The 63,684-nt window shown below is 48.4% G+C and overlaps 1 protein-coding gene across 2 annotated transcripts; it reads right to left on the bottom strand.

Moving 5' to 3' along the window:
- Nucleotides 1-5,789: 5,789 nt before the first annotated feature.
- On the bottom strand, nucleotides 5,790-58,107 carry SLC2A8 (solute carrier family 2 member 8; the record flags this gene model as incomplete). Of its 2 annotated transcripts, XM_056552770.1 has the most annotated exon segments (9): nucleotides 5,790-6,326; nucleotides 6,405-6,550; nucleotides 53,290-53,454; nucleotides 53,747-53,855; nucleotides 53,931-54,080; nucleotides 54,356-54,567; nucleotides 54,636-54,735; nucleotides 56,801-57,007; nucleotides 57,945-58,107. In XM_056552770.1, coding segments are annotated over 9 exon segments (1,426 nt in total), but the record flags the coding sequence as incomplete, so codon positions are not given.
- Nucleotides 58,108-63,684: the final 5,577 nt, after the last annotated feature.

Here is a 63,684-nt window from a genome sequence, read left to right as displayed (position 1 = left end):
ATAATAATGTTATTGGGGGGGGGGGGGGGGGATTACAGGATCAGGATAATAATGGTATGGGGGGGGGGGATTACAGGATCAGGATAATAATGGTATGGGGGGGGGGGATTACAGGATCAGGATAATAATGGTATGGGGGGGGGGATTACAGGACCAGGATAATAATGGTATGGGGGGGGGATTACAGGACCAGGATAATAATGGTATGGGGGGGGGGATTACAGGATCAGGATAATAATGGTATGGGGGGGGGGGATTACAGGATCAGGATAATAATGGTATGGGGGGGGGGATTACAGGATCAGGATAATAATGGTATGGGGGGGGGATTACAGGATCAGGATAATAATGGTATGGGGGGGGATTACAGGATCAGGATAATGGTATGGGGGGGGGATTACAGGATCAGGATAATAATGGTATGGGGGGGGGATTACAGGATCAGGATAATAATGGTATGGGGGGGGGGGATTACAGGATCAGGATAATAATGGTATGGGGGGGGGGATTACAGGACCAGGATAATAATGGTATGGGGGGGGATTACAGGACCAGGATAATAATGGTATGGGGGGGGGGATTACAGGATCAGGATAATAATGGTATGGGGGGGGGGATTACAGGACAGGATAATAATGGTATGGGGGGGGGATTACAGGATCAGGATAATAATGGTATGGGGGGGGGGATTACAGGATCAGGATAATAATGGTATGGGGGGGGGATGGAAGGTGGGGGGATTACAGGATCAGGATAATAATGGTATGGGGGGGGGGATTACAGGATCAGGATAATAATGGTATGGGGGGGGGGATTACAGGATCAGGATAATAATGGTATGGGGGGGGGGGGATTACAGGACAGGATAATAATGGTATGGGGGGGGGGATTACAGGATCACGATAATAATGGTATGGGGGGGGGGGATTACAGGACCAGGATAATAATGGTATGGGGGGGGGGGATTACAGGACAGGATAATAATGGTATGGGGGGGGATTACAGGATCAGGATAATAATGGTATGGGGGGGGGGGATTACAGGATCAGGATAATAATGGTATGGGGGGGGGATTACAGGATCAGGATAATAATGGTATGGGGGGGGGGATTACAGGATCAGGATAATAATGGTATGGGGGGGGGATTACAGGATCAGGATAATAATGGTATGGGGGGGGATTACAGGATCAGGATAATAATGGTATGGGGGGGGGATTACAGGATCAGGATAATAATGGTATGGGGGGGGGATTACAGGATCAGGATAATAATGGTATGGGGGGGATTACAGGATCAGGATAATAATGGTATGGGGGGGATTACAGGACCAGGATAATAATGTATGGGGGGGGGATTACAGGATCAGGATAATAATGGTATGGGGGGGGGATTACAGGATCAGGATAATAATGGTATGGGGGGGGGATTACAGGATCAGGATAATAATGGTATGGGGGGGGATTACAGGATCAGGATAATAATGGTATGGGGGGGGATTACAGGATCAGGATAATAATGGTATGGGGGGGGATTACAGGATCAGGATAATAATGGTATGGGGGGGGATTACAGGATCAGGATAATAATGGTATGGGGGGGGATTACAGGATCAGGATAATAATGGTATGGGGGATTACAGGATCAGGATAATAATGGTATGGGGGGGGGGATTACAGGATCAGGATAATAATGGTATGGGGGGGATTACAGGACAGGATAATAATGGTATGGGGGGGGATTACAGGACAGGATAATAATGGTATGGGGGGGATTACAGGGATCAGGATAATAATGGTATGGGGGGGATTACAGGATAAGGATAATAATGGTATGGGGGGGATTACAGGATCAGGATAATAATGGTATGGGGGGGGGATTACAGGATCAGGATAATAATGGTATGGGGGGGGGGGATTACAGGATCAGGATAATAATGGTATGGGGGGGATTACAGGACAGAATAATAATGGTATGGGGGGGATTACAGGATCAGGATAATAATGGTATGGGGGGGGATTACAGGATCAGGATAATAATGGTATGGGGGGGGATTACAGGACAGGATAATAATGGTATGGGGGGGGGATTACAGGATCAGGATAATAATGGTATGGGGGGGGGATTACAGGATCAGGATAATAATGGTATGGGGGGGGGATTACAGGATCAGGATAATAATGGTATGGGGGGGGATTACAGGACAATAATGTTATGGGGGGAGGATTATAGGATCAGGATAATAATGGTATGGGGGGGGGATTACAGGATCAGGATAATAATGGTATGGGGGGGGGGATTACAGGATCAGGATAATAATGGTATGGGGGGGGGATTACAGGATCAGGATAATAATGGTATGGGGGGGGGGATTACAGGATCAGGATAATAATGGTATGGGGGGGGGGATTACAGGATCAGGATAATAATGGTATGGGGGGGGGATTACAGGATCAGGATAATAATGGTATGGGGGGGGGATTACAGGATCAGGATAATAATGGTATGGGGGGGGGATTACAGGATCAGGATAATAATGGTATGGGGGGGGGGGATTACAGGATCAGGATAATAATGGTATGGGGGGGGATTACAGGATCAGGATAATAATGGTATGGGGGGGGGGAATACAGGATCAGGATAATAATGGTATGGGGGGGGGGATTACAGGACAGGATAATAATGGTATGGGGGGGGATTACAGGACCAGGATAATAATGGTATGGGGGGGGGATTACAGGATCAGGATAATAATGGTATGGGGGGGATTACAGGACCAGGATAATAATGGTATGGGGGGGGGGATTACAGGATCAGGATAATAATGGTATGGGGGGGGGGGGGGATTACAGGATCAGGACAGGGGATGTCTTGGGGGTTATCACTCCTGACTACAGGTTGTTTGTGGTACTGCAGCTCAGTCCTATTAATTTCAATGGTGCTGAGCTGCAATACCAGACACAACCTGCAGACAGGAGTGGTGCTGTATTTTGTAATACTAGACAACCCCTTTAATAGCAACGCCAACTTCTGTATCTAGTAAAAAATTAAATGAAGATAAAAATAGGTGGTGCTACAATTCAGGATAAATAATAATTAGATGAATATATACTGTACGGAACTCACCCGGTATAGGGGGGGGGGGGGGTCACAGGAAACTTCCCGACCCTCCACTAACACCGCTGGGCCCAGTGGGCGTATAAATCCACAAGGTGACAGGTATGGAAAAGCCGCTCCCTCTACCGGTCCAGTATCCACATCTGTATATATATGGCCCTGAATATATATATATGGCCCAGTATCATATATGTAGAGATAAAAAGAAAACAATCCAGCGCTCAGAGGAACAGACACCAATAATAGAAAGGGATCCGGCCCCTTAATAATCCGGTCCTAATAATAGAAAGGGATCCGGCCCCTTAATAATCCCGGTCCTAATAATAGAAAGGGATCCGGCCCCTTAATAATCCGGTCCTAATAATAGAAAGGGATCCGGCCCCTTAATAATCCGGTCCTAATAATAGAAAGGGATCCGGCCCCTTAATAATCCGGTCCTAATAATAGAAAGGGATCCGGCCCCTTAATAATCCGGTCCTAATAATAGAAAGGGATCCGGCCCCTTAATAATCCGGTCCTAATAATAGAAAGGGATCCGGCCCCTTAATAATCCGGTCCTAATAATAGAAAGGGATCCGGCCCCTTAATAATCCGGTCCCTAATAATAGAAAGGGATCCGGCCCCTTAATAATCCGGTCCTAATAATAGAAAGGGATCCGGCCCCTTAATAATCCGGTCCTAATAATAGAAAGGGATCCGGCCCCTTAATAATCCGGTCCTAATAATAGAAAGGGATCCGGCCCCTTAATAATCCGGTCCTAATAATAGAAAGGGATCCGGCCCCTTAATAATCCGGTCCTAATAATAGAAAGGGATCCGGCCCCTTAATAATCCGGTTCCTAATAATAGAAAGGGATCCGGCCCCTTAATAATCCGGTCCTAATAATAGAAAGGGATCCGGCCCCTTAATAATCCGGTCCTAATAATAGAAAGGGATCCGGCCCCTTAATAATTCGGTCCTAATAATAGAAAGGGATCCGGCCCCTTAATAATCCGGTCCTAATAATAGAAAGGGATTCGACCCCTTAATAATCCGGTCCAAATAATAGAAAGGGATCTGGCCCCTTAATAATCCGGTCCCAATAATAGAAAGGGATCTATCACCTTAATAATCCAGATCTTAATCCGGTCCTAATAATAGAAAGGGATCTAGCACCTTAATAATCCGGCCCCTTAATAATCCTCGGTACTAATAATAGAAAGGGATCCGGCCCCTTAATAATACGGACCCTAATAATAGAAAGGGATCTATCACCTTAATAATCCAGATCTTAATCCGGTCCTAATAATAGAAAGGGATCTAGCACCTTAATAATCCGGTCCCTAATAATAGAAAGGGATCCGGCCCCTTAATAATCCGGTCCTAATAATAGAAAGGGATCCGGCCCCTTAATAATCCGGTCCTAATAATAGAAAGGGATCCGGCCCCTTAATAATCCGGTCCTAATAATAGAAAGGGATTCGACCCCTTAATAATCCGGTCCTAATAATAGAAAGGGATCTGGCCCCTTAATAATCCGGTCCCAATAATAGAAAGGGATCTATCACCTTAATAATCCAGATCTTAATCCGGTCCTAATAATAGAAAGGGATCTAGCACTTTAATAATCCGGCCCCTTAATAATCCGGTACTAATAATAGAAAGGGATCCGGCCCCTTAATAATCCGGTCCTAATAATAGAAAGGGATCCGGCCCCTTAATAATCCGGTCCTAATAATAGAAAGGGATCCGGCCCCTTAATAATCCGGTCCTAATAATAGAAAGGGATCCGGCCCCTTAATAATCCGGTCCTAATAATAGAAAGGGATCCGGCCCCTTAATAATCCGGTCCTAATAATAGAAAGGGATCCGGCCCCTTAATAATCCGGTCCTAATAATAGAAAGGGATCCGGCCCCTTAATAATCCGGTCCTAATAATAGAAAGGGATCCGGCCCCTTAATAATCCGGTCCTAATAATAGAAAGGGATCCGGCCCCTTAATAATCCGGTCCTAATAATAGAAAGGGATCCGGCCCCTTAATAATCCGGTCCTAATAATAGAAAGGGATCCGGCCCCTTAATAATCCGGTCCCAATAATAGAAAGGGATCCGGCCCCTTAATAATCCGGTCCCAATAATAGAAAGGGATCTATCACCTTAATAATCCGGTCCTAATAATAGAAAGGGATCCGGCCCCTTAATAATCCGGTCCTAATAATAGAAAGGGATCCGGCCCCTTAATAATCCGGTCCCAATAATAGAAAGGGATCCGGCCCCTTAATAATCCGGTCCCAATAATAGAAAGGGATCTATCACCTTAATAATCCAGATCTTAATCCGGTCCTAATAATAGAAAGGGATCTAGCACCTTAATAATCCGGTCCCAAGCCCCTTCACTTACCTCACTGGGGTAGGAATATATATTGGAGGTCATTTCTTGAAATAAATGAGGTGAGATCTTCTCCATATTTTTGTTGGACTGGTGGATCCCCCAGTGAAGTACGTTACGGTGCTAGATCCCTTTCTATTATTGGTGTCTGTTCCTCTGGATTGTTTTCTTTTCATCTCTACAACTTCTGGATCTAAAGCTTTACCTGGCACCGACCTCTCCAAGACACAGCAGTCCGGACCGCTATGATCGGTGGGTGTCTCAGTATCCTGACATAGACCAATGCGCAGCACTCACTGCCATCTGTGTTTAATAGATTTATTCTCCACAAGAACCTCTAGAACAGTCCTGTACAGTCAGAACCTCACGTTATGGATGAGTCTTCCTCAGGGTTCTGGAGCAGCCAATAATTAAATCATTCTGCCTCAAAACTAATGAACACTGGTGGGGGTGGTCTGACTGAGCTCCGCCCTTCACCTGCAGGGTACACGTTTTACAGGAACAATCCAGAATAATGTGACTTATGTACAGTGCCAGGGGGGAGGGGCCTGAAGTCTTGGGCCATGCTTTGCCCCTTTATGCCCTGGTCTCTCGATGGATCCTTCAGTGCCCCCGTAAGTCCTTTTTGGACTTTTTTGACGGGGTCACCTGCCCGGACACAAAGTCTTTACTGGATGGAGCTGGAGAAGACTCTTCCTCTTTCTGGACTTTGCTGGAAATAAGACTGAATTTGCTCCAGAGTTTTCCCTTTAGTCTCGGGGACACACAGGACGGTGAACAGGACGTTGAGTCCACAGAAAGCAGCAAATAACCAGAAGGTCCCATAGGAGGTCAGAAGATCCTGCACGACCAATCACAACAGCTCAGAAGCTGACTCCGCCCACAAATGCCCCACCCCGTCCCCTCCCCACGGACTTACCAGTAGGTCATGAAAAATCTTTGTAACAAGAAAAGCGCAGCCCCAATTGGTGACGACACACACTCCGCTGGCCACGCCCCGGGCACGAAGAGGGAAGATCTCAGACATGAGGAGCCAGGGAATGGGGCCCCAGCCGATGGCGAACCCTGTGGGGGGAGGAGAAGGGTCACTGTGCTGAAGCTTCATGCAGCTCCCCTATCTGCATGGCATATGGGCTAGGGACTGGCATTACTAGGGGGGTGTGGAGAGTGGGGACCACACCGGGTGAAACCACCAAGTGGGGAGGTAATCCTTAGCAACCCTTCACTGCCTCCGCATTCACAGAATCAGTACACTAGAATGGGGGAGCAGGACCAATCATTTCCCATTCACTCACACGCTGCATATACTTCATGCTCGCAGCGTGGGAGCCGCAGGAACGCGATCATGTGACGACATTGCGCCTGCCTGAGATCCCGTCCCCGCAGCTCACACGCTGCAGGGATGAAGATGGGGAAGAGCTGCTCGTGGGAACAAGGAATAGGTGAGTATTATTATTATTGTTTTTCTACTATGTTTGGGGCACGGAGGCATTATATGTGAGGGGGCACAGGACAGGGGGGCATAATTATATGTGAGGGGGCACAGGACAGGGGGGCATAATTATATGTGAGGGGCACAGGACAGGGGGGCATAATTATATGTGAGGGGCACAGGACAGGGGGGCATAATTATATGTGAGGGGCACAGGACAGGGGGGCATAATTATATGTGAGGGGCACAGGACAGGGGGGCATAATTATATGTGAGGGGCACAGGACAGGGGGGCATAATTATATGTGAGGGGCACAGGGCATAATTATTATATGTGAGGGGCACAGGACAGGGGGGCATAATTATATGTGAGGGGCACAGGACAAGGGGCATTATTATGTGAGGGGCACAGGACGGGGGGGATATTATTATTATTATACGTGAGGGGCACAGGGCATAATTATTATATGTGAGGGGCACAGGACATTATTATTATTATTATTATATGTGAGGGGCACAGGACATTATTATTATTATTATTATATGTGAGGGGCACAGGACATTATTATTATTATTATTATATGTGAGGGGCACAGGGCATAATTATTATATGTGAGGGGCACAGGACAAGGGGTATTATTATGTGAGGGGCACAGGACGGGGGGGGGGATATTATTATATGTGAGGGGCACAGGGCATAATTATTATATGTGAGGGGCACAGGACAGGGGGGCATAATTATTATATGTGAGGGGCACAGGACAAGGGGCATTATTATTATATGTGAGGTGCACAGGACAGAGGGCATAATTATTATTATTATTATTATTATGTGAGGAGGACAGGGGGCATCATTATTATATGTAAGGGGCACAGGACATATTATTATATGTAAGGGGCACAGGACAGGGGACATTATTATTATATGTGAGGGGCACAGGACAGGGGGGCATAATTATGATTATTATTATATGTGAGGAGGACAGGGGGCATAATTATATGTAAGGGGCACAGGACGGGGCATTATTATGTGAGGGGCACAGGACGGGGGGGATAATTCTTAATTATTATTATATGTGAGGAGCACAGGACAGGGGACATTATTATTATAATTATTATATGTAAGGGGCACAGGACAGGGGGCATAATTATTATTATATGTAAGGGGCACAGGACAGGGGACATTATTATTATATGTGAGGGGCACAGGACAGGGGACATTATTATTATTATATGTGAGGGGCACAGGACAGGGGGCATAATTATTATTATTATATGTAAGGGGCACAGGACAGGGAGCATCATTATTATTATATGTGAGGGGCACAGGACAGGGGGCATAATTATTATTATTATATGTGAGGTGTACAGGACAGGGGGCATAATTATTATTATTATATGTGAGGAGGACAGGGGGCAAATTATTATATGTAAGGGGCACAGGACATTATTATTATAGGTGAGGAGGACAGGGGGCATAATTATTATATGTAAGGGGCACAGGACATTATTATTATAGGTGAGGAGGACAGGGGGCATAATTATTATATGTGAGGGGCAAAGGACAGGGGACATTATTATTATTATTATTATATGTGAGGGACACAGGATAGGGGCCATAATTATGATTATTATTATATGTGAGGAGGACAGGGGGCATAATTATATGTAAGGGGCACAGGACAGGGGGGCATAATTATTATTATATATGAGGAGCACAGGACAGGGGACATTATTATTATAATTATTATATGAGAGGGGCACAGGACAGTGGGGCATAATTATATGTGAGGGGCACAGGACAGGGGGGCATAATTATTATTATTATATGTGCGGGGGCACAGGACAGGGGCATAATTATTATATGTGAGGGGCACAGGACAGGGGGCAAAATTATTATATGTAAGGGGCACAGGACAGGGTGCATAATTATTATTTGTGAGGAGCACAAGGGGCATAATTATTATTATATGTGAGGAGGACAGGACATTATTATTATTATTATTATTATTATATGTGAGGGGCACAGGACATTATTATTATTATATGTGAGGAGGACAGGACATTATTATTATTATTATTATTATATGTGAGGGGCACAGGACATTATTATTATTATTATTATATGTGAGGACAGGACATTATTATTATATGTGAGGGGCAAAGGACATTATTATTATTATTATATGTGAGGGGCACAGGACATTATTATTATATGTGAGGGGCAAAGGACATTATTATTATTATATGTGAGGGGCACAGGACATTATTATTATTATTATTATTATATGTGAGGGGCACAGGGGGCATAATTATTATTATTATATGTGAGGGGCATAGGACATTATTATTATTATATGTGAGGCGGACAGGACATTATTATTATTATATGTGAGGGGCACAGGACATTATTATTATATGTGAGGGGCACAGGACATTATTATTATTATTATATGTGAGGGGCAAAGGACATTATTATTATTATTATTATTATATGTGAGGGGCACAGGACATTATTATTATATGTGAGGGGCAAAGGACATTATTATTATTATATGTGAGGGGCACAGGACATTATTATTATTATTATTATTATTATATGTGAGGGGCACAGGGGGCATAATTATTATTATTATATGTGAGGGGCATAGGACATTATTATTATTATATGTGAGGCGGACAGGACATTATTATTATTATATGTGAGGGGCACAGGACATTATTATTATATGTGAGGGGCACAGGACATTATTATTATTATATGTGAGGAGGACAGGACATTATTATTATATGTGAGGAGGACAGGACATTATTATTATATGTGAGGAGGACAGGACATTATTATTATATGTGAGGGGCACAGGACATTATTATTATTATTATATGTGAGGGGCACAGGACATTATTATTACAGTTGGGATAAAGTTTGTGCACCCTGCAGAGTTAATATCTTGTACTGCCCCCTTTGGCAAGTATCACAGCTTGTAAACGCTTTCTCTAGCCAGCCAAGAGTCTTTCAATTCTTGTGTGAGGTATCTTTGCCCATTCTTCCTTACAAAAGTCTTCCAGTTCTTTGAGATTTCTGGGCTGTGTCACGCACTGCTCTTTTAAGGTCTATCCATAGATTTTCAATTATGTTGAGGTCAGGAGATTGTGAAGGCCATGGCAAAACCTTCAGTTTACACCTCTTGATGTAATCCCCCATGGATTTCGAGGTGTGTTTAGGATCATTATCCATTTGTAGAAGCCATCCTCTCTTTATCTTCAGCTTTTTCACAGATGGCATCAAGTTAGCATCCAAAATTTGCTGTAATTTTATTGAATCCATTTTTCCTTCTACTCGTGAGATGTTCCCTGTGCCACTGGCTGCAATACAACCCCAAAGCATGATTGATCCACCCCCATGCTTAACAGTTGGACAGAGGTTCTTTTCATTAAATTCTGTTCCCCTTCTTCTCCAAACGTACCTTTGCTCATTTTGGCCAAAAAGTTCAATTTTAACCTCATCGGTCCACAGAACTTGTTTCCAAAATGCATCAGGCTTGTCTATATGTTCATTTACAAAGTTCAAACGCTGATTTTTGTGGTGAGGACGTAGAAGAGGTTTTCTTCTGATGACTCTTCCATGAAGACCATATTTGTACAAGTATCTCTTTATAGTGGAATAGTGAACCACAACTCCAGTGTCTGCCAGATCTTTCTGGAGGGATTGTGCAGTCAAACGTGGGTTTTGAATTGTTTTTCTCACAATCCTGCGAGCTGTTCTGTCTGATATTTTTCTTGGTCTTCCAGATCTTGCTTTAACTTCCACTGTTCCTGATGACTGCCATTTCTTAATTACATTCAGAACAGAGGATATTGACATCTGAAAACGTTTTGCTATCTTCTTATAGCCTTCTCCAGCTTTGTGAGGTTCAACTATTTTCAGTTTCAGATTTCTAGACAACTGCTTAGAAGAACCCGTGGTGCTGATTGTTGGGGCAAGGTCAGATGAGTCTGGGCATTTATAACCTTTGAGATTGACATCACCTGGTCTTCCCAGATGATGATTGAGAACAATCCATGACACTGGCTTTGCAAAGGGGGCAGTGCATGCTATAACTTTTGCAGTGGCCATTTTTAGTTTTCTGTTATTATGAAAGTGTAAATGATGGAAATAAAATTTAACTTTTGGTGACATATTATAATAATGTCTAATCTGTAATTTGATCCTTTTGGAGATTTTTCCATCTTTCCTTGGCTTCTTTATGCACATTAATAACATTTTTTACCTGGGGTGCCCAAACTTTTGATCCACACTGTATATGTGAGGGGCACAGGACAGGACACTATTATATGTGAGGGGCACAGGACATTATTATTATATGTGAGGGGCACAGGACATTATTATTATTATTATTATATGTGAGGAGGACAGGACATTATTATTATTATTATATGTGAGGGGCACAGGATATTATTACTATATGTGAGGGGCACAGGACATTATTATTATTATTATTATATGTGAGGGGCACAGGACATTATTATTATATGTGAGGGGCACAGGACATTATTATTATTATATGTGAGGAGGACAGGACATTATTATTATTATTATTATTATATGTGAGGGGCACAGGACATTATTATTATTATTATATGTGAGGGGCACAGGACATTATTATTATTATTATATGTGAGGGGCACAGGACATTATTATTATTATTATATGTGAGGGGCACAGGACATTATTATTATTATATGTGAGGAGGACAGGACATTATTATTATTATTATTATATGTGAGGGGCACAGGACATTATTATTATTATTATTATATGTGAGGGGCACAGGACATTATTATTATTATTATTATTATTATATGTGAGGGGCACAGGACATTATTATTATATGTGAGGAGGACAGGACATTATTATTATTATTATTATATGTGAGGGGCACAGGACATTATTATTATATGTGAGGGGCACAGGACATTATTATTATTATTATTCTATGTGAGGAGGACAGGACATTATTATTATTATTATATGTGAGGGGCACAGGACATTATTATTATATGTGAGGGGCACAGGACATTATTATTATTATATGTGAGGGGCACAGGACATTATTATTATATGTGAGGAGGACAGGACATTATTATTATTATATGTGAGGGGCACAGGACATTATTATTATTATTATTATTATTATTATATGTGAGGGGCACAGGACATTATAATTATTATATGTGAGGGGCACAGGACATTATTATTATTATTATTATTAAATGTGAGGAGGACAGGACATTATTATTATATGTGAGGGGCACAGGACATTATTATTATATGTGAGGGGCACAGGACATTATTATTATTATTATTATTATATGTGAGGGGCACAGGACATTATTATTATTATTATATGTGAGGGGCACAGGACATTATTATTATTATTATTATATGTGAGGGGCACAGGACATTATTATTATTATTATTATTATTATTATTATTATTATTATTATATGTGAGGAGGACATTATTATTATTATTATTATATGTGAGGGGCACAGGACATTATTACTACTATATGTGAGGAGGACAGGACATTATTATTATTATATGTGAGGAGGACAGGACATTATTATTATTATATGTGAGGGGCACAGGATATTATTACTATATGTGAGGGGCACAGGACATTATTATTATTATATGTGAGGGGCACAGGACATTATTATTATATGTGAGGAGGACAGGACATTATTATTATTATATGTGAGGGGCACAGGACATTATTATTGTTATTATATGTGAGGGGCACAGGACATTATTATTATTATTATTATATGTGAGGAGGACAGGACATTATTATTATTATTATATGTGAGGGGCACAGGACATTATTATTATATGTGAGGGGCACAGGACATTATTATTATATGTGAGGAGGACAGGTCATTATTATTATTAAATGTGAGGAGGACAGGACATTATTATTATTATATGTGAGGGGCACAGGACATTATTATTATATGTGAGGAGGACATTATTATTATTATTATTACTATTATTATTATATGTGAGGGGCACAGGACATTATTACTACTATATGTGAGGAGGACAGGACATTATTATTATTATTATATGTGAGGAGGACAGGACATTATTATTATATGTGAGGAGGACAGGACATTATTATTATTATTATTATTATATGTGAGGAGGACAGGACATTATTATTTAATGTGAGGGGCACAGGACATTATTATTATTATTATATGTGAGGGGCACAGGACATTATTATTATTATTATTATTATATGTGAGGAGGACAGGATATTATTATTATATGTGAGGGGCACAGGACATTATTATTATTATTATTATATGTGAGGAGGACAGGACATTATTATTTAATGTGAGGGGCACAGGACATTATTATTATTATTATATGTGAGGGGCACATAACGGGGTATAATTATTATCATGTGGTGGGAACAGGACAGGGGGCATTATTAAACATAGAAAACCGACACGGCACAATGCATTTACTTAGGATATTCCATCATTGTCAAGAGTGTCTGGGGTCTCAAAATATATATATCACTTGGTATAGCTCAAATACAACTATCAGCAAAAGCTATCATGCCTCGCTTATATATGCCACTAACTACTGCTAGTGGCGTCAGCTGGAGTGGGGGATGTGTTTAACGGCGCATGCGCCAGGTCCCGGAACAAAGAGCACTCGCATCCCCCGCCGCATCACGGCAAACCGCACCCAGGTCACGGACATGTAATTTCTTGACCTGCACACTGCGCCTACTGACAGCCAGGGATGCGAGCGCTCTTCATTCCAGGACCTGGCGCATGCACCGTTAAATGGGCACTGTCAGATACAAAAACTTTTGATATGTTGTAAAGCATGTATAACCAATAGGTTTTGTAGTTGCTTTCACTAGAAAATTTTCAGTATTTCATACTGAAAAAGCCAGTCAGTCAGACAACAGCCCCCCCTGCCTGCACATACTAGTCCTGCTGTGTCCATGCGTCATGGACACACTTTCTTGATTGACAGCAGAGAGCGCAGGGCTCACAGCTGGAAGAAAAATCCTCCCACTGTCATCTTGTGTCCCGCTACTGTCAGTGAGGACAAGCTGGGAGTTGTAGTTTTGCTAATGCTAGGGGATAGGTGAGCAGACAGCGTACTGAGGGAGGGGGGCGGAGACCTGCACAGTGAGGCCACGCCCCATCCCTTTGAGAGGAATTCAGACTAGTGAGCTAAATTAAAAGTGTAATAAAAAAATAAATAAAGGTGCTAGACACAAAAATTTGATGTACATGGTCAGGATTAGGTACTAAGTGATATATAAAAAAAAATATAGGATTTTTGTTGGATCTGACGGGTACGCTTTAAGCACATCCCCCGCTCTAGCTGATGCAGTAGTAAGTGGCATATATAAGCGAGAGAGGATAGTCTTAACATCTCGTTCTGACGAAACGTACGTCAGAACAGGCAGTGGCCTTGTGCAATATGGCTGAGTGATCCGTTTACCATTCCTGGGCTATACATGCAATAGTTAGCGACATAGTCCTATATACCCAGGGCATTTTACTATATAATAAAATAGTATTGGTATAAATGATAAGTATATATATACTCCTCAGATTCAAAACTTATCATTTATACCAATACTATTATTGTCCTGCCATTGTTTTTTTTTTTTTTTTAAGAGTCTTGATGTTTCTTGTCCATTGGTGAAATTTCTATTTATTCAAAATAAAGTTTTCTTATTGTATCAGTAGTAATGCTCTTTCTTTGCTCTAGTGTAAAATTGGCATTATTATTATTATTATTATGTGGGGGCACAGAAGAGGGGCATTATTATTATTATTATTATTATGTGGGGGCACAGAAGAGGGGCATTATTATTATTATGTGGGGGCACAGAAGAGGGGCATTATTATTATTATTATTATTATGTGGGGGCACAGAAGAGGGGCATTATTATTATTATTATTATTATGTGGGGGCACAGAAGAGGGGCATTATTATTATTATGTGGGGCACTGAAGAGGGGCATTATTATTATTATGTGGGGGCACAGAAGAGGGGCATTATTATGTGGGGGCACAGAAGAGGGGCATTATTATTATTATTATGTGGGGGCACAGAAGAGGGGCATTATTATTATGTGGGGGCACAGAAGAGGGGCATTATTATTATGTGGGGGCACAGAAGAGGGGCATTATTATTATTATGTGGGGGCACAGAAGAGGGGCATTATTATTATTATGTGGGGGCACAGAAGAGGGGCATTATGATTATTATGTAGGGGCACAGAAGAGGGGCAGTATTATTATTATGTGGGGGCACAGAAGAGGGGCATTATTATTATTATTATTATGTGGGGGCACAGAAGAGGGGAATTATTATTATTATGTAGGGGCACAGAAGAGGGGCATTATTATTATTATTATTATGTGGGGGCACAGTAGAGGGGCATTATTGTTATGTGGGGCACTGAAGAGGGGCATTATTATTATTAATATTATTATGTGGGGGCACAGAAAAGGGGCATTATTATTATTATGTGGGGGCACAGAAGAGGGGCATTATTATTATTATGTGGGGCACTGAAGAGGGGCATTATTATTATTATTATTAATATTATTATGTGGGGGCACAGAAAAAGGGCATTATTATTATTATGTGGGGGCACAGAAGAGGGGCATTATTATTATTATTATTATTATTATGTGGGGGCACAGAAGAGGGGCATTATTATTATTATGTGGGGGCACAGAAGAGTGGCATTATTATTATTATTATGTGGGGGCACAGAAGAGGGGCATTATTATTATTATTATTATTATGTGGGGGCACAGAAGAGGGGCATTATTATTATTATGTGGGGGCACAGAAGAGGGGCATTATTATTATTATTATTATTATGTGGGGGCACAGAAGAGGGGCATTATTATTATTATGTGGGGGCATAGAAGAGGGGCATTATTATTATTATGTAGGGGCACAGAAGAGGGGCATTATTATTATTATGAATATGTGGGGGCACAGAAGAGGGGCATTATTATTATTATGTGGGGGCACAGAAGAGGGGCATTGTTATTATTATTATTATGTGGGGGCACAGAAGAGGGGCATTATTATTATTATGAATATGTGGGGGCACAGAAGAGGGGCATTATTATTATTATGTGGGGGCACAGAAGAGGGACATTATTATTATTAATATGTGGGGGCACAGAAGAGGGGCATTATTATTATTATTAATATGTGGGGGCACAGAAGAGGGGCATTATTATTATGTGGGGGCACAGAAGAGGGGCATTATTAATATTATGTGGGGGCACAGAAGAAGGGCATTATTATTATAATTATGTGGGGGCACAGAAGAGGGGCTTTATTATTATTATGTGGGGGCACAGAAGAGGGGCATTATTATTATTATTATGTGGGGGCACTGAAGAGGGCATTATTATTATTATGTGGGGGCACAGAAGAGGGGCATTATTATTATGTGGGGGCACTGAAGAGGGGCATTATTATTATTATTATTATGTGGGGGCACAGAAGAGGGGCATTATTAATGTGTGGGGGCACAGAAGAGGGGCATTATTATTATTATGTGGGGGCACAGAAGAGGGGCATTATTATTATTAATATGTGGGGGCACAGAAGAGGGGCATTATTATTATTAATATGTGGGGGCACAGAAGAGGGGCATTATTATTATGTGGGGGCACAGAAGAGGGGCATTATTATTATTAATATGTGGGGGCACAGAAGAGGAGCATTATTATTATTAATATTATGTGGGGGCACAGAAGAAGGGCATTATTATTATTATGTGGGGGCACAGAAGAGGGGCTTTATTATTATTATGTGGGGGCACTGAAGAGGGGCATTATTATTATTAATATTATGTGGGGGCACAGAAGAGGGGCATTATTATTATTATGTGGGGGCACAGAAGAGGGGCATTATTATTATTATTATTATTATGTGGGGGCACAGAAGAGGGGCATTATTAATATTATTATGTGGGGGCACAGAAGAGGGGCATTATTATTATTATGTGGGGGCACAGAAGAGGGGCATTATTATTATTATTATGTGGGGGCACAGAAGAGGGGCATTATTATTATTATGTGGGGGCACAGAAGAGGGGCATTATTATTATTATTATGTGGGGGCACAGAAGAGGGGCATTATTATTATTATTATGTGGGGGCACAGAAGAGGGGCATTATTATTATTATTATGTGGGGGCACTGAAGAGGGCATTATTATTATTATGTGGGGGCACAGAAGAGGGGCATTATTATTATTATGTGGGGGCACAGAAGAGGGGCATTATTATTATTATTATGTGGGGGCACAGAAGAGGGGCATTATTATTATTATTATGTGGGGGCACTGAAGAGGGCATTATTATTATTATGTGGGGGCACAGAAGAGGGGCATTATTATTATTATGTGGGGGCACAGAAGAGGGGCATTATTATTATTATGTGGGGCACTGAAGAGGGGCATTATTATTATTATTATTATTATGTGGGGGCACAGAAGAGGGGCATTATTATTATTATGTGGGGGCACAGAAGAGGGGCATTATTTTTATTATGTGGGGGCACAGAAGAGGGGCATTATTATTATTATGTGGGGGCACAGAAGAGGGGCATTATTATTATTATTAGTATTATTATTATGTGGGGGCACAGAAGAGGGGCATTATTATTATTATGTGGGGGCACAGAAGAGGGGCATTGTTATTATTATGTGGGGGCACAGAAGAGGGGCATTATTATTATGTGGGGGCACAGAAGAGGGGCATTATTATTATTATGTGGGGGCACAGAAGAGGGGCATTATTATTATTATGTGGGGGCACAGAAGAGGGGCATTGTTATTATTATTATTATGTGGGGGCACTGAAGAGGGGCATTATTATTATTATGTGGGGGCACAGAAGAGGGGCATTATTATTATTATGTGGGGGCACTGAAGAGGGGCATTATTATTATTATTATGTGGGGGCACAGAAGAGGGGCATTATTATTATTATGTGGGGGCACAGAAGAGGGGCATTGTTATTATTATTATTATGTGGGGGCACTGAAGAGGGGCATTATTATTATTATGTGGGGGCACAGAAGAGGGGCATTATTATTATTATTATTATTATGTGGGGGCACAGAAGAGGGGCATTATTATTATTATGTGGGGGCACAGAAGAGGGGCATTATTATTATTATTATGTGGGGGCACTGAAGAGGGGCATTATTATTATGTGGGGGCACAGAAAAGGGGTATTATTATTATTATGTGGGGGCACAGAAGAGGGGCATTATTATTATTATTATTATGTGGGGGCACAGAAGAGGGGCATTATTATTATTATGTGGGGGCACAGAAGAGGGGCATTATTATTATTATTATGTGGGGGCACAGAAGAGGGGCATTATTATTATTATGTGGGGGCACAGAAGAGGGGCATTATTATTATTATGTGGGGGCACAGAAGAGGGGCAGTTTTATGTAGTGCCCCCTGTATCTTACCAGCGATGATAAGGACATCACATGGGGTGAATGTGCCCGCACTCCTGTAGTGCCCCCTGTATCTTACCAGCGATGATAAGGACATCACATGGGGTGAATGTGCCCGCACTCCTGTAGTGCCCCCTGTATATTACCAGCGATGATAAGGACATCACATGGGGTGAATGTGCCCGCACTCCTGTAGTGCCCCCGGTATATTACCAGTGATGATAAGAACATCACATGGGGTGAATGTGCCCGCACTCCTGTAGTGCCCCCTGTATATTACCAGCGATGATAAGGACATCACATGGGGTGAATGTGCCCGCACTCCTGTAGTGCCCCCGGTATATTACCAGTGATGATAAGGACATCACATGGGGTGAATGTGCCCGCACTCCTGTAGTGCCCCCTGTATATTACCAGCGATGATAAGGACATCACATGGGGTGAATGTGCCCGCACTCCTGTAGTGCCCCCTGTATATTACCAGCGATGATAAGGACATCACATGGGGTGAATGTGCCCGCACTCCTGTAGTGCCCCCGGTATCTTACCAGCGATGAGGACATCACATGGGGTGAATGTGCCCGCACTCCTGTAGTGCCCCCGGTATCTTACCAGCGATGAGGACATCACATGGGGTGAATGTGCCCGCACTCCTGTAGTGCCCCCTGTATATTACCAGCGATGATAAGGACATCACATGGGGTGAATGTGCCCGCACTCCAGTAATGCCCCCGGTATCTTACCAGCGATGATAAGGACATCACATGGGGTGAATGTGCCCGCACTTCTGTAGTGCCCCCTGTATATTACCAGCGATGATAAGGACATCACATGGGGTGAATGTGCCCGCACTCCTGTAGTGCCCCCTGTATATTACCAGCGATGATAAGGACATCACATGGGGTGAATGTGCCCGCACTCCTGTAGTGCCCCCTGTATATTACCAGCGATGATAAGGACATCACATGGGGTGAATGTGCCCGCACTCCTGTAGTGCCCCCTGTATATTAACAGCGATGATAAGGACATCACATGGGGTGAATGTGCCCGCACTTCTGTAGTGCCCCCTGTATATTAACAGCGATGATAAGGACATCACATGGGGTGAATGTGCCCGCACTTCTGTAGTGCCCCCGGTATATTACCAGCGATGATAAGGACATCACATGGGGTGAATGTGCCCGCACTCCTGTAGTGCCCCCTGTATCTTACCAGCGATGATAAGGACATCACATGGGGTGAATGTGCCCGCACTCCTGTAGTGCCCCCTGTATCTTACCAGCGATGATAAGGACATCACATGGGGTGAATGTGCCCGCACTCCTGTAGTGCCCCCGGTATCTTACCAGCGATGATAAGGACATCACATGGGGTGAATGTGCCCGCACTCCTGTAGTGCCCCCGGTATATTACCAGTGATGATAAGGACATCACATGGGGTGAATGTGCCCGCACTTCTGTAGTGCCCCCGGTATATTACCAGCGATGATAAGGACATCACATGGGGTGAATGTGCCCGCACTCCTGTAGTGCCCCCTGTATATTACCAGCGATGATAAGGACATCACATGGGGTGAATGTGCCCGCACTTCTGTAGTGCCCCCGGTATATTACCAGCGATGATAAGGACATCACATGGGGTGAATGTGCCCGCACTCCTGTAGTGCCCCCTGTATATTACCAGCGATGATAAGGACATCACATGGGGTGAATGTGCCCGCACTCCTGTAGTGCCCCCTGTATATTACCAGCGATGATAAGGACATCACATGGGGTGAATGTGCCCGCACTCCTGTAGTGCCCCCGGTATATTACCAGCGATGATAAGGTCATCACATGGGGTGAATGTGCCCGCACTCCTGTAGTGCCCCCTGTATATTACCAGCGATGATAAGGACATCACATGGGGTGAATGTGCCCGCACTCCTGTAGTGCCCCCGGTATATTACCAGCGATGATAAGGACATCACATGGGGTGAATGTGCCCGCACTCCTGTAGTGCCCCCTGTATATTACCAGCGATGATAAGGACATCACATGGGGTGAATGTGCCCGCACTCCTGTAGTGCCCCCTGTATATTACCAGTGATGATAAGGACATCACATGGGGTGAATGTGCCCGCACTCCTGTAGTGCCCCCTGTATATTACCAGTGATGATAAGGACATCACATGGGGTGAATGTGCCCGCACTCCTGTAGTGCCCCCTGTATATTACCAGCGATGATAAGGACATCACATGGGGTGAATGTGCCCGCACTTCTGTAGTGCCCCCTGTATATTACCAGCGATGATAAGGACATCACATGGGGTGAATGTGCCCGCACTCCTGTAGTGCCCCCTGTATATTACCAGTGATGATAAGGACATCACATGGGGTGAATGTGCCCGCACTCCTGTAGTGCCCCCTGTATATTACCAGTGATGATAAGGACATCACATGGGGTGAATGTGCCCGCACTCCTGTAGTGCCCCCTGTATATTACCAGCGATGATAAGGACATCACATGGGGTGAATGTGCCCGCACTTCTGTAGTGCCCCCTGTATATTACCAGCGATGATAAGGACATCACATGGGGTGAATGTGCCCGCACTTCTGTAGTGCCCCCTGTATATTACCAGCGATGATAAGGACATCACATGGGTGAATGTGCCCGCACTCCTGTAGTGCCCCCAGTATATTACCAGCGATGAGGACATCACATGGGGTGAATGTGCTCGCACTTCTGTAGTGCCCCCAGTATATTACCAGTGATGATAAGGACATCATATGGGGTGAATGTGCCCGCACTCCTGTAGTGCCCCCAGTATATTACCAGTGATGATAAGGACATCATATGGGGTGAATGTGCCCGCACTCCTGTAGTGCCCCCTGTATATTACCAGCGATGATAAGGACATCACATGGGGTGAATGTGCCCGCACTCCTGTAGTGCCCCCTGTATATTACCAGCGATGATAAGGACATCACATGGGGTGAATGTGCTCGCACTTCTGTAGTGCCCCCAGTATATTACCAGTGATGATAAGGACATCATATGGGGTGAATGTGCCCGCACTCCTGTAGTGCCCCCAGTATATTACCAGTGATGATAAGGACATCATATGGGGTGAATGTGCCCGCACTCCTGTAGTGCCCCCTGTATATTACCAGCGATGATAAGGACATCACATGGGGTGAATGTGCCCGCACTCCTGTAGTGCCCCCGGTATATTACCAGCGATGATAAGGACATCACATGGGGTGAATGTGCCCGCACTCCTGTAGTGCCCCCTGTATATTACCAGCGATGATAAGGACATCACATGGGGTGAATGTGCCCGCACTCCTGTAGTGCCCCCTGTATCTTACCAGCGATGATAAGGACATCACATGGGGTGAATGTGCCCGCACTTCTGTAGTGCCCCCTGTATATTACCAGCGATGATAAGGACATCACATGGGGTGAATGTGCCCGCACTCCTGTAGTGCCCCCGGTATCTTACCAGCGATGATAAGGACATCACATGGGGTGAATGTGCCCGCACTCCTGTAGTGCCCCCTGTATATTACCAGCGATGATAAGGACATCACATGGGGTGAATGTGCCCGCACTCCTGTAGTGCCCCCGGTATATTACCAGCGATGATAAGGACATCACATGGGGTGAATGTGCCCGCACTCCTGTAGTGCCCCCTGTATATTACCAGCGATGATAAGGACATCACATGGGGTGAATGTGCCCGCACTCCTGTAGTGCCCCCTGTATCTTACCAGCGATGATAAGGACATCACATGGGGTGAATGTGCCCGCACTTCTGTAGTGCCCCCTGTATATTACCAGCGATGATAAGGACATCACATGGGGTGAATGTGCCCGCACTCCTGTAGTGCCCCCGGTATCTTACCAGCGATGATAAGGACATCACATGGGGTGAATGTGCCCGCACTCCTGTAGTGCCCCCGGTATATTACCAGCGATGATAAGGACATCACATGGGGTGAATGTGCCTGCACTTCTGTAGTGCCCCCTGTATATTACCAGTGATGATAAGGACATCACATGGGGTGAATGTGCCCGCACTCCTGTAGTGCCCCCTGTATATTACCAGTGATGATAAGGACATCACATGGGGTGAATGTGCCCGCACTCCTGTAGTGCCCCCTGTATATTACCAGCGATGATAAGGACATCACATGGGGTGAATGTGCCCGCACTCCTGTAGTGCCCCCTGTATATTACCAGTGATGATAAGGACATCACATGGGGTGAATGTGCCCGCACTCCTGTAGTGCCCCCTGTATATTACCAGCGATGATAAGGACATCACATGGGGTGAATGTGCCCGCACTTCTGTAGTGCCCCCTGTATATTACCAGCGATGATAAGGACATCACATGGGGTGAATGTGCCCGCACTCCTGTAGTGCCCCCTGTATATTACCAGTGATGATAAGGACATCACATGGGGTGAATGTGCCCGCACTCCTGTAGTGCCCCCTGTATATTACCAGTGATGATAAGGACATCACATGGGGTGAATGTGCCCGCACTTCTGTAGTGTCCCCTGTATATTACCAGCGATGATAAGGACATCACATGGGGTGAATGTGCCCGCACTTCTGTAGTGCCCCCTGTATATTACCAGCGATGATAAGGACATCACATGGGGTGAATGTGCCCGCACTTCTGTAGTGCCCCCTGTATATTACCAGCGATGATAAGGACATCACATGGGTGAATGTGCCCGCACTCCTGTAGTGCCCCCTGTATATTACCAGCGATGATAAGGACATCACATGGGGTGAATGTGCCCGCACTTCTGTAGTGCCCCCAGTATATTACCAGCGATGAGGACATCACATGGGGTGAATGTGCTCGCACTTCTGTAGTGCCCCCAGTATATTACCAGTGATGATAAGGACATCATATGGGGTGAATGTGCCCGCACTCCTGTAGTGCCCCCAGTATATTACCAGTGATGATAAGGACATCATATGGGGTGAATGTGCCCGCACTCCTGTAGTGCCCCCGGTATATTACCAGCGATGATAAGGACATCACATGGGGTGAATGTGCCCGCACTCCTGTAGTGCCCCCTGTATATTACCAGCGATGATAAGGACATCACATGGGGTGAATGTGCCCGCACTCCTGTAGTGCCCCCTGTATATTACCAGCGATGATAAGGACATCACATGGGGTGAATGTGCCCGCACTCCTGTAGTGCCCCCTGTATATTACCAGCGATGATAAGGACATCACATGGGGTGAATGTGCCCGCACTCCTGTAGTGCCCCCTGTATATTACCAGCGATGATAAGGACATCACATGGGGTGAATGTGCCCGCACTTCTGTAGTGCCCCCTGTATATTACCAGCGATGATAAGGACATCACATGGGGTGAATGTGCCCGCACTCCTGTAGTGCCCCCGGTATATTACCAGTGATGATAAGGACATCACATGGGGTGAATGTGCCCGCACTCCTGTAGTGCCCCCTGTATATTACCAGTGATGATAAGGACATCACATGGGGTGAATGTGCCCGCACTCCTGTAGTGCCCCCTGTATATTACCAGCGATGATAAGGACATCACATGGGGTGAATGTGCCCGCACTCCTGTAGTGCCCCCTGTATATTACCAGCGATGATAAGGACATCACATGGGGTGAATGTGCCCGCACTTCTGTAGTGCCCCCTGTATATTACCAGTGATGATAAGGACATCACATGGGGTGAATGTGCCCGCACTCCTGTAGTGCCCCCGGTATATTACCAGCGATGATAAGGACATCACATGGGGTGAATGTGCCCGCACTCCTGTAGTGCCCCCTGTATATTACCAGCGATGATAAGGACATCACATGGGGTGAATGTGCCCGCACTCCTGTAGTGCCCCCGGTATCTTACCAGCGATGAGGACATCACATGGGGTGAATGTGCCCGCACTTCTGTAGTGCCCCCTGTATATTACCAGCGATGATAAGGACATCACATGGGGTGAATGTGCCCGCACTCCTGTAGTGCCCCCTGTATATTACCAGCGATGATAAGGACATCACATGGGGTGAATGTGCCCGCACTCCAGTAGTGCCCCCGGTATCTTACCAGCGATGATAAGGACATCACATGGGGTGAATGTGCCCGCACTCCAGTAGTGCCCCCTGTATCTTACCAGCGATGATAAGGACATCACATGGGGTGAATGTGCCCGCACTTCTGTAGTGCCCCCTGTATATTACCAGCGATGATAAGGACATCACATGGGGTGAATGTGCCCGCACTCCTGTAGTGCCCCCTGTATATTACCAGTGATGATAAGGACATCACATGGGGTGAATGTGCCCGCACTCCTGTAGTGCCCCCAGTATATTACCAGCGATGATCAGGACATCACATGGGGTGAATGTGCCCGCACTCCTGTAGTGCCCCCAGTATATTACCAGCGATGATCAGGACATCACATGGGGTGAATGTGCCCGCACTCCTGTAGTGCCCCCGGTATATTACCAGCGATGATAAGGACATCACATGGGGTGAATGTGCCCGCACTCCTGTAGTGCCCCCAGTATATTACCAGCGATGATAAGGACATCACATGGGGTGAATGTGCCCGCACTTCTGTAGTGCCCCCTGTATATTACCAGCGATGATAAGGACATCACATGGGGTGAATGTGCCCGCACTCCTGTAGTGCCCCCGGTATATTACCAGTGATGATAAGGACATCACATGGGGTGAATGTGCCCGCACTCCTGTAGTGCCCCCAGTATATTACCAGCGATGATCAGGACATCACATGGGGTGAATGTGCCCGCACTCCTGTAGAGCCCCCAGTATATTACCAGCGATGATAAGGACATCACATGGGGTGAATGTGCCCGCACTCCTGTAGTGCCCCCAGTATATTACCAGCGATGATAAGGACATCACATGGGGTGAATGTGCCCGCACTTCTGTAGTGCCCCCTGTATATTAACAGCGATGATAAGGACATCACATGGGGTGAATGTGCCCGCACTCCTGTAGTGCCCCCTGTATATTACCAGTGATGATAAGGACATCACATGGGGTGAATGTGCCCGCACTCCTGTAGTGCCCCCTGTATATTACCAGTGATGATAAGGACATCACATGGGGTGAATGTGCCCGCACTCCTGTAGTGCCCCCAGTATATTACCAGCGATGATAAGGACATCATATGGGGTGAATGTGCCCGCACTCCTGTAGTGCCCCCTGTATCTTACCAGCGATGATAAGGACATCACATGGGGTGAATGTGCCCGCACTCCTGTAGTGCCCCCGGTATATTACCAGTGATGATAAGGACATCACATGGGGTGAATGTGCTCGCACTCCTGTAGTGCCCCCAGTATATTACCAGCGATGATAAGGACATCACATCGGGTGAATGTGCCCGCACTTCTGTAGTGCCCCCAGTATATTACCAGCGATGATAAGGACATCACATGGGGTGAATGTGCCCGCACTCCTGTAGTGCCCCCAGTATATTACCAGCGATGATAAGGACATCACATGGGGTGAATGTGCCCGCACTCCAGTAGTGCCCCCGGTATATTACCAGCGATGAGGACATCACATGGGGTGAATGTGCTCGCACTTCTGTAGTGTCCCCTGTATATTACCAGTGATGATAAGGACATCACATGGGGTGAATGTGCCCGCACTCCTGTAGTGCCCCCTGTATATTACCAGCGATGAGGACATCACATGGGGTGAATGTGCCCGCACTCCTGTAGTGCCCCCTGTATATTACCAGCGATGATAAGGACATCACATGGGGTGAATGTGCCCGCACTCCTGTAGTGCCCCCTGTATATTACCAGCGATGATAAGGACATCACATGGGGTGAATGTGCCCGCACTTCTGTAGTGCCCCCGGTATATTACCAGCGATGATAAGGACATCACATGGGGTGAATGTGCCCGCACTCCTGTAGTGCCCCCTGTATATTACCAGTGATGATAAGGACATCACATGGGGTGAATGTGCCCGCACTCCTGTAGTGCCCCCGGTATATTACCAGTGATGATAAGGACATCACATGGGGTGAATGTGCCCGCACTCCTGTAGTGCCCCCAGTATATTACCAGCGATGATAAGGACATCACATGGGGTGAATGTGCCCGCACTCCTGTAGTGCCCCCTGTATATTACCAGCGATGATAAGGACATCACATGGGGTGAATGTGCCCGCACTCCTGTAGTGCCCCCTGTATATTACCAGCGATGATAAGGACATCACATGGGGTGAATGTGCCCGCACTCTTGTAGTGCCCCCTGTATATTACCAGTGATGATAAGGACATCACATGGGGTGAATGTGCCCGCACTCCAGTAGTGCCCCCGGTATCTTACCAGCGATGATAAGGACATCACATGGGGTGAATGTGCCCGCACTCCAGTAGTGCCCCCTGTATCTTACCAGCGATGATAAGGACATCACATGGGGTGAATGTGCCCGCACTTCTGTAGTGCCCCCGGTATATTACCAGCGATGATAAGGACATCACATGGGGTGAATGTGCCCGCACTCCTGTAGTGCCCCCTGTATATTACCAGCGATGATAAGGACATCACATGGGGTGAATGTGCCCGCACTTCTGTAGTGCCCCCTGTATCTTACCAGTGATGATAAGGACATCACATGGGGTGAATGTGCCCGCACTCCAGTAGTGCCCCCTGTATCTTACCAGCGATGATAAGGACATCACATGGGGTGAATGTGCCCGCACTCCTGTAGTGCCCCCAGTATATTACCAGCGATGATAAGGACATCACATGGGGTGAATGTGCCCGCACTTCTGTAGTGCCCCCTGTATATTACCAGCGATGATAAGGACATCACATGGGGTGAATGTGCCCGCACTCCTGTAGTGCCCCCTGTATATTACCAGCGATGATCAGGACATCACATGGGGTGAATGTGCCCGCACTCCTGTAGTGCCCCCTGTATATTACCAGCGATGATAAGGACATCACATGGGGTGAATGTGCCCGCACTTCTGTAGTGCCCCCAGTATATTACCAGCGATGATAAGGACATCACATGGGGTGAATGTGCCCGCACTCCTGTAGTGCCCCCTGTATATTACCAGTGATGATAAGGACATCACATGGGGTGAATGTGCCCGCACTCCTGTAGTGCCCCCTGTATATTACCAGTGATGATAAGGACATCACATGGGGTGAATGTGCCCGCACTCCTGTAGTGCCCCCTGTATATTACCAGCGATGATAAGGACATCACATGGGGTGAATGTGCCCGCACTCCTGTAGTGCCCCCTGTATATTACCAGCGATGATAAGGACATCACATGGGGTGAATGTGCCCGCACTTCTGTAGTGCCCCCTGTATATTACCAGCGATGATAAGGACATCACATGGGGTGAATGTGCCCGCACTCCTGTAGTGCCCCCTGTATCTTACCAGCGATGATAAGGACATCACATGGGGTGAATGTGCCCGCACTCCTGTAGTGCCCCCGGTATATTACCAGCGATGATAAGGACATCACATGGGGTGAATGTGCCCGCACTCCTGTAGTGCCCCCAGTATATTACCAGTGATGATCAGGACATCACATGGGGTGAATGTGCCCGCACTCCTGTAGTGCCCCCTGTATCTTACCAGCGATGATAAGGACATCACATGGGGTGAATGTGCCCGCACTCCTGTAGTGCCCCCGGTATATTACCAGCGATGATAAGGACATCACATGGGGTGAATGTGCTCGCACTCCTGTAGTGCCCCCTGTATATTACCAGCGATGATAAGGACATCACATGGGGTGAATGTGCCCGCACTTGTGTAGTGCCCCCTGTATATTACCAGCGATGATAAGGACATCACATGGGGTGAATGTGCCCGCACTCCTGTAGTGCCCCCTGTATATTACCAGCGATGATAAGGACATCATATGGGGTGAATGTGCTCGCACTCCTGTAGTGCCCCCGGTATATTACCAGCGATGATAAGGACATCATATGGGGTTTATGTGCCCGCACTCCTGTAGTGCCCCCTGTATATTACCAGTGATGAGGACATCACATGGGGTGAATGTGCCCGCACTCCAGTAGTGCCCCCTGTATCTTACCAGCGATGATAAGGACATCATATGGGGTGAATGTGCTCGCACTCCTGTAGTGCCCCCTGTATATTACCAGCGATGATAAGGACATCACATGGGGTGAATGTGCCCGCACTCCAGTACTGCCCCCTGTATATTACCAGCGATGATAAGGACATCACATGGGGTGAATGTGCCCGCACTCCTGTAGTGCCCCCTGTATATTACCAGCGATGATAAGGACATCACATGGGGTGAATGTGCCCGCACTCCTGTAGTGCCCCCGGTATATTACCAGTGATAAGGACATCACATGGGGTGAATGTGCTCGCACTCCTGTAGTGCCCCCTGTATCTTACCAGCGATGATAAGGACATCACATGGGGTGAATGTGCCCGCACTTCTGTAGTGCCCCCTGTATATTACCAGTGATGATAAGGACATCACATGGGGTGAATGTGCCCGCACTCCTGTAGTGCCCCCGGTATATTACCAGTGATGATAAGGACATCACATGGGGTGAATGTGCCCGCACTCCTGTAGTGCCCCCGGTATATTACCAGTGATGATAAGGACATCACATGGGGTGAATGTGCCCGCACTCCTGTAGTGCCCCCTGTATATTACCAGCGATGATAAGGACATCACAAGGGGTGAATGTGCCCGCACTCCTGTAGTGCCCCCTGTATATTACCAGCGATGATAAGGACATCATATGGGGTGAATGTGCCCGCACTCCTGTAGTGCCCCCGGTATATTACCAGCGATGATAAGGACATCACATGGGGTGAATGTGCCCGCACTTCTGTAGTGCCCCCTGTATATTACCAGCGATGATAAGGACATCACATGGGGTGAATGTGCCCGCACTTCTGTAGTGCCCCCGGTATATTACCAGCGATGATAAGGACATCACATGGGGTGAATGTGCCCGCACTTCTGTAGTGCCCCCGGTATATTACCAGCGATGATAAGGACATCACATGGGGTGAATGTGCCCGCACTCCTGTAGTGCCCCCTGTATATTACCAGCGATGATAAGGACATCACATGGGGTGAATGTGCCCGCACTCCTGTAGTGCCCCCGGTATATTACCAGTGATGATAAGGACATCACATGGGGTGAATGTGCCCGCACTCCTGTAGTGCCCCCGGTATATTACCAACGATGATAAGGACATCACATGGGGTGAATGTGCCCGCACTCCTGTAGTGCCCCCTGTATCTTACCAGCGATGATAAGGACATCACATGGGGTGAATGTGCCCGCACTCCTGTAGTGCCCCCTGTATATTACCAGCGATGATAAGGACATCACATGGGGTGAATGTGCCCGCACTCCTGTAGTGCCCCCTGTATATTACCAGTGATGATAAGGACATCACATGGGGTGAATGTGCCCGCACTCCTGTAGTGCCCCCTGTATATTACCAGTGATGATAAGGACATCACATGGGGTGAATGTGCCCGCACTCCTGTAGTGCCCCCTGTATCTTACCAGCGATGATAAGGACATCACATGGGGTGAATGTGCCTGCACTCCTGTAGTGCCCCCTGTATCTTACCAGCGATGATAAGGACATCACATGGGGTGAATGTGCCCGCACTCCTGTAGTGCCCCCTGTATATTACCAGCGATGATAAGGACATCACATGGGGTGAATGTGCCCGCACTCCTGTAGTGCCCCCTGTATATTACCAGTGATGATAAGGACATCACATGGGGTGAATGTGCCCGCACTCCTGTAGTGCCCCCTGTATATTACCAGTGATGATAAGGACATCACATGGGGTGAATGTGCCCGCACTCCTGTAGTGCCCCCTGTATATTACCAGCGATGATAAGGACATCACATGGGGTGAATGTGCCCGCACTCCAGTAGTGCCCCCTGTATATTACCAGCGATGATCAGGACATCACATGGGGTGAATGTGCCCGCACTCCTGTAGTGCCCCCAGTATATTACCAGCGATGATAAGGACATCACATGGGGTGAATGTGCCCGCACTCCTGTAGTGCCCCCAGTATATTACCAGCGATGATAAGGACATCACATGGGGTGAATGTGCCCGCACTTCTGTAGTGCCCCCTGTATATTAACAGCGATGATAAGGACATCACATGGGGTGAATGTGCCCGCACTCCTGTAGTGCCCCCAGTATATTACCAGCGATGATAAGGACATCACATGGGGTGAATGTGCCCGCACTCCTGTAGTGCCCCCTGTATCTTACCAGCGATGATAAGGACATCACATGGGGTGAATGTGCCCGCACTCCTGTAGTGCCCCCTGTATATTACCAGCGATGATAAGGACATCATATGGGGTGAATGTGCCCGCACTCCTGTAGTGCCCCCTGTATATTACCAGTGATGATAAGGACATCACATGGGGTGAATGTGCCCGCACTCCTGTAGTGCCCCCAGTATATTACCAGCGATGATGAGGACATCACATGGGGTGAATGTGCCCGCACTTCTGTAGTGCCCCCAGTATATTACCAGTGATGATAAGGACATCACATCGGGTGAATGTGCCCGCACTTCTGTAGTGCCCCCAGTATATTACCAGCGATGATAAGGACATCATATGGGGTGAATGTGCCCGCACTCCTGTAGTGCCCCCTGTATATTACCAGCGATGATAAGGACATCACATCGGGTGAATGTGCCCGCACTTCTGTAGTGCCCCCAGTATATTACCAGCGATGATAAGGACATCACATGGGGTGAATGTGCCCGCACTCCTGTAGTGCCCCCAGTATATTATCAGCGATGATAAGGACATCACATGGGGTGAATGTGCCCGCACTCCAGTAGTGCCCCCGGTATATTACCAGCGATGAGGACATCACATGGGGTGAATGTGCCCGCACTCCTGTAGTGCCCCCTGTATATTACCAGCGATGATAAGGACATCACATGGGGTGAATGTGCTCGCACTCCTGTAGTGCCCCCGGTATATTACCAGCGATGATAAGGACATCACATGGGGTGAATGTGCCCGCACTTCTGTAGTGCCCCCGGTATATTACCAGCGATGATAAGGACATCACATGGGGTGAATGTGCCCGCACTCCTGTAGTGCCCCCTGTATATTACCAGCGATGATAAGGACATCACATGGGGTGAATGTGCCTGCACTCCTGTAGTGCCCCCTGTATATTACCAGTGATGATAAGGACATCACATGGGGTGAATGTGCCCGCACTCCTGTAGTGCCCCCGGTATATTACCAGCGATGATAAGGACATCACATGGGGTGAATGTGCCCGCACTTCTGTAGTGCCCCCTGTATATTACCAGTGATGATAAGGACATCACATGGGGTGAATGTGCCCGCACTCCTGTAGTGCCCACGGTATATTACCAGCGATGATAAGGACATCACATGGGGTGAATGTGCCCGCACTCCTGTAGTGCCCCCTGTATATTACCAGCGATGATAAGGACATCACATGGGGTGAATGTGCCCGCACTCCTGTAGTGCCCCCTGTATATTACCAGCGATGATAAGGACATCACATGGGGTGAATGTGCCCGCACTCCTGTAGTGCCCCCTGTATATTACCAGCGATGATAAGGACATCACATGGGGTGAATGTGCCCGCACTCCTGTAGTGCCCCCTGTATATTACCAGCGATGATAAGGACATCACATGGGGTGAATGTGCCCGCACTTCTGTAGTGCCCCCTGTATCTTACCAGCGATGATAAGGACATCACATGGGGTGAATGTGCCCGCACTTCTGTAGTGCCCCCAGTATATTACCAGCGATGATAAGGACATCACATGGGGTGAATGTGCCCGCACTTCTGTAGTGCCCCCTGTATATTACCAGCGATGATAAGGACATCACATGGGGTGAATGTGCCCGCACTCCTGTAGTGCCCCCTGTATATTACCAGCGATGATAAGGACATCACATGGGGTGAATGTGCCCGCACTCCTGTAGTGCCCCCTGTATATTACCAGCGATGATCAGGACATCACATGGGGTGAATGTGCCCGCACTTCTGTAGTGCCCCCAGTATATTACCAGCGATGATAAGGACATCACATGGGGTGAATGTGCCCGCACTCCTGTAGTGCCCCCTGTATATTACCAGCGATGATAAGGACATCACATGGGGTGAATGTGCCCGCACTTCTGTAGTGCCCCCGGTATATTACCAGCGATGAGGACATCACATGGGGTGAATGTGCCCGCACTCCTGTAGTGCCCCCAGTATATTACCAGCGATGATAAGGACATCACATGGGGTGAATGTGCCCGCACTCCTGTAGTGCCCCCTGTATATTACCAGCGATGATAAGGACATCACATGGGGTGAATGTGCCCGCACTCCTGTAGTGCCCCCAGTATATTACCAGCGATGATAAGGACATCACATGGGGTGAATGTGCCCGCACTCCTGTAGTGCCCCCTGTATATTACCAGCGATGATAAGGACATCACATGGGGTGAATGTGCCCGCACTTCTGTAGTGCCCCCTGTATATTACCAGCGATGATAAGGACATCACATGGGGTGAATGTGCCCGCACTCCTGTAGTGCCCCCGGTATATTACCAGCGATGATAAGGACATCACATGGGGTGAATGTGCCCGCACTCCTGTAGTGCCCCCTGTATATTACCAGCGATGATAAGGACATCACATGGGGTGAATGTGCCCGCACTCCTGTAGTGCCCCCTGTATATTACCAGTGATGATAAGGACATCACATGGGGTGAATGTGCCCGCACTCCTGTAGTGCCCCCTGTATATTACCAGCGATGATAAGGACATCACATGGGGTGAATGTGCCCGCACTCCAGTAGTGCCCCCGGTATATTACCAGCGATGATAAGGACATCACATGGGGTGAATGTGCCCGCACTCCTGTAGTGCCCCCGGTATATTACCAGCGATGATAAGGACATCACATGGGGTGAATGTGCCCGCACTCCTGTAGTGCCCCCTGTATATTACCAGCGATGAGGACATCACATGGGGTGAATGTGCCCGCACTCCTGTAGTGCCCCCGGTATATTACCAGCGATGATAAGGACATCACATGGGGTGAATGTGCCCGCACTCCTGTAGTGCCCCCAGTATATTACCAGCGATGATAAGGACATCACATGGGGTGAATGTGCCCGCACTCCTGTAGTGCCCCCTGTATATTACCAGCGATGATAGGGACATCACATGGGGTGAATGTGCCCGCACTCCTGTAGTGCCCCCTGTATATTACCAGCGATGATAAGGACATCACATGGGGTGAATGTGCCCGCACTCCTGTAGTGCCCCCTGTATATTACCAGCGATGATAAGGACATCACATGGGGTGAATGTGCCCGCACTCCTGTAGTGCCCCCTGTATCTTACCAGCGATGATAAGGACATCACATGGGGTGAATGTGCCCGCACTCCTGTAGTGCCCCCAGTATATTATCAGCGATGATAAGGACATCACATGGGGTGAATGTGCTCGCACTCCTGTAGTGCCCCCTGTATATTACCAGCGATGATAAGGACATCACATGGGGTGAATGTGCCCGCACTCCTGTAGTGCCCCCTGTATATTACCAGCGATGATAAGGACATCACATGGGGTGAATGTGCCCGCACTCCTGTAGTGCCCCCTGTATATTACCAGCGATGATAAGGACATCACATGGGGTGAATGTGCCCGCACTCCAGTAATGCCCCCTGTATATTACCAGCGATGATAAGGACATCACATGGGGTGAATGTGCCCGCACTCCTGTAGTGCCCCCTGTATCTTACCAGCGATGATAAGGACATCACATGGGGTGAATGTGCCCGCACTCCTGTAGTGCCCCCAGTATATTATCAGCGATGATAAGGACATCACATGGGGTGAATGTGCCCGCACTTCTGTAGTGCCCCCTGTATCTTACCAGCGATGATAAGGACATCACATGGGGTGAATGTGCTCGCACTCCTGTAGTGCCCCCTGTATATTACCATCGATGATAAGGACATCACATGGGGTGAATGTGCCCGCACTTCTGTAGTGCCCCCTGTATATTACCAGCGATGATAAGGACATCACATGGGGTGAATGTGCCCGCACTCCTGTAGTGCCCCCGGTATATTACCAGCGATGATAAGGACATCATATGGGGTTTATGTGCCCGCACTTCTGTAGTGCCCCCTGTATATTACCAGTGATGAGGACATCACATGGGGTGAATGTGCCCGCACTCCTGTAGTGCCCCCTGTATATTACCAGCGATGATAAGGACATCACATGGGGTGAATGTGCCCGCACTTCTGTAGTGCCCCCTGTATCTTACCAGCGATGATAAGGACATCACATGGGGTGAATGTGCCCGCACTCCTGTAGTGCCCCCTGTATATTACCAGTGATGATAAGGACATCACATGGGGTGAATGTGCCCGCACTCCTGTAGTGCCCCCGGTATATTACCAGTGATGATAAGGACATCACATGGGGTGAATGTGCCCGCACTTCTGTAGTGCCCCCGGTATATTACCAGTGATGATAAGGACATCACATGGGGTGAATGTGCCCGCACTCCTGTAGTGCCCCCGGTATATTACCAGTGATGATAAGGACATCACATGGGGTGAATGTGCCCGCACTCCTGTAGTGCCCCCTGTATATTACCAGCGATGAGGACATCACATGGGGTGAATGTGCCCGCACTCCTGTAGTGCCCCCTGTATATTACCAGTGATGATAAGGACATCACATGGGGTGAATGTGCCCGCACTCCTGTAGTGCCCCCGGTATATTACCAGCGATGAGGACATCACATGGGGTGAATGTGCCCGCACTCCTGTAGTGCCCCCAGTATATTACCAGCGATGATAAGGACATCACATGGGGTGAATGTGCCCGCACTCCAGTAGTGCCCCCGGTATATTACCAGTGATGATAAGGACATCACATGGGGTGAATGTGCCCGCACTCCAGTAGTGCCCCCGGTATCTTACCAGCGATGATAAGGACATCACATGGGGTGAATGTGCCCGCACTCCAGTAGTGCCCCCTGTATCTTACCAGCGATGATAAGGACATCACATGGGGTGAATGTGCCCGCACTTCTGTAGTGCCCCCTGTATATTACCAGTGATGATAAGGACATCACATGGGGTGAATGTGCCCGCACTCCTGTAGTGCCCCCAGTATATTACCAGCGATGATAAGGACATCACATGGGGTGAATGTGCCCGCACTTCTGTAGTGCCCCCTGTATATTACCAGCGATGATAAGGACATCACATGGGGTGAATGTGCCCGCACTTCTGTAGTGCCCCCTGTATATTACCAGCGATGATAAGGACATCACATGGGGTGAATGTGCCGGCACTCCTGTAGTGCCCCCTGTATATTACCAGCGATGATAAGGACATCACATGGGGTGAATGTGCCCGCACTCCTGTAGTGCCCCCGGTATATTACCAGTGATAAGGACATCACATGGGGTGAATGTGCCCGCACTCCTGTAGTGCCCCCGGTATATTACCAGTGATGATAAGGACATCACATGGGGTGAATGTGCTCGCACTCCTGTAGTGCCCCCTGTATATTACCAGCGATGATAAGGACATCACATGGGGTGAATGTGCCCGCACTCCTGTAGTGCCCCCTGTATATTACCAGCGATGATAAGGACATCACATGGGGTGAATGTGCCCGCACTCCAGTAGTGCCCCCGGTATATTACCAGCGATGAGGACATCACATGGGGTGAATGTGCCCGCACTCCTGTAGTGCCCCCTGTATATTACCAGCGATGATAAGGACATCACATGGGGTGAATGTGCCCGCACTCCTGTAGTGCCCCCTGTATATTACCAGCGATAATAAGGACATCACATGGGGTGAATGTGCCCGCACTTCTGTAGTGCCCCCAGTATATTACCAGCGATGATAAGGACATCACATGGGGTGAATGTGCCCGCACTCCTGTAGTGCCCCCAGTATATTACCAGCGATGATAAGGACATCACATGGGGTGAATGTGCCCGCACTCCTGTAGTGCCCCCTGTATATTACCAGTGATGATAAGGACATCACATGGGGTGAATGTGCCCGCACTCCTGTAGTGCCCCCAGTATATTACCAGCGATGATAAGAACATCACATGGGGTGAATGTGCCCGCACTCCTGTAGTGCCCCCTGTATATTACCAGTGATGATAAGGACATCACATGGGGTGAATGTGCCCGCACTCCTGTAGTGCCCCCTGTATATTACCAGCGATGATAAGGACATCACATGGGGTGAATGTGCCCGCACTCCTGTAGTGCCCCCTGTATATTACCAGCGATGATAAGGACATCACATGGGGTGAATGTGCCCGCACTTCTGTAGTGCCCCCTGTATATTACCAGCGATGATAAGGACATCACATGGGGTGAATGTGCCCGCACTCCTGTAGTGCCCCCTGTATATTACCAGCGATGATAAGGACATCACATGGGGTGAATGTGCCCGCACTCCTGTAGTGCCCCCTGTATATTACCAGCGATGAGGACATCACATGGGGTGAATGTGCTCGCACTTCTGTAGTGCCCCCTGTATATTACCAGCGATGATAAGGACATCACATGGGGTGAATGTGCCCGCACTCCTGTAGTGCCCCCAGTATATTACCAGCGATGATAAGGACATCACATGGGGTGAATGTGCCCGCACTTCTGTAGTGCCCCCTGTATATTACCAGTGATGATAGGGACATCACATGGGGTGAATGTGCCCGCACTCCTGTAGTGCCCCCTGTATATTACCAGCGATGATAAGGACATCACATGGGGTGAATGTGCCCGCACTCCTGTAGTGCCCCCGGTATATTACCAGTGATGATAAGGACATCACATGGGGTGAATGTGCCCGCACTCCTGTAGTACCCCCTGTATCTTACCAGCGATGATAAGGACATCACATGGGGTGAATGTGCCCGCACTCCTGTAGTGCCCCCTGTATATTACCAGCGATGATAAGGACATCACATGGGGTGAATGTGCTCGCACTCCTGTAGTGCCCCCTGTATCTTACCAGCGATGATAAGGACATCACATGGGGTGAATGTGCCCGCACTCCTGTAGTGCCCCCTGTATATTACCAGCGATGATAAGGACATCACATGGGGTGAATGTGCCCGCACTCCTGTAGTGCCCCCTGTATATTACCAGTGATGATAAGGACATCACATGGGGTGAATGTGCCCGCACTCCTGTAGTGCCCCCTGTATCTTACCAGCGATGATAAGGACATCACATGGGGTGAATGTGCCCGCACTCCTGTAGTGCCCCCTGTATATTACCAGCGATGATAAGGACATCACATGGGGTGAATGTGCCCGCACTCCTGTAGTGCCCCCTGTATATTACCAGCGATGATAAGGACATCACATGGGGTGAATGTGCCCGCACTCCAGTAATGCCCCCGGTATCTTACCAGCGATGATAAGGACATCACATGGGGTGAATGTGCCCGCACTCCTGTAGTGCCCCCTGTATCTTACCAGCGATGATAAGGACATCACATGGGGTGAATGTGCCCGCACTCCTGTAGTGCCCCCTGTATATTACCAGCGATGATGAGGACATCACATGGGGTGAATGTGCCCGCACTTCTGTAGTGCCCCCTGTATATTACCAGTGATAATAAGGACATCACATGGGGTGAATGTGCCCGCACTCCTGTAGTGCCCCCTGTATCTTACCAGCGATGATAAGGACATCACATGGGGTGAATGTGCCCGCACTTCTGTAGTGCCCCCTGTATATTACCAGCGATGATAAGGACATCACATGGGGTGAATGTGCCCGCACTCCTGTAGTGCCCCCGGTATATTACCAGTGATGATAAGGACATCACATGGGGTGAATGTGCCCGCACTTCTGTAGTGCCCCCTGTATATTACCAGTGATGATGAGGACATCACATGGGGTGAATGTGCCCGCACTTCTGTAGTGCCCCCTGTATATTACCAGCGATGATAAGGACATCACATGGGGTGAATGTGCTCGCACTTCTGTAGTGCCCCCTGTATATTACCAGCGATGATAAGGACATCACATGGGGTGAATGTGCCCGCACTCCTGTAGTGCCCCCGGTATATTACCAGCGATGATAAGGACATCACATGGGGTGAATGTGCCCGCACTCCTGTAGTGCCCCCTGTATATTACCAGCGATGAGGACATCACATGGGGTGAATGTGCCCGCACTCCTGTAGTGCCCCCAGTATATTACCAGCGATGATAAGGACATCACATGGGGTGAATGTGCTCGCACTTCTGTAGTGCCCCCAGTATATTACCAGCGATGATAAGGACATCACATGGGGTGAATGTGCCCGCACTCCTGTAGTGCCCCCGGTATATTACCAGTGATGATAAGGACATCACATGGGGTGAATGTGCCCGCACTCCTGTAGTGCCCCCTGTATATTACCAGCGATGATAAGGACATCACATGGGGTGAATGTGCCCGCACTCCTGTAGTGCCCCCTGTATCTTACCAGCGATGATAAGGACATCACATGGGGTGAATGTGCCCGCACTCCTGTAGTGCCCCCTGTATATTACCAGCGATGATAAGGACATCACATGGGGTGAATGTGCCCGCACTTCTGTAGTGCCCCCAGTATATTACCAGCGATGATAAGGACATCACATGGGGTGAATGTGCCCGCACTCCTGTAGTGCCCCCTGTATATTACCAGCGATGATAAGGACATCACATGGGGTGAATGTGCCCGCACTCCTGTAGTGCCCCCAGTATATTACCAGCGATGATGAGGACATCACATGGGGTGAATGTGCCCGCACTTCTGTAGTGCCCCCAGTATATTACCAGTGATGATAAGGACATCACATGGGGTGAATGTGCCCGCACTCCTGTAGTGCCCCCTGTATATTACCAGTGATGATAAGGACATCACATGGGGTGAATGTGCCCGCACTCCTGTAGTGCCCCCTGTATATTACCAGCGATGATAAGGACATCACATGGGGTGAATGTGCCCGCACTCCTGTAGTGCCCCCTGTATATTACCAGCGATGATAAGGACATCACATGGGGTGAATGTGCCCACACTCCTGTAGTGCCCCCTGTATATTACCAGCGATGATAAGGACATCACATGGGGTGAATGTGCCCGCACTCCTGTAGTGCCCCCTGTATATTACCAGCGATGATAAGGACATCACATGGGGTGAATGTGCCCGCACTCCTGTAGTGCCCCCTGTATATTACCAGCGATGATAAGGACATCACATGGGGTGAATGTGCCCGCACTCCTGTAGTGCCCCCAGTATATTACCAGTGATGATAAGGACATCACATGGGGTGAATGTGCCCGCACTTCTGTAGTGCCCCCTGTATATTACCAGCGATGATAAGGACATCACATGGGGTGAATGTGCCCGCACTCCTGTAGTGCCCCCTGTATATTACCAGTGATGATAAGGACATCACATGGGGTGAATGTGCCCGCACTCCTGTAGTGCCCCCTGTATATTACCAGCGATGATAAGGACATCACATGGGGTGAATGTGCCCGCACTCCTGTAGTGCCCCCTGTATATTACCAGCCATGATAAGGACATCACATGGGGTGAATGTGCCCGCACTCCTGTAGTGCCCCCTGTATATTACCAGCGATGATAAGGACATCACATGGGGTGAATGTGCCCGCACTTCTGTAGTGCCCCCTGTATATTACCAGCGATGATAAGGACATCACATGGGGTGAATGTGCTCGCACTTCTGTAGTGCCCCCTGTATATTACCAGCGATGATAAGGACATCACATGGGGTGAATGTGCCCGCACTCCTGTAGTGCCCCCTGTATATTACCAGCGATGATAAGGACATCACATGGGGTGAATGTGCCCGCACTCCAGTAGTGCCCCCTGTATATTACCAGCGATAAGGACATCACATGGGGTGAATGTGCCCGCACTCCTGTAGTGCCCCCTGTATATTACCAGCGATGATAAGGACATCACATGGGGTGAATGTGCCCGCACTCCTGTAGTGCCCCCTGTATATTACCAGCGATGATAAGGACATCACATGGGGTGAATGTGCCCGCACTCCTGTAGTGCCCCCTGTATATTACCAGCGATGAGGACATCACATGGGGTGAATGTGCCCGCACTCCTGTAGTGCCCCCTGTATATTACCAGCGATGATAAGGACATCACATGGGGTGAATGTGCCCGCACTCCTGTAGTGCCCCCTGTATATTACCAGCGATGATAAGGACATCACATGGGGTGAATGTGCCCGCACTCCTGTAGTGCCCCCTGTATATTACCAGCGATGATAAGGACATCACATGGGGTGAATGTGCCCGCACTTCTGTAGTGCCCCCTGTATATTACCAGCGATGATCAGGACATCACATGGGGTGAATGTGCCCGCACTTCTGTAGTGCCCCCAGTATATTACCAACGATGATAAGGACATCACATGGGGTGAATGTGCCCGCACTTCTGTAGTGCCCCCCTGTATATTACCAGTGATGATAAGGACATCACATGGGGTGAATGTGCCCGCACTTCTGTAGTGCCCCCGGTATATTACCAGCGATGATAAGGACATCACATGGGGTGAATGTGCCCGCACTTCTGTAGTGCCCCCGGTATATTACCAGCGATGATAAGGACATCACATGGGGTGAATGTGCCCGCACTCCTGTAGTGCCCCCTGTATATTACCAGCGATAATAAGGACATCACAAGGGGTGAATGTGCCCGCACTCCTGTAGTGCCCCCGGTATCTGACCAGCGATGATAAGGACATCACATGGGGTGAATGTGCCCGCACTCCTGTAGTGCCCCCGGTATATTACCAGCGATGATAAGGACATCATATGGGGTTTATGTGCCCGCACTCCTGTAGTGCCCCCTGTATATTACCAGCGATGATAAGGACATCACATGGGGTGAATGTGCCCGCACTTCTGTAGTGCCCCCTGTATCTTACCAGCGATGATAAGGACATCACATGGGGTGAATGTGCTCGCACTCCTGTAGTGCCCCCTGTATCTTACCAGCGATGATCAGGACATCACATGGGGTGAATGTGCCCGCACTTCTGTAGTGCCCCCTGTATATTACCAGTGATGATAAGGACATCACATGGGGTGAATGTGCCCGCACTCCTGTAGTGCCCCCGGTATATTACCAGCGATGAGGACATCACATGGGGTGAATGTGCCCGCACTCCTGTAGTGCCCCCTGTATCTTACCAGCGATGATAAGGACATCACATGGGGTGAATGTGCCCGCACTCCTGTAGTGCCCCCTGTATATTACCAGCGATGATAAGGACATCACATGGGGTGAATGTGCCCGCACTCCTGTAGTGCCCCCTGTATATTACCAGCGATGATAAGGACATCACATGGGGTGAATGTGCCCGCACTTCTGTAGTGCCCCCTGTATATTACCAGTGATGATAAGGACATCACATGGGGTGAATGTGCCCGCACTTCTGTAGTGCCCCCTGTATATTACCAGCGATGATAAGGACATCACATGGGGTGAATGTGCCCGCACTCCTGTAGTGCCCCCTGTATATTACCAGCGATGATAAGGACATCACATGGGGTGAATGTGCCCGCACTCCAGTAGTGCCCCCTGTATATTACCAGCGATGATAAGGACATCACATGGGGTGAATGTGCCCGCACTCCTGTAGTGTCCCCTGTATATTACCAGCGATAAGGACATCACATGGGGTGAATGTGCCCGCACTTCTGTAGTGCCCCCTGTATATTACCAGCGATGATAAGGACATCACATGGGGTGAATGTGCCCGCACTCCTGTAGTGCCCCCTGTATATTACCAGCGATGATAAGGACATCACATGGGGTGAATGTGCTCGCACTCCTGTAGTGCCCCCTGTATCTTACCAGCGATGATAAGGACATCACATGGGGTGAATGTGCCCGCACTCCTGTAGTGCCCCCTGTATATTACCAGCGATGATAAGGACATCACATGGGGTGAATGTGCCCGCACTCCTGTAGTGCCCCCTGTATATTACCAGTGATGATAAGGACATCACATGGGGTGAATGTGCCCGCACTCCTGTAGTGCCCCCTGTATCTTACCAGCGATGATAAGGACATCACATGGGGTGAATGTGCCCGCACTCCTGTAGTGCCCCCTGTATATTACCAGCGATGATAAGGACATCACATGGGGTGAATGTGCCCGCACTCCTGTAGTGCCCCCTGTATATTACCAGCGATGATAAGGACATCACATGGGGTGAATGTGCCCGCACTCCAGTAATGCCCCCGGTATCTTACCAGCGATGATAAGGACATCACATGGGGTGAATGTGCCCGCACTCCTGTAGTGCCCCCTGTATCTTACCAGCGATGATAAGGACATCACATGGGGTGAATGTGCCCGCACTCCTGTAGTGCCCCCTGTATATTACCAGCGATGATGAGGACATCACATGGGGTGAATGTGCCCGCACTTCTGTAGTGCCCCCTGTATATTACCAGTGATAATAAGGACATCACATGGGGTGAATGTGCCCGCACTCCTGTAGTGCCCCCTGTATCTTACCAGCGATGATAAGGACATCACATGGGGTGAATGTGCCCGCACTTCTGTAGTGCCCCCTGTATATTACCAGCGATGATAAGGACATCACATGGGGTGAATGTGCCCGCACTCCTGTAGTGCCCCCGGTATATTACCAGTGATGATAAGGACATCACATGGGGTGAATGTGCCCGCACTTCTGTAGTGCCCCCTGTATATTACCAGTGATGATGAGGACATCACATGGGGTGAATGTGCCCGCACTTCTGTAGTGCCCCCTGTATATTACCAGCGATGATAAGGACATCATATGGGGTGAATGTGCCCGCACTCCTGTAGTGCCCCCTGTATATTACCAGTGATGATAAGGACATCATATGGGGTGAATGTGCCCGCACTCCTGTAGTGCCCCCTGTATATTACCAGTGATGATAAGGACATCACATGGGGTGAATGTGCCCGCACTTCTGTAGTGCCCCCTGTATATTACCAGTGATGATGAGGACATCACATGGGGTGAATGTGCCCGCACTTCTGTAGTGCCCCCTGTATATTACCAGCGATGATAAGGACATCACATGGGGTGAATGTGCCCGCACTCCTGTAGTGCCCCCGGTATATTACCAGCGATGATAAGGACATCACATGGGGTGAATGTGCCCGCACTCCTGTAGTGCCCCCTGTATATTACCAGCGATGAGGACATCACATGGGGTGAATGTGCCCGCACTCCTGTAGTGCCCCCAGTATATTACCAGCGATGATAAGGACATCACATGGGGTGAATGTGCTCGCACTTCTGTAGTGCCCCCAGTATATTACCAGCGATGATAAGGACATCACATGGGGTGAATGTGCCCGCACTCCTGTAGTGCCCCCGGTATATTACCAGTGATGATAAGGACATCACATGGGGTGAATGTGCCCGCACTCCTGTAGTGCCCCCTGTATATTACCAGCGATGATAAGGACATCACATGGGGTGAATGTGCCCGCACTCCTGTAGTGCCCCCTGTATCTTACCAGCGATGATAAGGACATCACATGGGGTGAATGTGCCCGCACTCCTGTAGTGCCCCCTGTATATTACCAGCGATGATAAGGACATCACATGGGGTGAATGTGCCCGCACTTCTGTAGTGCCCCCAGTATATTACCAGCGATGATAAGGACATCACATGGGGTGAATGTGCCCGCACTCCTGTAGTGCCCCCTGTATATTACCAGCGATGATAAGGACATCACATGGGGTGAATGTGCCCGCACTCCTGTAGTGCCCCCAGTATATTACCAGCGATGATGAGGACATCACATGGGGTGAATGTGCCCGCACTTCTGTAGTGCCCCCAGTATATTACCAGTGATGATAAGGACATCACATGGGGTGAATGTGCCCGCACTCCTGTAGTGCCCCCTGTATATTACCAGTGATGATAAGGACATCACATGGGGTGAATGTGCCCGCACTCCTGTAGTGCCCCCTGTATATTACCAGCGATGATAAGGACATCACATGGGGTGAATGTGCCCGCACTCCTGTAGTGCCCCCTGTATATTACCAGCGATGATAAGGACATCACATGGGGTGAATGTGCCCACACTCCTGTAGTGCCCCCTGTATATTACCAGCGATGATAAGGACATCACATGGGGTGAATGTGCCCGCACTCCTGTAGTGCCCCCTGTATATTACCAGCGATGATAAGGACATCACATGGGGTGAATGTGCCCGCACTCCTGTAGTGCCCCCTGTATATTACCAGCGATGATAAGGACATCACATGGGGTGAATGTGCCCGCACTCCTGTAGTGCCCCCAGTATATTACCAGTGATGATAAGGACATCACATGGGGTGAATGTGCCCGCACTTCTGTAGTGCCCCCTGTATATTACCAGCGATGATAAGGACATCACATGGGGTGAATGTGCCCGCACTCCTGTAGTGCCCCCTGTATATTACCAGTGATGATAAGGACATCACATGGGGTGAATGTGCCCGCACTCCTGTAGTGCCCCCTGTATATTACCAGCGATGATAAGGACATCACATGGGGTGAATGTGCCCGCACTCCTGTAGTGCCCCCTGTATATTACCAGCCATGATAAGGACATCACATGGGGTGAATGTGCCCGCACTCCTGTAGTGCCCCCTGTATATTACCAGCGATGATAAGGACATCACATGGGGTGAATGTGCCCGCACTTCTGTAGTGCCCCCTGTATATTACCAGCGATGATAAGGACATCACATGGGGTGAATGTGCTCGCACTTCTGTAGTGCCCCCTGTATATTACCAGCGATGATAAGGACATCACATGGGGTGAATGTGCCCGCACTCCTGTAGTGCCCCCTGTATATTACCAGCGATGATAAGGACATCACATGGGGTGAATGTGCCCGCACTCCAGTAGTGCCCCCTGTATATTACCAGCGATAAGGACATCACATGGGGTGAATGTGCCCGCACTCCTGTAGTGCCCCCTGTATATTACCAGCGATGATAAGGACATCACATGGGGTGAATGTGCCCGCACTCCTGTAGTGCCCCCTGTATATTACCAGCGATGATAAGGACATCACATGGGGTGAATGTGCCCGCACTCCTGTAGTGCCCCCTGTATATTACCAGCGATGAGGACATCACATGGGGTGAATGTGCCCGCACTCCTGTAGTGCCCCCTGTATATTACCAGCGATGATAAGGACATCACATGGGGTGAATGTGCCCGCACTCCTGTAGTGCCCCCTGTATATTACCAGCGATGATAAGGACATCACATGGGGTGAATGTGCCCGCACTCCTGTAGTGCCCCCTGTATATTACCAGCGATGATAAGGACATCACATGGGGTGAATGTGCCCGCACTTCTGTAGTGCCCCCTGTATATTACCAGCGATGATCAGGACATCACATGGGGTGAATGTGCCCGCACTTCTGTAGTGCCCCCAGTATATTACCAACGATGATAAGGACATCACATGGGGTGAATGTGCCCGCACTTCTGTAGTGCCCCCTGTATATTACCAGTGATGATAAGGACATCACATGGGGTGAATGTGCCCGCACTTCTGTAGTGCCCCCGGTATATTACCAGCGATGATAAGGACATCACATGGGGTGAATGTGCCCGCACTTCTGTAGTGCCCCCGGTATATTACCAGCGATGATAAGGACATCACATGGGGTGAATGTGCCCGCACTCCTGTAGTGCCCCCTGTATATTACCAGCGATAATAAGGACATCACAAGGGGTGAATGTGCCCGCACTCCTGTAGTGCCCCCGGTATCTGACCAGCGATGATAAGGACATCACATGGGGTGAATGTGCCCGCACTCCTGTAGTGCCCCCGGTATATTACCAGCGATGATAAGGACATCATATGGGGTTTATGTGCCCGCACTCCTGTAGTGCCCCCTGTATATTACCAGCGATGATAAGGACATCACATGGGGTGAATGTGCCCGCACTTCTGTAGTGCCCCCTGTATCTTACCAGCGATGATAAGGACATCACATGGGGTGAATGTGCTCGCACTCCTGTAGTGCCCCCTGTATCTTACCAGCGATGATCAGGACATCACATGGGGTGAATGTGCCCGCACTTCTGTAGTGCCCCCTGTATATTACCAGTGATGATAAGGACATCACATGGGGTGAATGTGCCCGCACTCCTGTAGTGCCCCCGGTATATTACCAGCGATGAGGACATCACATGGGGTGAATGTGCCCGCACTCCTGTAGTGCCCCCTGTATCTTACCAGCGATGATAAGGACATCACATGGGGTGAATGTGCCCGCACTCCTGTAGTGCCCCCTGTATATTACCAGCGATGATAAGGACATCACATGGGGTGAATGTGCCCGCACTCCTGTAGTGCCCCCTGTATATTACCAGCGATGATAAGGACATCACATGGGGTGAATGTGCCCGCACTTCTGTAGTGCCCCCTGTATATTACCAGTGATGATAAGGACATCACATGGGGTGAATGTGCCCGCACTTCTGTAGTGCCCCCTGTATATTACCAGCGATGATAAGGACATCACATGGGGTGAATGTGCCCGCACTCCTGTAGTGCCCCCTGTATATTACCAGCGATGATAAGGACATCACATGGGGTGAATGTGCCCGCACTCCAGTAGTGCCCCCTGTATATTACCAGCGATGATAAGGACATCACATGGGGTGAATGTGCCCGCACTCCTGTAGTGTCCCCTGTATATTACCAGCGATAAGGACATCACATGGGGTGAATGTGCCCGCACTTCTGTAGTGCCCCCTGTATATTACCAGCGATGATAAGGACATCACATGGGGTGAATGTGCCCGCACTCCTGTAGTGCCCCCTGTATATTACCAGCGATGAGGACATCACATGGGGTGAATGTGCCCGCACTCCTGTAGTGCCCCCAGTATATTACCAGCGATGATAAGGACATCACATGGGGTGAATGTGCCCGCACTCCTGTAGTGCCCCCTGTATATTACCAGCGATGATAAGGACATCACATGGGGTGAATGTGCCCGCACTCCTGTAGTGCCCCCTGTATCTTACCAGTGATGATAAGGACATCACATGGGGTGAATGTGCCCGCACTCCTGTAGTGCCCCCTGTATATTACCAGCGATGATAAGGACATCACATGGGGTGAATGTGCCCGCACTCCTGTAGTGCCCCCGGTATATTACCAGCGATGATAAGGACATCACATGGGGTGAATGTGCCCGCACTCCTGTAGTGCCCCCTGTATATTACCAGCGATGATAAGGACATCACATGGGGTGAATGTGCCCGCACTCCTGTAGTGCCCCCAGTATATTACCAGTGATGATAAGGACATCACATGGGGTGAATGTGCCCGCACTCCTGTAGTGCCCCCTGTATATTACCAGCGATGATAAGGACATCACATGGGGTGAATGTGCCCGCACTCCTGTAGTGCCCCCTGTATATTACCAGTGATGATAAGGACATCACATGGGGTGAATGTGCCCGCACTCCTGTAGTGCCCCCTGTATATTACCAGCGATGATAAGGACATCACATGGGGTGAATGTGCCCGCACTCCTGTAGTGCCCCCAGTATATTACCAGCGATGATAAGGACATCACATGGGTGAATGTGCCCGCACTCCTGTAGTGCCCCCGGTATATTACCAGCGATGATAAGGACATCACATGGGGTGAATGTGCCCGCACTCCTGTAGTGCCCCCTGTATATTACCAGCGATGATAAGGACATCACATGGGGTGAATGTGCCCGCACTCCTGTAGTGCCCCCGGTATATTACCAGCGATGAGGACATCACATGGGGTGAATGTGCCCGCACTCCTGTAGTGCCCCCTGTATATTACCAGCGATGATAAGGACATCACATGGGGTGAATGTGCCCGCACTCCTGTAGTGCCCCCTGTATATTACCAGCGATGATAAGGACATCACATGGGGTGAATGTGCCCGCACTCCTGTAGTGCCCCCTGTATATTACCAGTGATGATAAGGACATCACATGGGGTGAATGTGCCCGCACTCCTGTAGTGCCCCCTGTATATTACCAGCGATGATAAGGACATCACAAGGGGTGAATGTGCCCGCACTCCTGTAGTGCCCCCAGTATATTACCAGTGATGATAAGGACATCACATGGGGTTTATGTGCCCGCACTCCTGTAGTGCCCCCTGTATATTACCAGTGATGATAAGGACATCATATGGGGTGAATGTGCCCGCACTCCTGTAGTGCCCCCGGTATATTACCAGTGATGATAAGGACATCACATGGGGTGAATGTGCCCGCACTCCTGTAGTGCCCCCGGTATATTACCAGTGATGATAAGGACATCACATGGGGTGAATGTGCCCGCACTCCTGTAGTGCCCCCGGTATATTACCAGTGATGATAAGGACATCACATGGGGTGAATGTGCCCGCACTTCTGTAGTGCCCCCTGTATATTACCAGTGATGATAAGGACATCACATGGGGTGAATGTGCCCGCACTTCTGTAGTGCCCCCTGTATATTACCAGTGATGATAAGGACATCACATGGGGTGAATGTGCCCGCACTCCTGTAGTGCCCCCTGTATATTACCAGCGATGATAAGGACATCACATGGGGTGAATGTGCCCGCACTCCTGTAGTGCCCCCTGTATATTACCAGCGATGATAAGGACATCACATGGGGTGAATGTGCCCGCACTCCTGTAGTGCCCCCTGTATATTACCAGCGATGATAAGGACATCACATGGGGTGAATGTGCCCGCACTCCAGTAATGCCCCCGGTATATTACCAGCGATGATAAGGACATCACATGGGGTGAATGTGCCCGCACTCCTGTAGTGCCCCCTGTATCTTACCAGCGATGATAAGGACATCACATGGGGTGAATGTGCCCGCACTCCTGTAGTGCCCCCTGTATATTACCAGTGATGATAAGGACATCACATGGGGTGAATGTGCCCGCACTCCTGTAGTGCCCCCTGTATATTACCAGCGATGATAAGGACATCACATGGGGTGAATGTGCTCGCACTCCTGTAGTGCCCCCTGTATATTACCAGCGATGATAAGGACATCACATGGGGTGAATGTGCCCGCACTCCTGTAGTGCCCCCTGTATATTACCAGCGATGATAAGGACATCACATGGGGTGAATGTGCCCGCACTCCTGTAGTGCCCCCTGTATATTACCAGTGATGATAAGGACATCACATGGGGTGAATGTGCCCGCACTCCTGTAGTGCCCCCTGTATATTACCAGCGATGAGGACATCACATGGGGTGAATGTGCCCGCACTCCTGTAGTGCCCCCTGTATATTACCAGCGATGATAAGGACATCACATGGGGTGAATGTGCCCGCACTTCTGTAGTGCCCCCTGTATATTACCAGTGATGATAAGGACATCACATGGGGTGAATGTGCCCGCACTCCTGTAGTGCCCCCTGTATATTACCAGCGATGAGGACATCACATGGGGTGAATGTGCCCGCACTCCTGTAGTGCCCCCTGTATATTACCAGTGATGATAAGGACATCACATGGGGTGAATGTGCCCGCACTCCTGTAGTGCCCCCTGTATATTACCAGTGATGATAAGGACATCACATGGGGTGAATGTGCCCGCACTCCTGTAGTGCCCCCGGTATCTTACCAGTGATGATAAGGACATCACATGGGGTGAATGTGCCCGCACTCCTGTAGTGCCCCCTGTATATTACCAGCGATGATAAGGACATCACATGGGGTGAATGTGCCCGCACTCCTGTAGTGCCCCCAGTATATTACCAGTGATGATAAGGACATCACATGGGGTGAATGTGCCCGCACTCCTGTAGTGCCCCCAGTATATTACCAGCGATGATAAGGACATCACATGGGGTGAATGTGCCCGCACTCCTGTAGTGCCCCCTGTATATTACCAGTGATGATAAGGACATCACATGGGGTGAATGTGCCCGCACTCCTGTAGTGCCCCCAGTATATTACCAGCGATGATAAGGACATCACATGGGGTGAATGTGCCCGCACTTCTGTAGTGCCCCCTGTATATTACCAGCGATGATAAGGACATCACATGGGGTGAATGTGCCCGCACTCCTGTAGTGCCCCCAGTATATTACCAGCGATGATAAGGACATCACATGGGGTGAATGTGCCCGCACTCCTGTAGTGCCCCCTGTATATTACCAGCGATGATAAGGACATCACATGGGGTGAATGTGCCCGCACTCCTGTAGTGCCCCCTGTATATTACCAGCGATGATAAGGACATCACATGGGGTGAATGTGCCCGCACTCCTGTAGTGCCCCCTGTATATTACCAGCGATGATAAGGACATCACATGGGGTGAATGTGCCCGCACTCCTGTAGTGCCCCCTGTATATTACCAGCGATGATAAGGACATCACATGGGGTGAATGTGCCCGCACTCCTGTAGTGCCCCCGGTATCTTACCAGCGATGATAAGGACATCACATGGGGTGAATGTGCCCGCACTCCTGTAGTGCCCCCTGTATATTACCAGCGATGATAAGGACATCACATGGGGTGAATGTGCCTGCACTCCTGTAGTGCCCCCTGTATATTACCAGTGATGATAAGGACATCACATGGGGTGAATGTGCCCGCACTCCTGTAGTGCCCCCTGTATATTACCAGCGATGATAAGGACATCACATGGGGTGAATGTGCCCGCACTCCTGTAGTGCCCCCTGTATATTACCAGCGATGATAAGGACATCACATGGGGTGAATGTGCCCGCACTCCTGTAGTGCCCCCTGTATATTACCAGCGATGATAAGGACATCACATGGGGTGAATGTGCCCGCACTCCTGTAGTGCCCCCGGTATATTACCAGTGATGATAAGGACATCACATGGGGTGAATGTGCCCGCACTTCTGTAGTGCCCCCTGTATATTACCAGCGATGATCAGGACATCACATAGGGTGAATGTGCTCGCACTCCTGTAGTGCCCCCAGTATATTACCAGTGATGATAAGGACATCATATGGGGTGAATGTGCCCGCACTCCTGTAGTGCCCCCGGTATATTACCAACGATGATAAGGACATCACATGGGGTGAATGTGCCCGCACTTCTGTAGTGCCCCCGGTATATTACCAGCGATGATAAGGACATCACATGGGGTGAATGTGCCCGCACTTCTGTAGTGCCCCCGGTATATTACCAGCGATGATAAGGACATCACATGGGGTGAATGTGCCCGCACTTCTGTAGTGCCCCCTGTATATTACCAGCGATAATAAGGACATCACATGGGGTGAATGTGCCCGCACTCCTGTAGTGCCCCCTGTATATTACCAGCGATGATAAGGACATCACATGGGGTGAATGTGCCCGCACTTCTGTAGTGCCCCCGGTATATTACCAGCGATGATAAGGACATCACATGGGGTGAATGTGCTCGCACTCCTGTAGTGCCCCCTGTATATTACCAGCGATGATAAGGACATCACATGGGGTGAATGTGCCCGCACTCCTGTAGTGCCCCCTGTATATTACCAGCGATAATAAGGACATCACAAGGGGTGAATGTGCCCGCACTTCTGTAGTGCCCCCGGTATCTGACCAGCGATGAGGACATCACATGGGGTGAATGTGCTCGCACTTCTGTAGTGCCCCCAGTATATTACCAGCGATAATAAGGACATCACATGGGGTGAATGTGCCCGCACTCCTGTAGTGCCCCCTGTATATTACCAGCGATGATAAGGACATCACATGGGGTGAATGTGCCCGCACTCCTGTAGTGCCCCCTGTATATTACCAGCGATGATAAGGACATCACATGGGGTGAATGTGCCCGCACTCCAGTAATGCCCCCGGTATCTTACCAGCGATGATAAGGACATCACATGGGGTGAATGTGCCCGCACTCCTGTAGTGCCCCCAGTATATTACCAGCGATGATAAGGACATCACATGGGGTGAATGTGCCCGCACTCCTGTAGTGCCCCCAGTATATTACCAGCGATGATAAGGACATCACATGGGGTGAATGTGCCCGCACTCCTGTAGTGCCCCCGGTATATTACCAGCGATGATAAGGACATCACATGGGGTGAATGTGCCCGCACTCCTGTAGTGCCCCCTGTATATTACCAGCGATGATAAGGACATCACATGGGGTGAATGTGCCCGCACTTCTGTAGAGCCCCCTGTATATTACCAGCGATGATAAGGACATCACATGGGGTGAATGTGCCGGCACTCCTGTAGTGCCCCCTGTATATTACCAGCGATGATAAGGACATCACATGGGGTGAATGTGCCCGCACTCCTGTAGTGCCCCCGGTATATTACCAGCGATGATAAGGACATCACATGGGGTGAATGTGCCCGCACTCCTGTAGTGCCCCCTGTATATTACCAGCGATGATAAGGACATCACATGGGGTGAATGTGCCCGCACTCCTGTAGTGCCCCCTGTATATTACCAGTGATGATAAGGACATCACATGGGGTGAATGTGCCCGCACTCCTGTAGTGCCCCCTGTATATTACCAGCGATGATCAGGACATCACATGGGGTGAATGTGCCCGCACTCCTGTAGTGCCCCCGGTATATTACCAGCGATGATAAGGACATCACATGGGGTGAATGTGCCCGCACTCCTGTAGAGCCCCCGGTATCTTACCAGCGATGAACAGACCCATGCTGACCAAAGCCAACCATGCCAGTGGATCGGTGGGGCCGTCCGCCATTTCCCCGGGGCTCGTCACGCCTGATGAGTTGTTCACATGCGCCACACTGATTCTAAAATACACCCCAAACAAGGCGGTGCTGATCGCCATAACGACCCCTGGAGAGAGAAAATAGGAGCTGCTGTATGGGGCAGGTGTGAAGGATTAGGGGTATCCAGTGGGGCAACAATCAGAATTGTTATATTATCCTCCGAATGCCAGATCACCTGACCAAAGTAGCCATGGTGACATCACTATAAATGGCATCACCTGGCGAGTGTATGATGGGGCCCCGAGGTAATAGTATGAAGAACATCATCAGGAGCCCTCAGGGCCCATACAACACATCACCATTGTTAGAGCTCCACCTCCAAATCACAGACCACACCCCCCTATGTAGCATAAAAGTACCTGAGATGACCAAAAGGACCTTCCTCCCAGCCCGGTCCATGATGAGCGCAGCCACCGCTGTGAACACCACCTGCACCAGCCCAACAATAACCGAAGCCAAGCTACTGTTCTGAAAAACATGGCGAAACGATATATATGAGAGGAGGGCGGAGCTTACACCAGAGTCACCGACACCGCAGCTTACCTGGAACTTTGCTTCCTCAAATATCATATCGGCATAGAACATGATGGCGTTAATGCCGGTGGCCTGCTGGAAAAACATGAGTAGGATGCCGATGATGAATGGTTTGTATATAGACGGTGCCATGAAATCCGCCATCTTTAACCCATCCTCCTGAGGAGACAAGAACATCAGCAAAGTACAACTGTGATAGGCAGCATCCACCCCCGAGATAGTACCGTCCACCCCCGAGATAGTACCGTCCACCCCCGAGATAGTACCGTCCACCCCCGAGATAGTACCGTCCCGAAAGAGCATCCACCACCTAGATAGTACCGCCCCAATACAGCATACTGCCAAGACAGTGTCCACCCCCGAGATAGGCAGCATACAGCCTGTGTAATAGGAAACATAGCCCCTGACACCCCAGTGATCCTTCCCCCTCTCACCTGCTGATCCCCGCTGGCCTCGATTTGCCGGTATTCCCACTCATGGTCCACATCTGGCCCTCGCAGAAAGTGCAGAGCAGCCATCGCCTCTGCTCGTCTCTCCTGGTTGATGAGATATCGTGGGGTCTCGGGCATGAAGCACATTAAAATCACCATGAGGACAGGGGGCACAGAGCAGACCACCGCCAGCCAGCGCCAGCTCACGACCATTCCTACACAGAGACAAACCAATACATTAAGCTACAATAACCCTGTGAACTCCTCCCCCATTCAACATTACCTGCAATATAAGCTCCTACAATTCCAGTGACCACCATCAGCTGTACGCAGGAGCCCAACATCCCTCGGACCCCGGAGTGTGACGTCTCTGAAATATACACCTACAAAGGGGAGGACAGAAGTTAGGGTGCAATCAAACATCCCAATGTAGACCGGGCCCTGATCTTACTATGTGGATCCGGACAATGTAGACCGGGCCCTGATCTTACTATGTGGATCCGGACAATGTAGACCGGGCCCTGATCTTACTATGTGGATCCGGACAATGTAGACCGGCACTGATCTTACTATGAGGATCCGGACAATGTAGACCGGGTCCTGTTCTTACTATGTGGATCCGGACAATGTAGACCGGCACTGATCTTACTATGAGGATCCGGACAATGTAGACCGGGCCCTGTTCTTACTATGAGGATCCAGACAATGTAGACCGGGCCCTGTTCTTACTATGAGGATCCAGACAATGTAGACCGGGCCCTGTTCTTACTACGAGAGTCCAGACAATGTAGACCGGGCCCTGTTCTTACTATGATGATCCAGACAATGTAGACCGGGCCCTGTTCTTACTATGAGGATTCAGACAATGTAAACCAGGTCCTGATCTTACTATGAGGATCCAGACAATGTAGACCGGGCCCTGATCTTACTATGAGGATCCGGACAATGTAGACCGGGCCCTGTTCTTACTATGAGGATTCAGACAATGTAGAACGGGCCCTGATCTTACTATGAGGATCCGGACAATGTAGACCGGGCCCTGTTCTTACTATGTGGATCCAGACAATGTAGACCGGGTCCTGTTCTTACTATGAGGATCCAGACAATGTAGACAGGGTCCTGTTCTTACTATGTGGATCTGGACAATGTAGACCAGGCCCTGATCTTACTATGAGGATCCGGACAATGTAGACCGGGTCCTGTTCTTACTATGAGGATCCAGACAATGTAGACCGGGTCCTGTTCTTACTATGTGGATCCGGACAATGTAGACCAGGCCCTGATCTTACTATGAGGATACGGACAATGTAGACCGGGTCCTGTTCTTACTATGTGGATCCGGACAATGTAGACCAGACCCTGATCTTACTATGAGGATCCGGATAATGTAGACCGGGTCCTGTTCTTACTATGATGATCCAGACAATGTAGACCGGGCCCTGTTCTTACTATGAGGATTCAGACAATGTAGACCGGGTCCTGTTCTTACTATGAGGATCCAGACAATGTAAACCAGGTCCTGATCTTACTATGAGGATCCAGACAATGTAGACAGGGTCCTGTTCTTACTATGTGGATCTGGACAATGTAGACCAGGCCCTGATCTTACTATGAGGATCCGGACAATGTAGACCGGGCCCTGTTCTTACTATGAGGATTCAGACAATGTAGAACGGGCCCTGATCTTACTATGAGGATCCAGACAATGTAGACCGGGCCCTGTTCTTACTATGAGGATTCAGACAATGTAGAACGGGCCCTGATCTTACTATGAGGATCCGGACAATGTAGACCGGGCCCTGATCTTACTGTGAGGATCCGGACAATGTAGACCGGGCCCTGATCTTACTATGTGGATCCAGACAATGTAGACCGGGTCCTGTTCTTACTATGAGGATCCAGACAATGTAGACAGGGTCCTGTTCTTACTATGTGGATCTGGACAATGTAGACCAGGCCCTGATCTTACTATGAGGATCCGGACAATGTAGACCGGGTCCTGTTCTTACTATGAGGATCCAGACAATGTAGACCGGGTCCTGTTCTTACTATGTGGATCCGGACAATGTAGACCAGGCCCTGATCTTACTATGAGGATCCGGACAATGTAGACCGGGTCCTGTTCTTACTATGTGGATCCGGACAATGTAGACCAGGTCCTGTTCTTACTATGAGGATCCGGACAATGTAGACCGGGCCCTGATCTTACTTTGAGGATCCAGACAATGTAGACCGGGCCCTGTTCTTACTATGAGGATCCAGACAATGTAGACCGGGCCCTGACCTAACCAGGGGCTATGGCTGTCATACATATATTAGACAGGAGGATAAAGAATCAGAATAATGCACAAGCTTCACCATATTCTCCCATTTATAGGTCATGATGAGGGGGAAGGGTCATCTGAATATAGTTCCCCCCATACAGCAAAGAAATGTCACGATACTCACTGGGACCACCAAGGAGGTGACTCCGCTGGCAAGTCCGGACAACACGCGGCCACCCAGCAACATCCACATGTTTTGAGCAGATATGATCAGGGCGAAGCCAAGGACATAAGGAAAAGCGCAGAGCATGAGGCTGAGCTTCCGGCCCACGCGGTCCACCAGCCACCCACCAAGGATGCCCCCAGCAGCTGCACCAATGGTGACTATAGACTGTGGGGGAGAGAGGAGCATCAGTCAGGACAGTAACTGGACACAAGGGTGAGGAGGTATCCCCCACCATCTATAAGAGGAGACCCCCCACCACCATCTATAAGAGACCCCAACAATGAATCCCCCATCTAAAAGAGGAGACCCCCCCACCAGCTATAAGAGACCCCCACAATGAATCACCATCTATAAGATGAGACCCCCACAATGAATCCCCCATCTATAAGAGGAGACCCCCCCAACTATATGAGGAGACCCCAACAACGAATCCCCCCCATCTAAAAGAGGAGACCCCCCACCACCATCTATAAGAGACCCCAACAATGAATCCCCCATCTAAAAGAGGAGACCCCCCCCACCAGCTATAAGAGACCCCCACAATGAATCACCATCTATAAGATGAGACCCCCCACAATGAATCCCCCATCTATAAGAGGAGACCTCCCCAACTATATGAGGAGACCCCAACAACGAATCCCCCCCATCTAAAAGAGGAGACCCCCCCCCCATATATAAGAGGAGACCCCCCCCACCATCTATAAGAGGAGACGCCCCAAACTATACGAGGAGACCACAACAAGGAAACCCCATCTATGAGAGAAGACCCCCCCCATCTATAAGAGACCCCCACAATGAATCACCATCTATAAAGGAGACCCCCACAAAGAATCCCCCCATCTATAAGAGGAGACCCCCCAACTATACGAGGAGACCACAACAAGTAATCCCCATCAATGAGAGAAGAGACCCCCACAATGAATCACCATCTATAAGAGGAGACCCCCCCCACACCATATACCACATCTATAAAGAGGAGACCCCCCCCACACCATATACCACATCTATAAGAGGAGACCCCCCCCACACCATATACCACATCTATAGGAGGAGACCCCCACCCCCACACCACCATGACCCACATTTCCATAAGAGAGCTCACACCAAACCATGACGCCGTCTCTTGGTCCAGAATTAGCCGCGGATCCTCCGTGTTCTTCAAATCAGAGATGGCTGGAGAGCTGAACCCCAAGACAAAACCAAAGCTCAGGGGCCCCAACACTGCGCCAAGTGTGGCCAGGTACAGATTCCTGTTCTGGACATTGCTAGAGGAGGGACACAAAAGAGCAGGTCATGTGACTTAACCAGACAAAGAGAGCGGCCGAGGACTATACCAAACGGTAAAAGGACTGTATGACATCACAGAGGCCTCACCACACAGTAACAGGTGTGTATGACATCACAGAGGCCACACCACACAGTAACAGGACTGTATGACATCACAGAGGCCTCACCACACAGTAACAGGACTGTATGACATCACAGAGGCCTCACCACACAGTAACAGGACTGTATGACATCACAGAGGCCACACCACACAGTAACAGGTGTGTATGACATCACAGAGGCCTCACCACACAGTAACAGGACTGTATGACATCACAGAGGCCTCACCACACAGTAACAGGACTGTATGACATCACAGAGGCCACACCACACAGTAACAGGTGTGTATGACATCACAGAGGCCTCACCACACAGTAACAGGTGTGTATGACATCACAGAGGCCTCACCACACAGTAACAGGACTGTATGACATCACAGAGGCCTCACCACACAGTAACAGGACTGTATGACATCACAGAGGCCACACCACACAGTAACAGGTGTGTATGACATCACAGAGGCCTCACCACACAGTAACAGGTGTGTATGACATCACAGAGGCCTCACCACACAGTAACAGGACTGTATGACATCACAGAGGCCTCACCACACAGTAACAGGACTGTATGACATCACAGAGGCCTCACCACACAGTAACAGGTGTGTATGACATCACAGAGGCCTCACCACACAGTAACAGGTGTGTATGACATCACAGAGGCCTCACCACACAGTAACAGGACTGTATGACATCACAGAGGCCACACCACACAGTAACAGGACTGTATGACATCACAGAAGCTTCACCACACAGTAACAGGACTGTATTACATCACAGAGGCCACACCACACAGTAACAGGTGTGTATGACATCACAGAGGCCTCACCACACAGTAACAGGTGTGTATGACATCACAGAGGCCACACCACACAGTAACAGGACTGTATTACATCACAGAGGCCTCACCACACAGTAACAGGTGTGCATGACATCACAGAGGCCTCACCACACAGTAACAGGTGTGTATGACATCACAGAGGCCACACCACACAGTAACAGGTGTGTATGACATCACAGAGGCCTCACCACACAGTAACAGGTGTGTATGACATCACAGAGGCCTCATCACACAGTAACAGGACTGTATGACATCACAGAGGCCTCACCACACAGTAACAGGACTGTATGACATCACAGAGGCCTCACCACACAGTAACAGGTGTGTATGACATCACAGAGGCCTCACCACACAGTAACAGGACTGTATTACATCACAGAGGCCTCACCACACAGTAACAGGTGTGTATGACATCACAGAGGCTTCACCACACAGTAACAGGTGTGTATGACATCACAGAGGCCTCACCACACAGTAACATGACATCACAGAGGCCTCACCACACAGTAACAGAACTGTATTACATCACAGAGGCCTCACCACACAGTAACATGACTGTATTACATCACAGAGGCCTCACCAAACGGTAACAGGACTGTATGACATCACAGAAGCTTCACCACACAGTAACAGGTGTGTATGACATCACAGAGGCCTCACCACACAGTAACAGGACTGTATTACATCACAGAGGCCTCACCACACAGCAACAGGACTGTATGACATCACAGAGGCCTCACCACACAGTAACAGGACTGTATGACATCACAGAAGCTTCACCACACAGTAACAGGTGTGTATGACATCACAGAGGCCACACCAAACGGTAACAGAACTGTATGACATCACAGAGGCCTCACCAAACGGTAACAGGACTGTATGACATCACAGAGGCCTCACCACACAGTAACAGGACTGTATGACATCACAGAGGCCTCACCACACAGTAACAGGTGTGTATGACATCACAGAGGCCTCACCACACAGTAACAGGACTGTATTACATCACAGAGGCCGCACCACACAGTAACAGGTGTGTATGACATCACAGAGGCCGCACCACACAGTAACAGGACTGTATGACATCACAGAGGCCTCAATACACAGTAACAGGACTGTATGACATCACAGAGGCCTCACCACACAGTAACAGGACTGTATTACATCACAGAGGCCTCACCAAACGGTAACAGGACTGTATGACATCACAGAGGCCTCACCACACAGTAACAGGTGTGTATGACATCACAGAGGCCTCACCACACAGTAACAGGACTGTATGACATCACAGAGGCCTCACCACACAGTAACAGGACTGTATTACATCACAGAGGCCTCACCACACAGTAACAGGACTGTATGACATCACCGAGGCCTCACCACACAGTAACAGGACTGTATTACATCACAGAGGCCTCACCACACAGTAACAGGACTGTATGACATCACAGAGGCCTCACCACACAGTAACAGGACTGCATGACATCACAGAGGCCTCACCACACAGTAACAGGACTGTATGACATCACAGAGGCCTCACCACCCAGTAACAGGACTGTATTACATCACAGAGGCCTCACCAAACGGTAACAGGACTGTATGACATCACAGAGGCCTCACCACACAGTAACAGGTGTGTATGACATCACAGAGGCCTCACCACACAGTAACAGGACTGTATGACATCAGAGAAGCTTCACCACACAGTAACAGGTGTGTATGACATCACAGAGGCCTCACCACACAGTAACATGACATCACAGAGGCCTCACCACACAGTAACAGGACTGTATTACATCACAGAGGCCTCACCACACAGTAACAGGACTGTATGACATCACAGAGGCCTCACCACACAGTAACAGGACTGTATTACATCACAGAGGCCTCACCACACAGTAACAGGTGTGTATGACATCACAGAGGCTTCACCACACAGTAACAGGACTGTATGACATCACAGAGGCCTCAATACACAGTAACAGGACTGTATGACATCACAGAGGCCTCACCACACAGTAACAGGACTGTATTACATCACAGAGGCCTCACCAAACGGTAACAGGACTGTATGACATCACAGAGGCCTCACCACACAGTAACAGGACTGTATTACATCACAGAGGCCTCACCACACAGTAACAGGACTGTATGACATCACAGAGGCCTCACCACACATTAACAGGACTGTATGACATCACAGAGGCCTCACCACACAGTAACAGGTGTGTATGACATCACAGAGGCCTCACCACACAGTAACAGGACTGTATGACATCACAGACGTAATAGGACTAGTTTGTGTAGTATGGTGTATAGTGTATGGACATCTGTGCTGTATATTATACTGTCATGCATGTAATTATAATATATATATATATACACACACACACACACACACACAATATATACACATACTGGGGGTTATAATCTTCTCTCTCTTTCCATACTGGGGGTTATAGTCCCCTCTCTCTCTTTCCATACTGGGGGTTATAATCCTCTCTCTCTTTCCATACTGGGGGTTATAATCCTCTCTCTCTTTCCATACTGGGGGTTATAGTCCTCTCTCTCTTTCCATACTGGGGGTTATAGTCCTCTCTCTCTTTCCATACTGGGGGTTATAGTCCTCTCTCTCTTTCCATACTGGGGGTTATAGTCCCTTCTCTCTCTTTCCATACTGGGGGTTATAGTCCCCTGTCTCTCTTTCCATACTGGGGGTTATAATCCTCTCTCTCTTTGCATACTGGGGGTTATAATCCTCTCTCTCTTTACATACTGGGGGTTATAGTACACATAGTTTCTTAACATTCTAGAGGTTGTAGTGCGCTCTCTCTCTTTACACACTGGGGGTTGTAGTGCTCTCTATCTTTACATTCTGGAGGTTGTAGTGCTCTCTCTTTACATTCTGGAGGTTGTAGTGCTCTCTCTCTTTACATACTGGGGGTTGTAGTTATCTCTCTTTACATACTGGGGGTTATAGTACACATAGTTTCTTAACATTCTAGAGGTTGTAGTGCGCTCTCTCTCTTTACACACTGGGGGTTGTAGTGCTCTCTATCTTTACATTCTGGAGGTTGTAGTGCTCTCTCTTTACATTCTGGAGGTTGTAGTGCTCTCTCTCTTTACATACTGGGGGTTGTAGTTATCTCTCTTTACATACTGGGAGTTGTAGTTATCTCTCTTTACATACTGGGGGGTTGTAGTTATCTCTCTTTACATACTGGGGGTTGTAGTTATCTCTCTTTACATACTGGGGGTTGTAGTTATCTCTCTTTACATACTGGGGGTTGTAGTTATCTCTCTTTACATACTGGAGGGTTGTAGTGCTCTCTCTTTACATACTGGAGGGTTGTAGTGCTCTCTCTTTACATACTGGGGGTTGTAGTGCTCTCTCTTTACATACTGGGGGGTTGTAGTTATCTCTCTTTACATACTGGGGGGTTGTAGTTATCTCTCTTTACATACTGGGGGTTGTAGTTATCTCTCTTTACATACTGGGGGTTGTAGTTATCTCTCTTTACATACTGGAGGGTTGTAGTGCTCTCTCTTTACATACTGGGGGTTGTAGTTATCTCTCTTTACATACTGGGGGTTGTAGTGCTCTCTCTTTACATACTGGGGGTTGTAGTGCTCTCTCTTTACATACTGGGGGGTTGTAGTTATCTCTCTTTACATACTGGGGGTTGTAGTTATCTCTCTTTACATACTGGGGGGTTGTAGTTATCTCTCTTTACATACTGGAGGGTTGTAGTTATCTCTCTTTACATACTGGGGGTTGTAGTGCTCTCTCTTTACATACTGGGGGTTGTAGTTATCTCTCTTTACATACTGGGGGTTGTAGTTATCTCTCTTTACATACTGGGGGTTGTAGTTATCTCTCTTTACATACTGGGAGTTGTAGTTATCTCTCTTTACATACTGGGGGTTGTAGTTATCTCTCTTTACATACTGGGAGTTGTAGTTATCTCTCTTTACATACTGGGGGTTGTAGTTATCTCTCTTTACATACTGGGGGGTTGTAGTTATCTCTCTTTACATACTGGGAGTTGTAGTTATCTCTCTTTACATACTGGGGGTTGTAGTGCTCTCTCTTTACATACTGGAGGGTTGTAGTTATCTCTCTTTACATACTGGGAGTTGTAGTTATCTCTCTTTACATACTGGGGGTTGTAGTTATCTCTCTTTACATACTGGGGGGTTGTAGTTATCTCTCTTTACATACTGGAGGGTTGTAGTTATCTCTCTTTACATACTGGGGGTTGTAGTGCTCTCTCTTTACATACTGGGGGTTGTAGTGCTCTCTCTTTACATACTGGGGGGTTGTAGTTATCTCTCTTTACATACTGGGGGTTGTAGTTATCTCTCTTTACATACTGGAGGGTTGTAGTTATCTCTCTTTACATACTGGGGGTTGTAGTGCTCTCTCTTTACATACTGGGGGTTGTAGTGCTCTCTTTACATACTGGGGGTTGTAGTTATCTCTCTTTACATACTGGGGGTTGTAGTTATCTCTCTTTACATACTGGAGGGTTGTAGTTATCTCTCTTTACATACTGGGGGTTGTAGTGCTCTCTCTTTACATACTGGGGGTTGTAGTGCTCTCTTTACATACTGGG

The sequence above is a fragment of the Hyla sarda genome, unplaced genomic scaffold, assembly GCF_029499605.1.
Source record: "Hyla sarda isolate aHylSar1 unplaced genomic scaffold, aHylSar1.hap1 scaffold_1892, whole genome shotgun sequence".
In the NCBI taxonomy this organism is placed as follows: Eukaryota; Metazoa; Chordata; class Amphibia; order Anura; family Hylidae; genus Hyla; species Hyla sarda.
Note: the sequence above shows the minus strand (reverse complement) of the source record. Positions and strands in the feature narration are given on the sequence as shown.